The sequence below is a fragment of the Ascidiella aspersa genome, chromosome 6, assembly GCF_963924565.1.
Source record: "Ascidiella aspersa chromosome 6, kaAscAspe10.2, whole genome shotgun sequence".
Classification (NCBI taxonomy): Eukaryota; Metazoa; Chordata; class Ascidiacea; order Phlebobranchia; family Ascidiidae; genus Ascidiella; species Ascidiella aspersa.
In genome coordinates, this window is record NC_139452.1 from 2,422,459 (window position 1) to 2,483,406 (window position 60,948).

The 60,948-nt window shown below is 34.2% G+C and overlaps 1 protein-coding gene across 1 annotated transcript; it reads left to right on the plus strand.

Annotated features, from left to right (window-relative positions):
- The first annotated feature begins 25,831 nt into the window (after positions 1 to 25,831).
- Positions 25,832 to 59,479, plus strand: LOC146139129 (MAP kinase-activating death domain protein-like). Its single transcript, XM_083392987.1, has 33 exons — positions 25,832 to 25,997; positions 26,683 to 26,772; positions 27,573 to 27,743; positions 28,792 to 28,928; positions 30,117 to 30,225; positions 30,937 to 31,023; positions 31,550 to 31,712; positions 32,507 to 32,638; positions 35,393 to 35,638; positions 36,633 to 36,713; positions 38,000 to 38,163; positions 38,530 to 38,655; positions 39,290 to 39,399; positions 39,828 to 39,995; positions 40,288 to 40,424; positions 40,719 to 40,776; positions 41,224 to 41,424; positions 42,877 to 43,019; positions 43,444 to 43,602; positions 43,996 to 44,149; positions 45,115 to 45,195; positions 47,816 to 47,895; positions 48,260 to 48,410; positions 48,842 to 48,907; positions 51,076 to 51,196; positions 51,581 to 51,713; positions 52,202 to 52,393; positions 53,125 to 53,289; positions 53,603 to 53,663; positions 54,227 to 54,333; positions 56,164 to 56,175; positions 56,540 to 56,609; positions 57,797 to 59,479. Exons 1-33 carry the CDS (start codon positions 25,888 to 25,890, stop codon positions 57,913 to 57,915), a joined length of 4,104 nt encoding a protein of 1,367 aa, XP_083249113.1. The 5' UTR covers positions 25,832 to 25,887; the 3' UTR covers positions 57,916 to 59,479.
- The last annotated feature ends 1,469 nt before the right edge of the window (positions 59,480 to 60,948 follow it).

Genomic DNA, 60,948 nt, shown 5'->3' on the forward strand with positions numbered 1-60,948 from the left:
TAATTGTAGATAAATGTATCGCCAAAGCTCCGTTGTTAGATTTACGCGTAGTATTTGCAATAAAGGCGGAGAAAAATTCAGGATTTTGAGTAAAGTTTCTATTTATAAGTCCTTAATATTTAAATATCACTTCAAATTATTACACCAAAGCATAGAAGACATCACATGTTGTTCCAAAAATATACATCACATGTTTTCCAAAAAAGTGCATCTCATGTCGTTCCAAAAAATACATCACATGTCGTTCCAAAAAAGTGCATCTCATGTCGTTCCAAAAAAATACATCTCATGTCGTTCCAAAAAAATACATCTCATGTCGCTCCAAAAAAGTGCAACTCATGTTGTTCCAAAAAAATACATCACATGTCGCTCCAAAAAAGTGCATCTCATGTCGCTCCAAAAAAGTGCATCTCATGTCGTTCCAAAAAAATACATCACATGTCGCTCCAAAAAAGTGCATCTCATGTCGCTCCAAAAAAGTGCATCTCCTGTCGCTCCAAAAAATACATCACATGTTGCTCCAAAAAAGTGCGTCTCATGTCGCTCCAAAAAAGTGCATCTCATGTCGTTCCAAAAAATACATCACATGTCGTTCCAAAAAAGTACATCACATATTGTTCCAAAATAGTTTTTAACATTGAAGCTTCCGTACCCGGCCACAATAAACCCATTTGCCTAAAGTACACGGTGTGACGTAACAGTTGTACCTATAGTTGACTGAGAGCGTATTTGGCCGAGAGCGTTCATAACGCATGTATTTCACCTTTAGAAAAGGGTAAAAAAACTGGGCATAAAAGGCTTGGTTGGCAAATACAACCACCAGTGAGAATTATTTTCTTCTACAAAAAAGCAAGTTTATAATAAAGTGGATTTGCTGGTTCAATATAATTACTATTGTTCCCAAGTTAGTTTTGGCATCATCGTTGTTTTGTATTTATTATTTTTGAATTATTTCTGCGTTGATAGATTGCGTTTTTCATTTCACTGTCAAATATCATGGCTGTAAAACTACTTTTAACACGATCGACTAAAGATTTAATTTATTATTAATATGGATAATAATCAAGGAAGCTTGATTTTGAAATTTCAAAAAATGTTTTCATGTATAGTTGTTGCGTTCCAACAACAAAGTTAGGAAAAAACAATAACCTCTTTAGGCAAGTTGTAAATGAGTAAACTTTCCAATGGTATTACAAATAATATAAAATCAAATTCAGAAAAAAAATAGTGCTTTTGTCATTACCATTACATTTAACTAAAAAAAAACTAAAAGATAATAAAAATAAAATCGTTATACGTGTAAATATTTAGTTAAAAAAAACAATTTGATAAAAAATGTTACAGAAAGCACCCAACACAAAATGACACAAGTCCAATTCAAATAACTTTCCCTCAAAGACCTGAGTCAAGCCATAAAAAAGTGACTTATACAGATTAAGATTAAATATACAACATTTTACGTAAAACCAAAGCCCACTCATAAGTTTATAACTACCGTAACTCCCCTAATAGTTTCGACCTCCATTTCTTAACACCACCCATTACCCACCAAAACCCCGAAACGGTGACAATAAATCAGGTGCCAAAACAACGGCGACCTAACGGCACCGGTCAAACTAGGTCGCCCAAGCGTCTACAACAGCAGTTCTCAACCAGTGGGCCATAAGAACATTTTAGGTGGACCACAGACCAATTTAAAAAAGCTCGAATCAGTTTCATTTGTGCCATTATATTTAATTTTACAGGAAAAGTGGCTTGAAGAGGAATTAAAAAGGAATGTAGATTTATTGTTTAGCCGCAAGTATCTCACTAATCCACGGTTAAAAAATAATCTGTTTTGAAATATGTTCTGCTGTGTTTTGTTCTAAACCTATTTTATAGTTTTTTCTTTCTTAAAAATGTATTGGGCAACAAAAATGTTTTGCAACGTAAATGGGCCACGAACGAAAAAGGTTGAGAACCGCTGGTCTACAACAAAACGGCCGATGCCAGACTTATAATTTCTTATTCTGTCGTGCATATTAGTGCGTATTTGGCATTAAGTTTCGTTCGTTCAAATACTATATTGTTATTATTGTTATAGATTTTGCTTTGTTGCTTTTAAGGTCTTATTGTGTGTTTCAAGGTTAACGTTTAAAAACATTGCTACAATGCAATGCTCTTTTAAAAAGTTAAGCGAAGAGACTTGTAAATAAATGTATCGCCAAAGCTCCGTTGTTAAATCTACGCTTGGTATTTGCAAAAAGGCTGAGAAACATTAGGTTAAACAAAGACAATTTAGGAAGATTTTGAGTGAAATTGCTATTTATAAATCTTAATGTTTAAATATCATTTAAAATTGTTACACCAAAGCGTCAAAGTAGACATCACATGTTGTTCCAAAAAAACACATCACATGTTGTTCCCAAAAAAGTGCATCACATTTTGTTCCAAAAAAATACATCACATATTGTTCCAAAAAATACATCACATGTCGTTCCGAAAAAATACATCACATATTGTTCTGAAATGGTTTTTAACATTGAAGCTTCCGTACCCGGCCACAATAAACCCATTTGCCCAAAGTACACGGTGTGACGTAACACGTTGTACCTAGTTGACTGTGAGCGTATTTGGTCGAGAGCGTTCATAACGCATGTATTTTACCTTTAGAAAAGGGTAAAAAGACTGAGCATAAAAGGCTTGGTTGGCAAATACAATCACCAGTGAGAATTATTTTCTTCTGCAAAAAAGCAAGTTTATAATAAAGTGGATTTGCTGGTTCAATATAGTTACTATTGTTCCAAACTTAGTTTTGGCATCATCGTTGTTTTGTATTAAGTGTTTTTGAATTATCTCTGCGTTGACAGATTTCGTTTTTCATTTTACTGTCAAATATCATGGCTGTAAAACTTTTGCAACAAAATCGACTAAAGATTTAATTCTTTTTAATGTGGATACCAATCAACGAAAATTGATGAAGAAATTTCCAAAAATGTATTTATTTATAACTAAGTTGAACTTGAAGGGTGTTCCTTTTTAAAAACAAAATTAGGAAAAAACAAATATTTATTTTAGTTAGCCGTTAGGAAAGTTTTAAATGAGTAAAATCTTAAATGGTATTCAAAATAATATAAAAAATCAAGTCAGAAAAAAATTATTGCTTTTATCATCACCTGAATATTACTAATATTGTTTAGTTTTTTAATATTATATAGAATGCCAATAAACAACAAAATATAGGGTAAAATTGTTTGAAACTTTACGAAACATAAAAGTCGACCAAGTCAATGGGCCCCAATCTCCATCGGTGTTGTTAAAAATTACTTTTGAAAAAACTCAAATCCCAATCAAACCATTCGTAAAATACCTTGTCCAAGTTGTATTTTTAAGAAATAGCATTTTAACCCAAGTCGTTTGTCCGACAAGAATATATTATTACGTCATAAACGAGAAATATAAGAATTTTTTCGTAAACAACGAAAGCAAGAAGTAAGATTTACGACACTGGATGGCAAAAGCTTTCGAAATCATTATGTTGTGTAGTTTATCTTTGAAAGGGTACGTACTGCACAACGTATATGTGTGGATATTTCTTCATATAACCGCGGACCACAGTTTGGGAAAACCTGATTTAGGTCACTTCCTTTTAGTTATTCATGTTTGAGCTAATTTACAGACAGTGACTTGCGTGCACTAAAATCAAATCATTAACTGTATATTCATGCACAAAGATAGTCATGTAGTGCAGTGGTTATCCACCGGGGTACCATTTTTAAGGTTCAAGGGTGCAGAGAGAATATTGAGGATGCTCAACTATTACAAACAACTTTTTGTGTAACATTAGAGTGGAATAAATACAATTATAACTTCCTACGTTGTATAGAGTTGATGTGTGTTGTTCCAGTTCCGTTTATGTTGTGTTATTTTAGTGAATTACCTTCGGTAAAATCTTGTAGGGCTAGCCATAAAAGGCTGAGAAACACCGATGTAGTGTATTGCTCAGAGTAATGTTGTCAGTAAATACCCAACTTAACCTGAGCAACGCCGGGTATTTTGTTGTAACCCTAACGCTAATAATAAGTAAAAATTCCTCTAAAAACGACTTAACAGACATTTATTGAAAACAAACAATATGCAACTTTTGTAATTTCTCATAATTTGATCTTGAAATGTCTGCTTTTACCGAATTATCTAATGGGAGCACCGTATTGACCTAAACCTCTTTTGCAACCCCAAAGCTATTTTAATTTGTTATTTTGGCAGTTATTTTTTGCTTTGTTAAAAGTAGCCTACTTTTGTGTGGTATATCATTCATTGTACAATATATCTATTTTATTATTTTTAACGAATTATTTTTACTTTTTCGTACAGATATAAAAACCTGAGGGAAATTAGTAAAAGAGTAAAATTTTCGAAAATGAGGTTGGCATTTTTAGCTTTACTCATTTTTGTGAAACTATCAATCGGTTCCTCAGGGTGCCAAGATTATCAGTTTCAATGTAAAAATGGAGAAGCCTGCATCGACCAATGCGATGTTTGCAATGGGTTTGGAAACTGTGACGACTTTACCGACGAATTGGAATGCAAAACTTGCGAGCAAGGCACGTTCAGGTGCGAATTGGAAGGACGTTGTATTCTGCCAAGTCGGGTTTGCGACGGTTCAATGCTCTGTATGACAGGTGATGATGAGTCGAACTGTACAACTTGCCCCAAAGATCGGCCTTGGAAATGTAAAACAGGCACCAAATGCATTACTAAAAGGTCGGTGTGTGATGGGCTGAAGGACTGCGACGACAATAGTGACGAATTGAACTGCACGATATCGTGCGATGACTTTCAGTGGAGATGCAAAGACGGGAGCGAATGTATCGATTACCAGTCGATTTGCAACGAAAAGAAGGACTGCAAAGATGGAAGCGACGAGTTGAACTGTTATGGAAATTGCTCTAACGAAGACTGGTTTTGCCAAGATAGGAGCAGATGTATTTCTAAGGGCTGGCTTTGCGACGGAATTGCAAATTGTGACGAAAACAGCGACGAGATGAACTGTACAACTTGTAAAAACAACGCTTGGCTGTGTGAAGATAAAAGCAAGTGTATCGAGCAAAGTTTTGTTTGTGATGGATTTAAGAATTGTGAAGACAACAGTGACGAGTCGAACTGCACAACTTGCCCCGACGATCGATGGAAATGCGGAAATGGAAGCGTTTGTGTTGATCAATGCTATGTTTGTAATGGAGTGAAGGATTGTAGCGACAATAGCGACGAGTCAAACTGCGGAACTTGTCAGGTTGGCAAACATCTAATGTGCGGTTGTTTGTCCCACCTAAGTCCATGCAAACCAAACGGGAAGTGCATAAAGGAACATCAACTCGCAGATGGAGTTAAGGATTGTGAAAATGGAGACGACGAACCTTGTATTTGGTCTGAAGCAGGTTACTTTCAGAATGCTTGGCGCTGTTCGGATGAGTTCAACATGGACATTCTGCTTTCTTTTCGGTCTTACAATCAACAATTCAACTGCAGCAAAATACTTGGTCCTTGTGAAGATGGAAAAGACAAACGTTGCTACACTGGAGAGTGGCTTTGCTCGAACTTGCGTATTACAAATTTGTACGAGCGTATTAACGGATTGTTTGGCAATAAACACGACCGCTGCGTCAATCCTAAGCTTAGCTTCGGGTTCAAATGTTTAGAAGTAACACTTACATCGCACAAGCCAAATAGATGTCACTTACCACAAGCGAATCTTTACGACGATTTAGCTCAATGTGGAGACGAGTCGGATTTGTGCTTCGTTGAAGGTGAATTTAAGTGCTTTTTGTGCTTGGATGAAAGACTGGTGATATCTCAACAACAAGTCTGCGACGGAATTGTGGACTGCTACGATCTTTCCGATGAATGTTTATGTGGAAACCAGACTGTTTGTGATGCAATATTGGGCGACGCTAGAGACACTTGCCCTCCCAATCAAATACATTGCCACAATGAAACTGACTGCTTGAATATTGAAGATGCTTTATGCAATGAAGAAGTCAGTTGCGCGAAACAGTCCAACATTAGGTGCAGCAGTTCACAGAATCAAAGCTTAGAAACAGTTACATGCAATGTTTTTGACATAAGTTATTACACTTATAAGTTGGCCAAAGCGACGAAATGCGACGGAAGACCCGAGTGTCAATATTTATCTGATGAATGTGATGATTGTGCAACTCGACCCCCCTTCTGTGATGACTTGTGTGCATCAAGTAGTATATTTGAGATATTTGTCTGCCGGGGTTTATTGATGGTAGAGCAAAACGAATCAGTTTGCAACGAAATCGAAAAAAACCTTTGCCCGAAACGCTACAATTGTCGGCACGGCTCAAGGTTTGCCAGCATTGACGTCACTTTGCTTTGTGACGGAATAATCCAGTGTAATGACGAATCAGATGAAATGGAGTCTCGGTGCAAGGACACAAGGTTTTATTGCGTCAACAAAGAACCATTGTCGGTCGACATCGACTTGGTTGAAGATGGACTACAACAGTGTTCGGACGGAAGTGACGAATGCCCGGATGTTAGCAAGTATGACACCGTGTTTTCAAATGTGAAAGAAATGATTGCAAACCTTTTTTTTAGAGTAATGTTCTGGGTCATGGGATTTCTAGCTGTGGGTGGAAATTTTACTGTTTTTGTTACCACCTTTAAGGAAATGGCTACTTATAAAAAATCAAGTGAAGTAAAAAAAATGAATCATTTTTTTATTTTAAATTTGTCTTTTGCCGATTTTTTGATGGGTGTTTATTTGCTTGGTATAGCTGCTAAAGGCGCCCAACTTTCAGGTGATTATTGTTTGAATGATGCCGCATGGCGAACAAGTATTCCTTGCAGTTTGTTCGGTTTTCTGGTAATCCTAGCTTCTGATGCAAGTGCTTTAATTATGGCAACAATGACAGCTTATCGACTTTATACTGTTTGTAATCCATTTGAAACTAGGGATATAAAACTCTATAAGGTTTACTTGTCTTGTATTTCTGCATGGCTTGTAAGTATCTTGCTTGCAACCGCACCCTTAATTCCTTACCCATCTGGTTACTTTATTTCTCATGTTTGGTTTCCAAATCTGTTTTATAAAACATCCAGAGTTCCCCGAAACGAAACACTGCTTCTTGCAAAACGAATTTTAAAGGATAATTTTACTGATCAACCTTGGTATGACATAAAACAACTAATAAGCTCAACATTTCCACGATTTCCAATTAAAGGTGAATTTGGTTACTATGGTGAAACTAGCGTTTGCATGCCTAGGTTGTTTGCTTCAGTAAATGAGTCTTCTTGGCAATATTCAACCTTTCTGATAACCCTTAACTGTACATTGTTCATTTTTATGTTGGTGTCTTATATTGTCATTTACATTAAAAGTAACAACATGTCGAAAGCTAAAAAGAAACAAGCCAACACTAAATTGCAAAGGCGTATTTCTCGCTTGCTTTTTACTGACTTTTGTTGCTGGATTCCTTTATGCATTTGTGGTTTCTTGGCTGTATCTGGTTTTCCACTTTCCAAAGATGTTTACATTGTCAGTGCTGGCATTTTGCTCCCCATTAATAGTGCAGTGAACCCACTACTTTACTCAAACTGGCTTGATGCTTTTTATATTCGCTGCAAAAATCTTGTTATGACCAGGATTCAAAACCTTGGCAGCGAAACTGAACCGAGCGAGAATGTGCCTGGCTAATCTCAGCTCATCTAAAAGTTTTGCTTTAAAATAGTAAAACTTTAAGGTTGTTTTTTGCATTTGCTATTTCTATACCCATGCTGCTTTTCTGAAACTTAAAAGTGAAACTGAACCATAATAGGCCACATAATTAATCAGTAATTTTGTTTCACTGTTATATTTGAACTGTATTTATTGCTTACATTTTTTTCAGTGTTGATATTTTTTATTGTTATTAAACAATGTACCACTAATAAACCATAACCTTAGTAAATGACTATGACTATATTTTCTATTATTGCCTACGCTAAACCTTTTTTATAGCGTTTTCACAAATTCTTGTTTTTAATTGTGTGAATGAATTATAATCAAATATATATAACAGAAATACAGTTTTGCTTGTTTCTTTGTGCAAAAGGTTAAACGAGTAGTACTTTAACCTTTAGCGAGAATGCGAGCTTATTGAAACTTAAAGCTTTAAAACCATAGCCTTGTTAAAATATTATTGGTACGTTAGCAAAAAGCAATTTCAGCAGAAAAAAGTTATCCATTTTCAAATTTGTGATAAGATTTATTTATTTTAGAAAAGTATTTTTACAGGTTAACGTTCATTGATTGTTATCACCTTCCATGAATAAAGCTTTTCACAATTTTTAAACAAGCCAGTTTGAAACTATTTAAGTCGAAGTCAAGTATTTTGCAAAAAATAACAATTCAGCTCCAGTCCAAGTCATTATTTTCACTAGGGTTGTACTCCACTAATGTATGCACAAGCAAGCAAAGCTATTGGTAAAAGCGGAATTATTACAACAAAACACTCTGTATACTGAACAAACATTAGGTAAAAATGTAATTATACAATCATCTAAAACAGTGGTTCTCAACCGGGGTCCGCAAAACGTTTTCAGTGAGTCTGCAAAAACTCCTAAATATACCTTCATTAAATAAATTAACGCTTGGAAGTTATAAACACGCTTAATCACAACTTTACTAAGTGACAAATCACATTGTAACATTTTGAAAATCGCATTGAGTGTGACGTAACACTTTCATTATGATGTAACACACATATATTGTAAAATGGAAGTCAGCATTACAACAGTTCACATGTAGCCTACTGGATTTTTAGCTTAGTTAGCCTATCGTTCGTAAAGATGACATCCGTCTATCATTGTTGAAATACAACCACGCATTTCAAAACTTGCTTCGTGAGATGCAGCAGCAGAAATCGCATTATAATAAACGAGTCATAATAAAGGAATTTGGTGTTTTCTGTTACTTTACTCAACATACGGTTCACTGGGCAGATATACTGAATTATGATTTATTAAAACGAACTAAACCCAGTTATTACACCAGAAAAATGTAAGGTGTCCGCGACTATTTGGAAGCATCAAAGAGGGGGTACAGGTACAAAAAGGCTAAGAACCACTGATCTAAAAAGATTAATTCTAGTAATAATTCTCCCTAACACATATAACGAGCAACCTACAGCCGCCCGTATAATTGACATCGGGACCAACCCCGGTGAATAACACCTCGGGAAGGCTTTGCACAATTTTCTAAATTCAGGGTAATATGCATTTTAAACTTGGGATAAAAAAAAAAAAAAAAATGAAAAACCCAGTTGCCTGTCAAAATATACATCGACGATTTTCAAAAATCTATTGTGTTTAATATTCAAAAATGAGATTTATATAATGTGGGAAACAAAATTTAGTAACAATGACATCATTAAAAGTTTAGATTACGTAAATTCGAAAAACAATGATAGTTGTGCCGACATGACCAGTTTAGTTACATGAGCACCGAATTTACAGTTGTACCTAGTTAACTGTAAGCGTATTAGGGCGAGAGAGTTCATACCGCATTTTGTAACATGTTAAAAAACTAAACGCCAATAAATACACGCAGTTCACCTTATTAAAGAGTAAAACGTCTGACCCTAAATTGCTGCATTGTCGCATGTAATTTTACTTCTGATAAAATTAGTCTCGTTAACAAAAAGCAAATAACATAAAAATAATTTCCAGGGTTACTCTCATTGGCGTTTCGAATATTCGTTAGATTGTTTAAACTATGCATCGGCTCCCAACAAGCAGAAAGCAGCCGGGAAGGACAACTCTGCTCCAGAACACAGCAACCCTGATGGGAAGTATTGTAAAAAAACAAAAATACTCTTTAAATTGATTTGCATATTGAAAAGTCTTTGTAAAACCTATTTTCAAATATTCTTTAAATTTTTTTATGTCCAACTTAAATTACTGTTTAAATATGTAAACTATTTGTTATTAAGTTGGTCTTTTTGTTTTCTATTTTTTTGGTTGATGAAAAGTTCGCTCAATTATTTATGCCTAGTCAGACTTTGTCACGTATAAATATTGATCAAAAAAAAAGGATTGGCAGTTAATCTTGTTATGTGTTGTTGATTAGTGATATTCTCCTGTTAATCTTGTTATGTGTTGTTGATTAGTGAGATTCTCCTGTTAATCTTGTTATGTGTTGTTGATTAGTGAGATTCTCCTGTTTAGCTTTTCTGTCAATCGTTCAAAATACACTTCAAGAATTTGTGCTTTGTCGGAATCAACGATTCATGTATCGAAGTTTGAACTGTAGACATATTGGTGGAATTTATAATTACTACAATTGTTTCAAAGTTAATTTTGGTGGTTTCACTGCAATAATTAGGCCTTATTTATTGTTTACAATTGTTTTTAGAATTGGTATTTTTGTTGTTATTAAACAATGGACCACGAATCTTAGTAAAATAAGTAGGCTATGACTATTTGTTTCTTAGATTGCTGTACAAAACCCATTTTTCCTGCTTTTCCACAAGAAATAAATTCCTGTTTTCACTTGTGTTTAAGAATTTATTGAAATGTAATCAAATATATTCACAAATAGATTTTTGCATGTTTCTTTATTGAAATATAATTTTGTAAGCTTATTGTAGTTTAAAGCAATGAAACCAAAACCTTAGCATTGTTGAAACTTGAAATATGTCTGACAATTTATTGGTACGTTATCGACAAGCAATTTCAGCATAAAATATGTAGCCATTTTTATGTTCACTTTAATGCAGTGGTGGGATTCAGCCGGTTCGCGTCGGTTCTATAGAAGCGTCTTTCACAATGTTATGAGATCAACGAACCGGTTTAGCATTTGCTGGTTACTGTCTATAAATTTTATTATCTGATACACCGAATTTTTAAATCCAAGTAGCTCACCTGTTTTTTTATAATAATTAAGTTCGCACGTAACAGTCATACATTGTGTTGATTGTGATAACTGTACTTTTCCTTTTGTGTTTGTCGGTCTGATAATTTAATTGTTGCGTCACAAGAACAATAGTCATGAGACGACTGCTGCTTTTTACTGTGGCTCTGTTGCAGTTAGCAGTGATGGGATTCAGCCGGTTTGAAGTTCGCAACATTCGCTGGAACCAGGGACGCCGGCGAGGGGGGGAGCGGGGGGCAAGCACCCCTCCTGCCCTTTGCTAAGGGGGGCTGTAGAGCGGCAAGGGGGGGGAAGTGCCCTATTCATGCAAAATGATATATTGCGTTCACAACGTTAAATATTATGCGACGGAAATCATGAAGCAGTGTTGTACACGCAAATTAGAAAATTCAAGTAACTTTTACTAGTCCACAGGACCGAATGGAGTAGGGCTTGAGCTACGGAAAAATGCCAAAAAAATCGTGACATGCTTGACATTTGTTAAAACATTTTTGGTACCATTTTAAGCCAATCTAGAGGGCGTGGCCGCAAAAATTTTTCCGGCGGAGTAGCCCCGGACCCCCCAATATTTTGGATCGCTACGCTCGCCTGCGGTCTATGTTGCCCTTACCAAAAAAGTCGCCCCCCCTTGCCCTGAAATCGCTCCGGCGTCCCTGGCTGGAACCTGGGGTTGCATCCTGTTTTTGCAACTACTTTAGTTATTTGCTGATTAAATATGACAGTTTGTAACAGAACCTGCTGACAAACAAATTGAATCCCACCACTGCTTTTATGTGATCGTCATTGTTCTTCTACCTGCAATTTTTTGGGTATTACTTTTATGTTATCCTAAGTTGAAAAGGAAAGCAATATACAGATTTACCTACAAGTTACCCCGAATGAAGTATTCCATGACAAAAGCAATGAACAAATTTACATTTAACACACGTCCAAAATCAACACCAAAGTAAAACGGTTTTTGTTTTGAAATTATAGAATAAAATTACTTTGCATGGCATTTTGTGTTGTATGTTTTTTCGAGCAGCGTACGTGACTATAGGAAATAGTTATATTTTCCCGATTTAATAGGTTTACAGTCAACTAAGTGCATTTTATATTACATAACATTTGTTTTACAACTGTGTATTACATAACATTGTGTTACATAACTGTGTTTTACAACTGTGTACTACATACCAGTTTGTTACACAATTGCTTTTCACAACTGTTTACTACATAATGTGCTTTGAAAAACATTTCAAAGGCTGTTAACATTTTGCTAGTTAGCCTATCCGGTCACTTATAGAAATATTATATTGATCGTAGAATATTATTGAGACCCCTGTAATTTGCCAAAATATCCTTTTAGGGTAATTACTCACAAGTTTGTGAGGGAATACCTCACAAGTTAGGAAAAACATTACCATTATGCCGAGTTGTTAACTTACTGGTGTTAAAGGGAAACTAACATTAATACCAATTTGGATAATTGTGTTTAAAACCACCATCTGCGTTTCTTTAAATTGTAGAGTCTCACTGTATAATTGATCACAAGAATTTGGGTTTATTAACAAAAAGAAACGAAAATTCGCGTTAAAATGTAGTTGATGTTATAAATGTTTTTATATATTCAATATGAGCTTAAAAACATTCTTAAGCATTTAAATTTGGCAGTTTGGTTTTATTACTTGCAATCATTATTATGCAAAATTGAACGGTGTCATGCAACATTGGTTTGTCATCTTTGAAGTCTAATGATAAGATAATAGGAAATTAATTTGTCTAGGGATTAAATATTATTTGAACAATATGACTTTTGTCTTCTTTGTTGGATGGTGAATCTGTAAAATATAAATAAATTTTATGTTTTAATTACACGTTATATACTAAACACATTGCCAGTCTACATAAAACCAACGACAACGCATATCTATAGTGACTGTGCGCTCAAAATCAATCGACAAAAACTAAACACTTGTGAAGGGAACAGACAAAATTAATTATCAACAAATTGTGTTAACCTTACGATTAGTCGTCATGTGGAGATGCTTTTTCTTCCTTAAATCCCTTCCTTTCATTTCCTTTCGTTCCCCCCTGAAAAAATACAGTTGAAACTTGAAACTTAGTAAAAAATGTTCCACAGATAAAATTGTTGTAAAATTATTTCACACCAAGTAAATATATAGCCATACGAAGTGGCTAAATCTCTAATATTTTGTTAATTAAGAAGTATTGTAAGTGAAGCTCAAAAGTCAATAACTTGTAAATGTATTCAGACGTAAAAGAAAACATTCTATACCGGATGCCTTCAGAAATTACCAAATTCAGTTAGTCAGAATTCATGCAAGGCAATTAATTAGAGAAATAACTAGCTTGAAGTAATGTGGCGACCTTGGCATCGCTCTACCGACTGAGCTACGCACAAATTTAAGTCATGTCGCCCATCAACGACGTAGCCAGGATATTAAGCACCCGGGGGCAAACTAGGAAATAGGCGCACCCTCCTCCATGTTTAATCATATTTTCTATTGCATTAACATAATATACCTTAGTTTATAGGAAAAACAATTTAAATTTTAATATAGGCAATCTCATTTTGACGCCCGGGACATATGTATCCCACCGCCCCCCCGTAACTGTTGTCGCCTAACAAAGGTTTGTGGCAATAAGAAATACAAACAAATTTGCAGTTTACCGAAACAGTATAAACAAAACAAATAAAAATAAATTATTGAATAAAACTCGACAAAACTTTTGTTTAAATAGTTTTAATGTAACTGACCTTAATACGTGCGAGAATTAATCTTTCAGGTTTTTGTGTAAAATCTACAGCTTTATACAGGTGCCACTTCCACCGCTCGATGTCGCCCTTAAGCTCCATTAGTTTCCCGCAAATAAATCTCAAACTGGGCAAGCTTTAACGCCCAACTTCTGTGAGTAAACAACTAATTAGTCCATTACTTTTAAAGCATCAATCAGCTTGGACATCTGGTTTGCTGATTGGTCAATATAAGTCACGTGGTGGCAATCTACCTTGCTTTTCAGAGATGAATTTTGTGTTTGTCCTTTTAAATGAATCAAACAAATGGCCGTGGTTGCCACAGAAATTTATGAAAAAATATAAGACAAGCTTATTGCTTAGACACGACGTAAAATCGTATGGGAATCAACTTGAATTTTTATGATTTTAGTTCAAATATAAGAAAGCTATATATAAAAAACAAAGGTATTGGAAAGCCCATTAAATCGCATTTTGATATTGTTCACATTGGCTGTTAAGATCAAAGAAACGCGAAAACGTGACGTCAATGCGTTTTTTGGCGAAAACCATTCAATCAAAGTAAGTCGAGACATACTAAAAACATAATTAAGATTCGTGCCGAGCGCGAAACATTTGCCATTTACACGGTAATTGACGGCAACATCCTGTCCTAGCAGTATGGTACGTTATATTGCAATTTTAATTATCAGGTAATATATTGCTAAATTATTTTCATCCTGTTGTTTATTGATAACTTTTTGGTTATTTAATTATGTTCTATAATGTAATAAGTTGAGCAGTGTCTTGCTGTTTTTAGGCATCCGACAGTGAGGGTGTTGAATTGATACCAATTCAAACTCAGGAACATCAATTCTCATCTCAAGCTGTTGACAACTGATGAACCAGCACACCACAGCAGTCGCTGAGTCAGTTGGGCTAACAGGTAAAATTTGAGTTTTATTTTGTTTATTTAGTAAAACTCTTAGTTTTGTCCGAAACGACAAATTTACTTACTATTGAACTTCAAATAATTGTTTTTATATTATATAGAAAATGAATCAGAAAAGTCTTTTTTGACAATAAATCCAAATACATAGTAATATCCGCGACGGAAAATGCCTATACTTATCGTATTACAACCGAAGCATGTCGTTTAAAAAATATATTTTGTATACGACCCGATTTTAAACCAGTATGGGCAAGTTTGCTACAAAGGGCCGCATCAGATATAATGTTGAATTTTGTCAATCCTATAGAATTGCGCAACGATTCCCGTAAAACGAGCTAAATCATACTCAGGCTAGAAGGTTATACACGTATCATAGATGAGTCGTCGTCATCACGCTCCGAACTCGAAGCGTCGTTGTATAGGTAAAACTATATTATGTATTAGTCTTGTTTGGTCATGTTTTAAATGTTTTATTCCAACGTGCACAAGGCGTGCACAAGGCGTGCATGCTGTATGGAGTGCGACAACTTACTAAAATGATACGATTGAAGAACTCCATGACATTACGGTTTTCGAATTCGTCCTGGCTTCGCAGCATCAGACATCATCAACAATGCAGCAAAAACCACAACAACAAATACCAGTTTGTTCATTTTTAACTTATCGCTAACTTTTACAACAAAACTGTAAGCAACCAAAGAATAAAATCAGTTGCTTCAGTTTAACATTTCGACCGGCCAAACAATTTGCAGTTACAATTATCTTAATACATTATCGAAACTATAATTAAAATGTTTGTATACTCAGCTCTTGTGTTGAAAACAACTGTTTAGTTACTTGCAATAGAAAATGTTTAAATGCGATACTTGATATTTTATTCCGATGCCGGATCTTTTTCAAAAAGCGTACCATAGTGATGACGTCACGTTGTAACAATCCTATCCAATACCAAATGACGTCATTGCTATGCCCAAACAAGCAAAAAAAAGTTAAACGTCTGTAGCGTCATGTCAAGAAAACTCCAGTTGTTAGCTTACTATTTTGTTTGTTTTTATTAAATTTAGTTTAAGAGTTAAATCGCTGGATCAAAACCATGGCTGATATTGCGATATTCCTTTGGTATCGGACCGTCACTGATAAAATCACATATTTATTAACAGAATGTTTCGGTATGGAATCCAGAAGGTAGGCAAGAATGACGATTATAAATAATGTTAAAAGTGACCACCATTGGCATCAATACAGGCTAAGGCCCTTCATATTTTGTTTCTAAACACCTACGTAAATAACCAGCTACCCCAATAATTACAACCCTAGCCCATTTTTAACACCAAAACGGCCGACGTCAGATGGTTAATTCTTATTCATCTGGTTTCATTATGTCGTTGATCGTAATACTATGGTTCAATAGATTTTTCTGCTTCAGGTATTGTTGCTTTTTAAGTTATTGGATGTTCCCGAGTTAACGCTTAGAAACATTGCTTTAATAATTTGACAAAAAGTTAAGCGAAGAGAATTGTAGATAAATGTATCGCCAAGGCTCCATTGTCAAATTTACGTTTGATAATTGCAAAAAAAGGCTGAGAAACATTAGGTTAAACAAAGACAATTTAGGAAGATTTTAAATATCATTTCAAATTGTTACACCAAAGCGTCATAGCAGACATCACATGTTGTTCCAAAATAAACATCACATGTCGTTCCAAAATAGTTTTTAACATTGAAGCTTCCGTACCCGGCCACAATAAACCCATTTGCCTAAAGTACACGGTGTGACGTAGCAGTTGTACCTAGTTGACTGTGAGCGTATTTGAACGAGAGAGTTCATAGCGCATGTATTTCACCTTTAGAAAAGGGTAAAAATGGGCATAAAAGGCTTGGTTGGCAAATACAACCACCAGTGAGAATTATTTTCTTCTACAAAAAAGCAAGTTTATAATAAAGTGAATTTGCTGGTTCAATATAATTACTATTGTTCCAAAGTTAGTTTTGGCATCATCGTTGTTTTGTATTAATTATTTTTGCATTATTTCTGCGTTGATAGATTGCGTTTTTCATTTTACTGTAAAATATCATGGCTGTAAAACTATTGTTAACAAAATCGACTAAAGATTTAATTCTTTAAATGTGGATAACGAAGCTTGATTTTGAAATTTCAATTTTTTTTTTCATTTATAGGTGTTGCGTTCCAACAACAAAGTTAGGAAAAAACAATAACCTCTTTAGGAAAGTTGTAAATGAGTAAACTTTTCAATGGTATTACAAATAATATAAAATCAAATTCAGAAAAAAAATAGTGCTTTTGTCATTACCATTACATTTTAATCACTGAATATTGCTAACTTTAATGGATTTATATAGAATGAAAATAAACAACAAAATAAAGGGTAAAATTGTTTGAAACTACGAAACGTAAAAGATCAGTGTCGCATTTCGAAAAGTAATTTCTGGAAATTTCTGATTTTACCAAAAGTATCTCTTAGAACAGACCTGGGCAACATACGGCCCGCCAGGCAATTTAATCCGGCCCGCGGCTTAGTTTTCTTAAAATACATAAGCCGAGCGGTGCGCCCTAAGTAAAAAAGGTTAAGAAACACTGAAATAGTCTATAGTCACATTTTTTCCTTTGTGTAAAATTCCACGTAAATTGCACATTTGCGCACAACTCCTAACGTAATAACAAGTTCGTTAGCTTATTTATTTTTTTAGCGTCGTAGTATGACGTCATATTACGTGCATTTGAGATCCTCTTTTTTGACCCGGCCCGCGACAACATTTTAAGTTTCTCATGTGGCCTGCGGTTAAAAATAATTGCCCACCCCTATCTTAGAACCACCTTAACCCCTTAATGCAACCCCAAAGCAAAAACCCCTTAATGCAACCCCAAAGCTATTTTCATTTGTTATTTTGGCAATGATTTTTTAATTTTGAGTTAAAAGTACTTTTCACATATTGCTCAATATATCTATTTTATTATTTTTTAAAAGTTGACGAATTCCATGTTTTTTCGTACAGCTTTAAAAACCTGTAGGAAATTAGTAAAAGAGTAACGAAAATGAGGTTGCTATTTTTAGCTTTACTCATTTTTGTGAAACTGTCAGTCAGCTCCTCAGGGTGCCACGATTATCAGTTTCAATGTAAACATGAAGAAGCCTGCATCGACCAATGCGATGCTTGTAATGGGTTTACAAACTGTGACGACTTTACCGACGAATTGGAATGCAAAACTTGCAAGCAAGGCGCGTTTTTATGCCAATTGGAAGGACGTTGTATAGTGCCAAGTCGGGTTTGTGACGGATCAAGGCTCTGTGTTACAGGCGATGATGAGTCGAACTGTACACCTTGCCCCAAAGATCGGCCTTGGAAATGTAAAACAGGCACCAAATGCATTATTAGAAGGTCGGTGTGTGATGGGCTGAAGGACTGCGACGACAATAGTGACGAACTGAACTGCACGATATCGTGCGATGACTTTCAGTGGAGATGCAAAGACGGGAGTGAATGTATCGATTACCAGACGATTTGTAACGGAAACAAGGACTGCAAAGATGGAAGCGACGAGTTGAACTGTAATGGAAACTGCTCTAACGATGACTGGTTATGCCAACACCAGAGTGAATGTATTCCTAAACGCTGGCTTTGCGACGGAATTGCAAATTGTGAAGACTACAGTGACGAGATGAACTGTACAACTTGCAAAAATAACGCTTGGCTGTGTGAAGAGGAAAGCAAGTGTATCGAGCAAAGTTTTGCTTGTGATGGATTTAAGAATTGTAAAGACAACAGTGACGAGTCGAACTGCACAACTTGCCCCGACGATCGATGGAAATGTGGAAATGAAAGCGTTTGTGTTGATCAATGCTATGTTTGTAATGGAGTGAAGGATTGTAGCGACAATAGCGACGAGTCAAACTGCGGAACTTGTCAGGTTGGTAGACATCTAATGTGCGGTTGTTTGTCCCACCTAAGTCCATGCAAACCAAACGGGAAGTGCATAAAGGAACATCAACTTGCAGATGGAGTTAAGGATTGTGAAAATGGAGACGACGAACCTTGTATTTGGTCTGAAGCAAGTTACTTTCACGATTCTTGGCGGTGTTCAGATGAGTTCAACATGGACATTCTGCTTTCGTTTCGGTCTTACAATGAACAATTCAACTGCAGCAAAATACTTGGTCCTTGTGAAGATGGAAAAGACAAACGTTGCAACACTGGAGAGTGGCTTTGCTCGAACGTGGTTATTACAAATTTTTACGAGCGAATTGACGGATTGTTTGACAATAAACACCACCGCTGCATCAATCCTAAACCTGGCTTCGGATTCAAATGTTTAGAATTAACGCTTACATCGCACAAGCCAAAAACATGTCACTTACCACAAGCGAATCTTTACGACGATGTTGCTCAATGTGGAGATGAGTCGGATTTGTGCTTCGTTGAAGGTGAATTTAAGTGCTTTTTGTGCTTGGATGAAAGACTGGTGATATCTCAACAACAAGTCTGCGACGGCATTGTGGACTGCTACGATCTTTCCGATGAATGCCTATGTGGAAACCAGACTGTTTGTGAGGCAATATTGGGCGACGCTAGAGACACTTGCCCTCCCAATCAAATACATTGCCACAATGAAACTGACTGCTTGAATATTGAAGATGCTTTATGTAGTGAAGAAGTCAGTTGTGCGAGACAGTCCAACATTTTGTGTAGCCGTTCGCAGAATCAAAGTTTTGAAACAGTTACATGCAATGTTTTTGACATGAGTTATTACAGATATAAGTTGGCTGAGGCGACGAAATGCGACGGAAGACCTGAATGTCAATCTTTTTCTGATGAATGTGATGATTGTGCAACCCGACCCCCTTTCTGTGATGACTTTTGTTTATCAAGTAGTATATTTGAGGTACTCGCCTGTAAGGGTTTATTGATGGTAGGACAAAACGAATCAATTTGCAACGAAACCGGAAAAAACCTTTGCCCAAAACGCTACAATTGTCGTCGCTCAAGGTTTGCCAGCATTGACGTCACCCTTCTTTGTGACGGAATAATCCACTGTGATGACGAAACAGATGAAATGGAGTCTCGATGCAAGGACACAAGGTTTTATTGCGTCAACAAAGAACCATTGTCGGTCGACATCGACTTGGTTGAAGATGGACTACAACAGTGTTCGGACGGAAGTGACGAATGCCCGGATGTTAGCAAGTATGACACCGTGTTTTCAAATGTGAAAGAAATGATTGCAAACCTTTTTTTTAGAGTAATGTTCTGGGTCATGGGATTTCTAGCTGTGGGTGGAAACTTTACAGTTTTTGTTACCACCTTTAAGGAAATGGCTACTTATAAGCAATCCAGTGAAGTAAAAAAAATGAATCATTTTTTTATTTTAAATTTGTCCTTTGCCGATTTTTTGATGGGTGTTTATTTGCTTGGTATAGCCGGTAAAGGCGCCCAACTTTCAGGTGATTATTGTTTGAATGATGCCGCATGGCGAACAAGTATTCCTTGCAGTTTGTTCGGTTTTCTGGTAATCCTAGCTTCTGATGCAAGTGCTTTAATTATGGCAACAATGACAGCTTATCGACTTTATACTGTGTGTAATCCATTTGAAACTAGGGATATACAACTCTATAAAGTTTACTTGTCTTGTATTTCTGCATGGCTTGTAAGTATCTTGCTTGCAGCCGCACCCTTAATTCCTTACCCATCTGGTTACTTTATTTCTCATGTTTGGTTTCCAAATCTGTTTTATAAAACGTCCAGAGTTCCCCGAAACGAAACAGTGCTTCTTGCAAAACGAATTTTAAAGGATAATTTTACTGATCAACCTTGGAATGACATAAAACAACTAATAAGCTCAACATTTCCAAGATTTCCTATCAAAGGTGAATTTGGTTACTATGGTGAAACTAGCGTTTGCATGCCTAGGTTATTTGCTTCAGTAAATGAGTCTTCTTGGCAATATTCAACCTTTCTGATAACCCTTAACTGTACATTGTTTATTTTCATGTTTGGGTCTTATATTGTCATTTACATTAAAAGTAACAACATGTCGAAAGCTAAAAAGAAACAAGCCAACACTAAATTGCAAAGGCGTATTTCTCGCTTGCTTTTTACTGACTTTTGTTGCTGGATTCCTTTATGCATTTGTGGCTTCTTGGCTGTATCTGGTTTTCCACTTTCCAAAGATGTTTACATTATTAGTGCTGGCATTTTACTTCCCATTAATAGTGCAGTGAACCCATTACTCTACTCAAACTGGTTTGATGCTTTTTATATCCGCTGCAAAAATCTTATTATGACCAGGATTCAAAACCTTGGCAGCGAAACTGAACCAAGCGAGAATGTGCCTGGCTAATCTCAGCTCATCTAAAAGTTTTGTTTCAAAACAGTAAAACTTTAAAGTTGTTTTTTTGCAATTGCTATTTCTCTGCCCATGCTGCTTTTTAAAAACTTGAAAGTGAAACTGAATTGAACTAGAATGGGCCGCCTTAATTAATTAACAATTTTGTTTTACTGCAATAATTGAACCATATTTATTGATTTTCAGTGTTAGTAATTTTAAAGCCATAACCTTGGCAAATAACTATGACTATTTGTTTCGAATATTGCGTGCACAACACCTATTTTTATAGCTTTTCCACAGAAAATAAAATCTTGTTTTTAATTTTGTATAAATTTTTGAAATTATAATCAAATATATTCCAAAAGAAATACATTTGTGCTTGTTTCTTTATTTCAGTAAAATGTTTTAAAGGTAAATGTTTATTGATTGCACTTTTCATGAATTTAGCTTTTGACAATGTTTAAGCAAGTCGTTTGAAATGACTCGAGTCCCAGTAAAATCTTCTAAAAAATTAACATTTAAAAAATCACTTTATTCTACCCACAACTTTTAGGGAATCTTTTTATGTGATCCTAAGTTTGATAAGAAAAACAAGGTATAGATTTACATAAAAGTTACACCTATAAAAAGTTTTCTCTCAAAAAATCGACAAACAAATTTACGTGAAAAAATATACCAGAAGAAGAAGACACATAACAAAAATAAGCATCAAAAGATAAAAAAAAGTCTTTGTTGTAAAATTAGAGAAAAATTAACTTGCTTGGCATTTTGCATGTTTTAGTTTATTTCGAGCAGCGTACGCGACCCGGCTATACCGGTAGTTATTCTTTTGAATAATCTAATAGGTTCATAGTCAATTTGGTGCATTTTATCTCGCATAACAGTGTATTACACAAATGCTTTTATAACAGTGTAGCCTACTACAAAACAAATGTATCAGACAATTTCTTTTTTTTTATAACTGTGTACTACATAACAGTTTTTGCACAATTGCTTTTCATAACTGTGTAGTCTACTATACATAACCACGTGTTGCATAAATTTGTGTTATGTAGCAGGCGAGTGCAAAATGATCAGACCAGTTTATTACAAGGGTGTTAAACTCAATTTCTCTGCTGACCAAATGAGTACAGATTAACCCGCGAACGCAATGCATTAAAGCAGGGATCGGCAAACTTCTTGTAGTCGCAGGCCAAAGCCGAACTCAAACAAGCTTTGGCGGGCGTAATGAATTCCCAATAACAGTTTTGTTATACATAATACCACCTGGCTGTCAAACACTTTAAAATCGCAACATAAAATAATAATACTTACATCTAAAGCAGAATAATCTATAGTACAATATTATTAAGACCAAATAAATTAAAGCCAAATAAAGTACACAGTTATGTGTACGCCAGAATAATATCTTAAACTGTCAAAATAAGTCCTAAATTCATCGGAATAATGTCCAAAAGAACAAAATAACGCCAGAAACTGTAGGAAGCGGGTATTGGGCGATCGCGGGCCATCGGTCTGCCATCGGCCGTTAGGTGTAAGAGTTTTCATGCATCAACGACGCCTTTAAGCTGAAGAATTCATTCAACACACAAACATACTGCGAAGGCGGAACCAAAATGGGCCAAGAATTATGCTAACGATCTCGTGACCATTTAATAACAGAGGGGCGGGGCAGATTACTCAAATTGGCCGATCCAGCCAGCTATAGCTGCAGGCAACACTAGTTTAAACAAAACAAGCCTAAACAAACTAAAAAATCGCGCAATGTGCGAGAAATATTTGCTTTTACGCAACTAAAATAGGCAAAAAATAGAATTTTTTAGTGGATTGTAGATATTATCACACATGTGCTGTGTCATTTTCATTATCTTGAACAGGACTCTTATATTTGGTTGGTTCTAAAAAATACAGACAGCTAAAATCTATGCACCGGATTCTAATATTTGTTCGGTAGCCACTCATCGTTAGGGGTTAGTTTAAGTAGGTCGTTTAAGATAATAAGGCAACGGGAGACTTAGAGTCAGAACTAATTCTAAAGAGCCAAATCAAGCAAAATTGCTTTTTATCTGTTTATTCGACTTAGAAATAAACTAGAAGTTGTTGCCAATTCCTTTATGGAGTTGATGTAATTAAAGTGATTATTTGTTTTTCAGGCAACCCTGGAAATTTTGTTTTTTTAATTATTAACAGACGATATTTAGGCTGAATGAGATAGTGGGGGTTAGCAAACAGGCACGCCAAAAATACGTCGTTTTGATTGAAGTTGTGTTTCTTCTGTAACCTTAGCTAAAGTGTAGATCTTGGCTAGATGGTAGAATTATAGTTAGTTTCCGCTAGGTGGTGATGGCGAACAAGTCCAATGTTTATAAACTAGTGTTTTAAACACTAGTTACGTAGTTTCAAGTCACTGTTTTCAAATTACTTGACTTGACTTCAAGTCGTTTGGACGTATGACTTGATCTGACTTAAGTCTTTTGGCCAAATGACTCTGTTTGAAGTAATTTTATTAAGAATTATTACCAAGCAACTATCACGGCAACGCAGCACTTTCATGTGACAGGATAAGTCGAAGTACGGTTTCTAAACAAGAAGGTTAACTGCTTAACAACAAACATAAACGTATTCACAGAGTAAATTAAACTTACCAATTATTTTTGCGACGCAGGTCTATCAATTGCATTCAGTTTTTCACATATATGCTTATTTCTAAATTTCGCTAAACACAATTTCCGACGATTAGTACTTAGCAAGGTACAGCACAGTTTACTTCTCAAACTTTTTAGCAAATGAACGGCAAACATAGCAAAAGAGAAAACAAAGCCAATTCCAAAACCATTGTTACGTCAGATTACTGTCACGTAGCCTAGTAAACAACGAGATTGCTATAACGTGAACCTGAAGTGAAGATGGAACAGTACTACTAAGCTACATTGCATTCCGCTGCGTTAAACATTCTTGGAAACTTCGAATTGAAATCAAACATCAGAGCAGTCAATTAAAATAAATCGATAGGTTGTGTTTATTTCCCATTAGTTTCAAATATAAATTTCGTTATGGAAGAAAACAAATTTATGTCCAAATAACAAGCTCAACTCTATAAATATTAAATGATATTTTAAAGCCGAAAAACACTAGAATCAGTTTATTTTTTCAACAACTTAGGATGACACCATAAACAATTTTTTTTATCTCGTTAACCGTTCTACATAAGCGCTGGTTATTTTAGAAAAATAAACAAATCTATAAACTACTCAACTGGAACGCTCTTATTTGTTACAATGTCTTAACTCTTGTCGTACTATCGCACTTAAAATCAATAACTTTTTGTAGAAATTGCTCCGTAAATATTAGCTCTTAAACATTGATGCGAAATTAAAGTTTGTTAAGTAAATCTGGATATTTTTTAAACGCTATTTCGCACCCTAACCTGAATAATGTTAGCAATATAAACCTCTGGAAGAAAATGTGTTAGGATTCTTGGCAAGGCGCTGGTCTAGAATCCAACCACATTTTCCGCTTGGGATTTTATATTGCTAATAATATTCGGGTTAAGGTGAGAATTAGCGCTTGGGTTTGGGTGAATCAAGTGTTATTATTATATTTACATGGCAAATGCCTTTCTTGCAATTTTAAGTTTGACAACTCGTTTCGTTAGTGTTAAAATAAATGTGTTCTACACCAGCGCCAAGGATTTTTGCATTTTCTTATGTCTTCATTTTTTTTTTGAATGAACAATAGGTTAAAAAGCAAATACAAATTATATTTTATGATAGGAATGTAGATAACTTTTTAGATGGTTGTTCTGTTAGCTTGAACATGCCCTGTTAAATATTTTATTATGCAAGCCTGTCTGGAAAGTATGACATATCTAAACGAGATTTCTCGCGTTCAAGGACGAAAAACTGGGGTGACGGTGTGTTCCCAGCTCAAAAGTGCACCCGCCATTATAGCATATTCAAAAAGCTGGTTCATATTCATCTTCTAGGGATGCAGGTCTAGTCTGAAACTTTTACAGCCTAATAGTGTGAAAATAAGGTTTTAAAATGTGAAATGGTTGGCTCAGTGATAACTTTTAACTAAAAGCTCACATTTTTTTTTCTAAATAATAAGCAATTTTGCATTGTCTAGAAATTATCGCCCTGGAATTTTGAAAGTTGCACCAGAATGGAAAACTTGGATATTGCTCGGAGGGAAAATGTTCATGCAGCTTAAAATTGCCTGACTTATAATAGCATTTTTACTAAAATTCATGCTGCTGTTGTACTGTTTTTTAAAAATTTGCACGACTGAAGATTAATATTATACCGCAAACATTAGCATGTCGTAAGTTTTGCATATTTTCTAACTTTTTGTGTCTAAACGCATTATCGACAAATTCTCCATGAAATGTGTGGCCGGGTCTAAGAATGCAACTGAACTTTCCAACCTGACAGTTTAAAACTCGGTCCAGTCTGCATTTTATGGCACTTCACATCAAGATTTCTGGTGTGCAGAAGCAAATGTTAAGGTGTGCAGGTGTGCAATTATGTTTTTTTGCACACCTTAGGTTGAAAATCCCACCACAATTCAGAGGTTTTACGAATTTTATGTGCACAATATACCAATTCAGGTGTGCACACAAATTTTGCCGTAAAAATATCAACTGTGTACCTACTACAGAAAGCAGACTGGCAATCTGCCACAACCCCCAACATGCATTTTGTTTAAAAGCACCCCAAAATGTATTCAACTGCACAAATTTCAGTTAGTAAATTAGAAAAACTCGCTTACAGTTTAGTAATGCTAAACCATTTAACATGCATTTTGTGGAAAATCAAGTTCAATCAGTCGTTTTTACATGTTTTAAGTGCATAATGTAAGTGATTTTTTTCAGGCAGCAATTAGTATACAATGTTAGTAATTTAAATTTTGATTTTGTGTAATTTGGAAATATTGAAATGGAGCATAGTGGAAAAGGTGGAACTATGAGATTGATTGATTATCTCGCAATTGTCGGTGTAAAGAAACCAAACGGAAGTTCCAGACAAAAACCTGCATTATTGCACAGGTCAGATTGTATGTATTAATTGCAATTCAAAAAAATATTAATATGTAAGAATATGTTTTCCAAATCAATATTTTTGTAGCTTGATAATAACTCGCAAAGCCAAAAGGTTTGAGTAAATCGATAGCATCTTGATTAAGAAGTTTGAATACAAACTTGTATCATCTCCATTAATCCTCGTTACAGATCTGTGCACAGTGTACCTAAATATTTTTGTAAATTCTTTATGGCAAGTGTACATAACTTCAAAGATTGTATATACTATAGTGATATTGAGGAAGCACTTAAACCAAGTTATGTTTCTATGAGTGTTGAAAATCACTAAACAATTAGAACTAAGGAGCATTTGAACGTTATGACTATTACATGGACAATGGTCGTTAAGTTTTATTGCCTCGTAAATTTAATCCGCCCCATTGTTGGTTTTCAAGACAGTTGTCGTTCATGTAAAAAATTTGGTAAATGTTATTTGTAGAAAGAATAAGCTTTGCAAATAATTTTCTGTCGATATTCATCTTATCATCTTAACCTGAATGTCTGTCTAAGAATTAGCAATTTCACTTATTTCCTTTTTATATTTCACTATTTTTATTACTTTCATTTCAAGTCACATAATTATTATAAAAAGCCAATTCTTTGTGTAGAATGAGTTGCTTGTTTTTTAAATGTACAACACACTTCTTTACAGATATCCAGAAAAAGATTACCCAGACTTTCCTTTTTCAAATGATGTCAGTTATTTCTGCCAGCCAGAAGGATGCATTAATGTCTGCCGAAGGTAAAACAAAATTAAACATTTGTAAAATGTAACTAAATTGAAAACTTTATTAGTTGACTGATTTAGTGATATGTGATATAGTCAACCATATAAGTCTAAATAATTTTATTTGATTTAGGTTTTTGATGTCGTTCCGTTTAACCCTTTTTTTAATAAAGCTTATTTTACTTTGCATTGATATAATTGATTTATTATTGTGGTTAAGTGCTTTCCATTTGCGGTTAATTGGCCTCCATTAGAAAATATAATGTCTGAATTATGTGTCTATCGGTGCATCCTGTTTTGTATGAACCCTTATTCTGTTGAGTCTATGCTTTAGTGAAGCTTAATTAATTAATTCTTTATTATATTTTACTTTCCACCTTGGTGGTCTAATTTATGTATTTATTTTCCTTTAAAAACCTTTTTATTATTTTAAACGTCAAAACTTTAAAACACTGGCACAAGCTTTTGTGTAATTTGTTACTTCTCTGAATTTATTTCTGAAATGCTTGCATCAAAATCTAATTTTTCAAACTAATATATCTGGTTGCATTAAGTTTATGAAATGCTGTCCCAAGTATGTAAAATTATTTAATAACTCTTTTTAATATCAGATAAAAAGGACAATTATTTTTGAAAAATAGTAAAAATATGCATAAAACCCTTAAAATTACAGACACCAACAGAATTGCCAACAAAAATTGTTCTCAACTATTGCCAACAGAAAAATATTGCCAACAGAAAAATATGCTCCCTGAAAAAAACAAATTTCAGAAAGCTACATCAGCTAAACAGCACAATTTTTTTTAATTTTTTAGACCCAACAAAATTCTCCACGAAGACACTTCTTCGTTTGTTTTCACGCTGACTGAGAAGGACAGTGGCCACGTGAGATACGGAGTCTGCGTCAATTTCTATCGACCTTTCGAGAAAAGAGACCTGGAAAAACTAAGAAGTAAAGCAAGAAAAAAAAGAAGTGAAAGTCAAAAGTGAGTGCTTTAAGACGTAAAAACAATAACAAAGCCCGAAACTAATTTTTCGCCATCAATCAAAGATGGCATCTCATATTATTGCCTTTATAAAAAAGAAAACTTCAAGCACTCAGGAGCATTATGGCTTGAGGTTTTAGTAAGATGTAATAAAAATATCAAAGCCTATACAGAAGTAGGAAGCATTTTGAACGTTTCAAATAGCTCTTAAGATAATGGCTGGAGGTTGTAGTAAGGCATAAAATGAATAACAAAGCCCATTCAGAAGTAGGTTGCATTGTGAACGTTTCCAACATCAGATGTTGAAAATAAATAAAGGTATTCGAACGTTTAAAATGCTGCCCACTTGTGTATGGGCTTTGATATTATTACATCTTAACTAAAACCTCCAGTCATTATGCTCATGAAGTTTCCTTTTTCAAACAAAGATGGGATTTAATTATGGCAATCGTATGAGATGCTATCTTTGAATGCTGAATTGAAAAATTAGTTTCGACTAATAGGTTGTTTAAATTTCTACTGTTTATTAAAATACAAGCCATTAGGCTTTTTTTCATTTATTAAAAGTCATAATTTTGTAATTTTTTCAAAAGAGACTTATTAATTTATCATATGAAATCCAAATGATTTCAAAAAGTTTAAGAACCACTGCCCAAAATGGTAAACATCCGTTTAAAACATCATAAGGATTTCTTAAAAAATTGTTTTTTTAAAGGTTTGTGCATTAGATTGTAAAGTGTTAATACAGGTTTATAAGTAAATATTTTTGACTACAATTGCACACATGTACAAATATAGTAATGGGTAAATTAATGTGTCACCACCAGAAATAATCAAAGTACTAAAAAATAATCGTCAAATAAATACTTTAAATTGTTAATGAATAAAAGCACTTATTTTTAATAAAATTTCTATGTGTATGACTTAATACGTAATGGTGGCAGTTCCAGAAGGTGCCACTTACAAATTTCAAGGTAAACCCAGGGCATTGGTTTGGTTCTACCTCATGAGACCGTCTCTGCTAAATCGTTATAAATAATTGATGCAGGGCAAGCAAGCAAGAAGAAAGTGTGGCCACGGCTGACAATTCTCCCACTGAAGGCACCGAAAAGCAAAACGATGATAGATTAAATGCTGAAGCTAACCATTCAAATAAAGAAGATAAGAATGCAAATCACAAAACAAGTAAAATACCTAGTTTTTTATCAAAAAAGCTTTTTATTGAAGATTTTATACAATTTGATGTTTATACAATTTGTTTTCACATATGTTTTAATATGCATTAGGATTTTAGCTAAAGGTAACCTTTCAAATAGAAAGGATGGGACTGCTCATCATAATACAATATTTAATGTTAAAAATTTACTAAATTAAAGATATAATCTTAAAAAAACGAATTATGATAATTATTGTTAACTGTTAAAAAACAAGGGCATTTAACACATTCATGCTCTGAAGTTATTCAGTGGTACAATTAAAATAAATGCCACACAATCATTGTTGTTAAATCTTAGGTTACTTGTCTATTTTTAATGGTTTCTTGCAATATACTTTTAAAACATTAGCACCTTGTTGTGTAGTAAGTACATTTACCTGAATTAATGGTTCATAGTTCCACAAATTGTGTATATTCTGAATAATCTCTTCATATTGAATTACAAGGACTAAAAAGTTGAGTAGATTAACATCATCTTGATTAAGATGTTTCGATACTAACTTGTATCATGATCAGTAAAGTCAAATGAGCATGAAACTTCGTTGATTTACTTGAACTTTGGCCTTGCAATTCAATACCAAGCTACATTACAGTGCATAGTGTACCTAAATAACATTTTTTTTATTTACATGCAGGTATACTAGGCACAGTTCTGTAATGTAGCTTGATAATAAATCTTTAAGCCAAAAAGGTTGAGTAGATCGACATCATCTTGATAAAGACGTTATAATACGTACTTGTATCAACATCGGTTGTCAACATTAACTGATAATAATACGAGTAGGCCTTTTTTAAAACATGTTGTTTTACTAGGCGTTGCCATTCATTATTAAGCAAGTTTATTGTGATGTAATAATTACAATCAAGCAGTAATTAGTTTGCCATACCCATAAACATTATATGTAAACTTACTTTAAAATAAACAAACAAATAAATAATTTGGCTTGCTCTTTAAAGAAAGTACTTATTTTTTGATGTAACCTGTATTGAATGACTTAATATGCATTTGTGATAATTCCAGAAGGCACCACTTACAAATTTTAAGGTAAATCCAGACTGTAATTATAGTTGTACCTTATAAGACCGTCTCTGCTAAATAGTTTTAAATAGTTAGTTTTCTGTGAAGTAATGTTGTTTCGCTGCCTTCTGTGATGCAGGTTCAACGGTGTCCAGTCCACAACGACGCAAGCATAGAGCTTTCCGAACGCACAGTTTAACATCTCTATGTATAATAAGCCGAAACCCTTTCATATCAACTTTTCGGAGGTAATTGATGAAAATTTTTTGTTAGTTTGCCTTATAACAAATGCATGCTAAAGAAATTAGTAATTTGCTTATTACAAATACATCTTAAAAATATTTAGTTTTTTCGGTAAATTGAAGCATATTGGTTAATAAAAAATTGATTAGTATGACTATATCAAAAAAGTGACCATTTTAGTTTTGTCAAAGAGTCGTTTCTAATTTGACATGTCGGTTGCACTTGCCATTACACGTGTTATAGAGAAATGAATGGCATTACTGTGGCTGGAGAATTTATGTCACTTTCTATGCCTTATGAATGTACAACAAAGTTATTAAAGTTGTGCGATTATTTAATATCACAGATTCAGAATTACCCATAATAATCTGAGCTATGCTTCAGACTAGCATTAGTATTATTATTAATAATCTTGTTATAATTGCAAGATAGCACAAGCTAAGATAACTGCTTCACAAATTTTCTTACTATTTCCTTTTAGGTATCTCAAATTTATTTTGTTGCAAAGATAAACTGTTACGATTAGTAATTTACATGAAAGATATGCTGTTATGTGTAGCAAAGTTTAATTAATTTTTTCTAATGATTTTTTTTCTAAATTTCTGTATGAGTTTGCGTTTTGATTATAAAATTGCAAGTTTTAAGTGTCACTTAAAAAATGTTTCATCACATCATTTTAGCTATTGGTGTTGATTTTGTCTTTTTGGTGTTTACAGATGCCTACTGACACTCAAGCGTATCATAGAAGCGTGTTATCAGCGAACGAATGCTAAGAATGGAAAGGGCTGCAAGTACAGCGATAGGTAAATTTTATTATATAAGCACAACTGCAATTGATTTTAATGCCACAATTATTCTAATTACACATAACATTATGCAATTTAAAAAAAAACTTTTATACTGACAAGAGGCAATCTGCTTAAATTTTTATTTAGCCAGTATTACCAATTGCTAATTGTGACTGATATGTTACCAACTATTTTAAAATTTGTTTTATTTTTTAATACTTTTGATTTAACGAAATTATATTTGGACTCCGATACTCCACATGTTGTATTTTTGATATCCCGATACATTTTTTAAGCACATGTGCAACCTACTGCGTGTGTGGCTCACGAAAATTTCAACAATATTATTGTAACTAAGGCACTGATAATCTTGGTTAAAGAAAAAGTTACAAAAAGCACCGGATAAAACAATTTACTGGAACGAATCACATTTTGCGCTTTTGGTCGGCAAAGAGTTAAAGTTTAGTATGCCCGCTTCCATCATGGAATCTACAACCAGCCTTTGTTGATATTTTGCCCTCATTACCTTTTATTTCCGCAGTGTGTGGTCGGTGTTGAGCGACAGTGTTGCCGGTAACATCTCTGGGGTAGTTCTGCACGATGTTCGTGAGATAGAGGATTGGATAACTCGGCTCATCGCTTGCCCAGTTCCAACTCCTGGCAAGAATAAAGTTATCATCGAACTTCTGCCCAAAGATATGCAGGTGGGGATTATTTGTCTTCAACACTTAACTTTATACTCTAAAGCAGGGGTGGGCAACCTTTTTTTAAAACCAAACTCAGAAACGTCTCTGCTGGCCGCTAAATTTAACTCATCTTATTATAACAACTGCAACAGCGGTTTATCAGGAAAAAAATTGGGGTATTTTGCAATTAAAAAGGGGTCTTACTACATGTTAAACTCGATGCAGGAAAAATATTTGCTTTCCCAGAGTTAAAATAGCTCAAAAAGTATGAGGAAAAATAAGTCGTGGTCCGTGAGTTGAACACCCCTGCTCTATCAAATTTGACTTTAAAGTGTGTCTATTCGAAGCACCTGTTTTTTGGTGATTCTCTTGTCCAGTTCCAACCTTTGGCAAGAATAAAGTTATCATCGAACTTCTTCCCAAAGATATGCGGGTGAAGATTTATTTAGCCTCACACTAACCTTCAAACCGTGCCCTGTCATAGACCCAGCTGTTTTCAAAGAGTGCTCTATTCTAAGCACCTGTTTTTTGTCATTCTTTAGGAAAAATAAATGTAGTTCTTGTATGTCGGCCTTGGTTGCTTACCGGATTATTACATCCGCAAAAGCTTTAGCCATGTACACTTGTTTAATTCGATGTTGTAGTTTAACAGCCGAGTACAACATTAACTGATGGTGAAAGTAAATATTGCAATGTCTTTATAAAGATGATGTCGATTTACTTGACCGTTTTGGCTTTGACATTTTTTTGTAGCATTTAGTGAACAACTAATTTTATGACATTTAATCTCAAAAATACCTATTTACGGACAGCTTCCATCTACGATCGCACTCCCCGATCCTACACGACTCTGTCTCCTTGACTTTCCTCTTCATCTTCCGCTCGAACTTCTCGGAATCGATCTTTGCCTCCAAGTTCTTACGGCTGTCATCCTCGAACATAAGGTGAACACAATTTTTGTGTTGGCTAAAAGTCAAATTTTTCAAATGACTTTATAATATCAAGGCCCAAACAGAAGTAGGTTGTATTTTGTTTTTATTTTAATGTCTTTGGGGCATAATGGTTGGAGGTTGTAGTACTAAGACGTAATACTAATATCAAAGCCCATACAGAAGTAGGTAGTATTTTGGCTTTGATATTCTTATTACGTATTTTAATGTCAATAATGCAATTTGACATTGAATTCTTATTTTAAGAATAACTTAACTGGAACTTTTTTTTTAAATGACTTGTTAACAACACTGGTTTGCGGTAATATATTTTCGCAGTGCTTTCTGTTTAAGACAGTTTCTGTTATTCGTGTTGTTGTGACAAGAACATGTGCCTTCCAAATCTTGAAGGTTATTACTGGCTCAGTATTGATTTTCTTCCCTGGTAAGAAGGCACTAGGGTATTAAAGCAAATCAATATCACATTGCCCCTCTTAACCCAGCGCTTTATATTACAAATTTGCAAAGCCTTTGGCATACTACAATTTTTGTTGTAATTATTTTGCTTTTGTTTGTAATCTGTTTTGTTGTAATTAAAATGCTAAAGTTGTCCTTAAACGTAATGTTAACTTAAAGCTTTATTATTTCTGTTACTAAAATTCTCAATAAAGTTTGATAAATGTTGCTTTTCAACAAAATATAAAAAAACATTTTGTAGTGTTGTTTTAAATATATATCTGTCATACTTACCTATGGAAAATTTTATACTTAATAAAAAAAATTTAAATACAAAAATACATTTTTATGTACACACAGTGTAATGCACTTTTTATGGCACATAATAGCAAAAGCAAATGAGATAAAAATTCAGATTTAATCTTTTAGTATTTGTTAACACAAAAGACAAGCTACAGTGTTCCACATTTAAATCTTATCTTAATTCAAGCAATAGTTTGATTTTTTATTTATATATACCAACATGGTTATTGGTTTAATATTTCTGGTAACAAGCCATTTGTCGTGCCTTTCTATTTAGCAAATAAATGTCATATTTTCCTAAATGCTTTTCATTGGGATAGGTTAAAGGTCACCAGTTACAATCTATTTCATAAGTTTTTTTCAAACATTTGAAAATCTGTATCAGTGAATTACAATTGATTATATTGCTTGACAGAAACGTACAAAATATACATTTTTTGTTTATTTTATAACTGTAGAACCAAAACTAAAAAAGGTGGCCTTACAAAGCTGCCTAATCCAATTTTTTTACCTTTTTATTGTGAAATAATTTACATATCAAATGGGGGGATTGCCTAAATTAAGTTGCATCACTGCAATGACTTTTGATTTTAAAAAATGCTGTTCTCAAAAGAAATTTTTAACGATATTATTAACTGGTATGGTATAAGTTACAAGTAACAATCTATTTAATTAATAATATTTTTCAAGACATTTGGAAATTTGTATCAGTAATCATGCTGCTGGAAAGTCACAAAACAAACATATTTTTTTATTTGGAAGCTATAGAGCAAAGACTGAAAAATTAGTTGATCATACAAATTGCCTAGGGGCACACATTGTTTAGAATACTTGTAGTTGAAGAACTTGCCAACCAAATGTAGAAACCTCCCTCAATTGTTTTTAATAACTGCCACACCTTTTTATTTAAAAATATACTATTTTCAAAAAGTTCAAATTGTTTTTATTTTTTTATATTCTGTTTGTGCAAGAATTGTCACTAAATCTGGTTTGACTTTTATTTAATAATGACACTTTTAGGCATAATTTAGGCAACAAAATGATGCTGCATTTTGTCATTGTATTTTCTTATTTACATTGTCTGGCCACTGTACACACATTAGTCATTAAAAAAGCTCTACCTTTCTGATAAAAACTTTTAATATTTTTTTGGCCGACCATTTAAAGCACGTCCCAATCACAAAGTTTGTGACAAATTCACACTAAATTATTTATTTTATGGTTAATGTGTTTGCAACAAATAAAAGATGCAGTAGAATACTTAACTTTTTGTACATCCTTTTCTGTTTGAGGTTGCTTTAATATCCATAATCTTTTAAAAAGGTTTGGTTTAAAGCATTATCCCGGGGGGTAAAGAAGTGGTGTATATTCCATTGACCTTAAAAAACTGTTTCATGGCAAGACTTGGACAACTAAATTTATTAAAGTCTTATTTCAACTAGCATTTGAGGTAGAATTCCATTTACATATTCACAATCAATTTCATTTAAAACGTTAAATAATCTAATAAGAATGTGAATGGCAAATATTTGTGAGCTAATGTTTATGCCTTTTAGCAAAGCCTATGCATTTCAGACTGTTAAAATTAGGTACAAGTCGTTCCAACCAAAGAGTTTTAATTCAAATTCTTTGTTTTGACTAAAAGAATAAAATGTTGTTGGACAAAGTAGAATTTTTGGTAAAATCTGAATTAGATTAGAACTAGAATTGTCACATTTTGCTCTATTTCATGGAATTAGAAAACTAGAATTATCTAATTGTCCTTTTTTAAAACATTGTTATTACAGCTTATTTTGGGGTCTATACCTGTTCCATCACTGTCAATGGTTGATTGTTTTATAAATATCATCTAAGTTCTGCAATAAACTATTTTTGTACACTTCTACAAAAACAGCGATGTCATAATTATATTCTTTGTACATCTGCCAAAAAACAAACATTTCATTACAAAAACAGCAATTTCATAGTAATTCTTAGTACAATATTCTGAATTTTTTTGTCGTTATTCAGGTTGTTTTGGTTTCTCGCGACTACAACGCCCTTTCAATGTCAATCATGGCGCTCATCAGCATGGTTTACCCACTTCAGTACATGTTCCCGGTGATTCCCCTTTTACCCCAATGTATGCCGGGGTCCGAACAGCTTCTGCTAGCCCCGACCCCCTACCTAATCGGACTACCGAGCTCTTTCTTCGATATCAAGCGCAACTTCCATTTTCCGTCAGATGTTTGGAAGGTGGACCTCGATTCAAATAAGGTGAAAATTAGTTGGTCTCTATCAAAGCTTGTTTTTTTTTTGTTTTTTTTATCTTATTTATTAGTTTATGTTTTGGACCTTGATTCAAATAAGGTGAATTTTGTTTATAACACAGTTTGGTTTTAAAAGGTTGAGTTTTTTATGTTTTCAAAATTACCTTTTTTCTTATTTAATCTTTTAACCAGGTAAACAATGACCTTATATTTCTTAGGTTAGATTTAATCATGGCTAAAAAAATCAATTCTAATTAGTGATAACTGTAAAATTTTTTTTATTTTAATTTTATTGGTGTTACAACAATTTATTTATTTTGAAAACTGAAGTGTTACCATGTACTATAAAATGTAAGTTTAAGTGTCTTGTAGTATTTTACTACTTAATAATGTAATTGCTGGTTTTTGTAACAGTTACTTTGAATGTCATAATTGAGTAGTACATTCTCGTTTTAAACTGTAAATTAGGTTACTGTGCTAAGTAAAAGTTAGCTTAAATTTTACGAAATGTTCTGCTTTAAATTTTAATTTAACGAGATGATAGCACAAGTTATATATTACAATTTAGAGGTGGACCGATATATCGCTTTACCGGGAATATCGGCCGATATTTGGCTTCTAACGATATATCAGTTAATGTAGGCCGATACTTTTTGCTGATATTTTAGTACAAAAACATGATACAATTTTTCCTGTACAACAAACAACTTCCCATTTTTCAATGAAAAAAATTTGTGTTTTAGCATCACACCAAGTTAATATGCAAAATAATAGTTTATTAATTAATATAGGTATGTAAACTAAATCATTATTTAGATTTTATTTTCAATTAATTCAAGTTTAAAACATTTCCCAGTTATAAAAAAAAATCGGTATCGGTATCGGTCCAAAAAAGTGATATTGGTTGATCTCTATTAAAATTCCTCGTTATGGGAAAATGACAGATAATTCACAACCATTTAATCTATTGATCTAATTTTAATCACGATTTTTTTTTGCAGATGGTGAAGCCCACAAACGGTGGAAGTTTACCCCCTCTCCCACAACCAGAGGGAAATACCCTAAAAACCCATCTCAAACAGGTTTGAATACAACCTAGTTAAGCCAATTTAACGCGGTGTTACTAGTAGTTTGGTTTGGAGTCGTTTATTACATGATTTAGGTTTTACACTGCCCTAAAAATACGCTAAAAAATAAAATACAGTTGTTTGGTACAAATTTAGATTTAACAGGCCCCAGTTTTACCTATATTTTATTTTTTAGAAACCAAACCGTTGTCTTATAACATTGCCTGTTTGTGTGGCTACAATAGGTAATTCTCAGTTAGTCTGTTAAGCGGTTCATTGAATTTGCTTAAAATATCCTAACTTTAAAAAATACCCTGCCTATGTTCATAAATATTTCAGTCTTGTAAGCAAGGTTATTTAAAAAGCGAATCCAATAAATCCTGGCTTTTCATTACACTCCGCTGCTTCTAACTACAATCCGACTATTGTGACGTCAGTAATTTTTATTGTTCTAATAGAACGCCTACACAATGGCACCGTTATGAAGTACAGAAAGTACAAGGTTACATAGAAGTACGAATTGGTTTTAGCATTGTGTTTGGATGTAAAAGAACCACAACGGTTAAAAAAGATCTAAAACAACTTTATTAAAACACAGAATACAGTAGTTACGCCAAAAACAGCATCATTATATCTGCTGAAAACTGCAAACTCGAAGAAAAATACGAAAAACTTTAAATAATAAATATACTTCGGAGCATAATGGTTGGAGGTTGTAGTAAGACGTAATAAGAATATCAAAGCCCATACAGAAGTAGGTATCATTAAATATACAATTATTAAAAACTCGATGTTTTGGTAAATTTGATAAAATTTGGCTCTTTATTAAACTATTTAATTAAGTGCGGCTCGCCTGCTGAAAAGTTTGCCCATCCCAGAATTATCCCAACCTAATTTTTGGTTTTCGTGTCAAAACTTTGAAAGGTGACAATGATTAATATAAACACGTTTCTGATAAAGATGAAATTCTATTTTCTTTATGAAAATATAATATGTTAAATTTAGATAATTACCTCTTCTACTATACTCCTTTAAAATTAAGTTAGATCGCAATATTTCGTTTATTCAAACCTCGAATAAAACGTATTGTTCCATTTTAACTTAGCCAATCAGTTTCATCAGTATTGTGACAAGTTTGTCGCCATGTTTTTTAACACTCTTTATGACAAGGCCCCCGTAACATTTAAGTTTAAATCTCAATATTTCGGTGTTTCTAACCTCGAATTAAACGTTCGGTTTTACTTTTAACTTGATATTTAAATTTAATCAGTATTCCGTCAACTTTATTTTTATCTTGCCAGGCATTGGCCAGCATGAGTTTGAATCCACCAATCCAGGACCTGCGCAACTTGCAGACAGCCAATGGCAGCACTCCGTCATGGATGAAGACACAAGACAACAAGGAGAAGTCATTCAACCCACTCATTTACGGAAATGACGTTGATTCAGTCGATGTCGCCACTAGGTGGGGCTATAATTGTTTATAAATTACTAAAGGATAATATAAATTAGGTGTGTCCGTAACATGACCTTTTATTATCAATGTAACTTAGAACCAGCTTGATCAGCTTGAAAATCTGATCCACACAACTTAAAAAAAATCGAGTTGATCATAGGCTCAAATTTCAGCCTAGCCATTTCGTTTTGTTATTTTTTTCGTACAGTTTACAAAACTACAATATTTCCAAATTTAACATTTTGTTGAATTAGTTTTTGATATATGACTACCCAATAGAACAACCATGTTTTTTTTTGTGTGTGTAGAAGGGGGTGTAATAGCAAGCCCTTGTTTGTTTTTTGCAAAATAATTATTGTAAACTTTTTTTTACAGGGTTGCGATGGTTAGGTTTCTATGTTCGCCGAACACGCTCCAATATTACACCGACCACACCAGGACGTTACGACTCTACCCAAGACCTGTGGTGGCATTTCAACACCAGAGCTTCATGCAGTCCAGGTTAGAACAAAAAGTTCTGTAAATATTTGTAATTAATGGTTTGTTGGATTACCAGAACAAGAGCTTTATGCACGTATGGTGCGAAAAAAAGGCAAAGACGTCATATTTGTTTTAATTTGGTGCCCTCGGAACCACCAGTGTTTCCCCACCTATTTTTGTGGCGACCCTTATACTAAAAGTTTCAACCTATAGGTCAGGGGTTTTTACGGTTTTTAACCGCGTACTCCTAATTTATTTTTCTGTTTCGCGTGGACCACGGTAAGCAATAAATAAGTTTTCAGAATTGACGTCATAAATTTTCACGATACAAATTAACTTCAGAAATCAAGTGAAATGGAGTCGAAATACAATCTGTGATTTTAACGTTTTATTTTTAATTAGTTTTTTTAAATGCTGACCTCTTAAATATACACTTACATTTTAATTAGGCGTGAGTGGACCCCCATGAAACTATTTCACGTACCCCAGTTTAAGAACCCCTGCTATATATTGAGAAACACTGCACTCAGCTAGACACATATATAATTCCAAAATCATGTGTCGTTTTATAAACATATCAGGCACGTTTTAAGCGTTTTGCATTTATTTGTTTTACTCCGCCACAATGAAATGTTGATTGATGTCATTATTCCAGGTCGAAGCCTTGTGACTTCACAATGCAACTTGCCCAGACACAAGCTGTAGAATACCTCGGAGAATGGTCATTGTCACCAGACAATGTCGCTTTCTTACGCATCAATAACAGTTGAGTGTTGTATTTTCTTGTATTAACGTCCCTCTATTTTTGTTGAAATGTAAATATAAACTTAAAATAAAAGTCCAGCCCACTATGAACCTATACTTTCATTTGATTTATTTATAAGTTTTTTGAACTAGTATCATAATTATGTTAAATTGTACGCTAAATATCAATGTCACAACAATAGTTATATTATATTCAGAGCTTAAGTATTTTATGTTTTTTTTAAGTTTTTACCTGGTCTAAAATATGTTGGATGGTAATTTTCGAAATTTTTCCAGCTGTGGTTTTGTTTAATCTACTCCAACCGAATGTTTAATTTATTCCAACCAATTATTTCATTCCTTTAACTAAATGTTAAATCATTTTACCAGTTATTCAACTATTTAAACCAAATTATTCAACTATTCGAATCGATTGTTGTGTCGTTCAGACATCTTCGACCCGCTGCAGATCGGCGACAAGGCGAAGTGGTTCGCTCATCCGCTCGAAACCATTCACCACTCGACACTAGGGAGCGGTAGCACGCTCGTTGCCGCGGTAACCATGACCGATGAGATCACCAGTCGACATAATTCGGACGCCCCTACAGATGAAAGTGGTATGTGTATGTGCGTGTGTGTTTAAATGTCTAATCAAATGTGTTATTTTTCTGGACGCTATATACATAGATATATAAATAAAACTGACCTCTACCAACTGAGCTACACACTACACACGATCAGAGAGAAGCAAATCGAGAAACAACCATTTTGCTCGTAAAAGTGGTCTGTGGTGAGGTTCGAACTCACCACCTCGGTCATACCGGTTAACGTCGCTCTACCATCTGAGCTACGCTGGCTCAGTCGATATCTGTTGTATTGTAACTTCTAACGCTCTTTGTTGCTCCTCAGGGAGCGAGAGTGAGAGCAGAGCGAGCTCCTCCTCCCACTCCTCCGATGACGTAGAATCAACCAAGGGTGACGAAGAGGAAGCAGTCAAGCTTGACGAGGATGAAGACGAAACGCCAGAAGAATCAACCACGAGTCAGGTTGGACTACGTTTAAACTAAAACTATAGTTTTCTTTGTTTTTTGTGGGTTTTAAGACAGGATTGTAAACTAAGGATGCCGTTTAATCCGATGCCAAAATTATGAATGTCAAATGGAGATTTAAACAAGCAACATTTCGAGCTAAAATCCGCGATCTGTCAATTGTGACCTACTTAAATACTAGTTTAAATGATACACATTACGTGAAAATAAGCTTTTTAAAAAAAACAGTATAGCTTTGGTTAAAAATATATTAGCCCTAAAAATTGGCGTCAGTTTTATGTTTTATTTCAGGAGAGTGAAGCAATTGATGGAAATACAGAATCAGTCCATGCGATCGGTAACGGGCAAGGTAAGAAACTTTGATTAAAAACGTTTTACATTCGAATTTGCAAGTTTTAAAAGTTTTTATATAAATGTTGATTTTTTTTATTAGGTTATGTTACATAACCCCAAGCTTTTAACTTTAAATTATTTGTCGGTGCTTAAAAAACTATGCTTCTTTTTTACTGTACAAACTAATAACCCTTTTTCTAAATAATTAAACGTTTTACCCTTTCTCTCAAAAACGTTTTACCCTTTTCTCTCAACAAAAGTTTTTTGTAATATCTCAACCTTAAAACGAAAGTTGTAAATCTCTAAAAAATAATTTGAACCACTTTGATAACGTTCTTTGTTGTATAGTCACCTTTAAACTATTAACAAAGAACTAAATATATTTTTTTCAACCTTTCAAAACTATAAACATTCAACTTTCATGTTTCACGGCAAAACCAACTTAATATTCACAACATTCCAGTTCCGCAACACAATGACCTTGAAGCTGACCTTGCTGGCGGCCCTCCACCCCCCAAACAAGACCCGCTCAGTTCATCAAGCACGTCTACATCATCAGCCGGTAGCGATAGTGACGTAACCAACGAAGTCTTGAACAAAATCAAGTCCTCTCTCAGCCAGCGATCGCTCAACGAAAGAAGGACTCACTTTCCAAGCGTAAAAGGTGAATTAAAGTAAAAAGGACAAAGGTTATCTGGGGTCAAGTGGCCACGAGGTTAAAGGTTATCTGGGGTCAAGTGGCCACGAGGTTAGAGGTTATCTGGGGTCAAGTGGCCACGAGGTTAAAGGTTATCTGGGGTCAAGTGGCCACGAGGTTAAAGGTTATCTGGGGAAAAGTGGCCACGAGGTTAAAGGTCCGGAATTTCGAGGTCAACTAAGGCCGATATTTCAATGTTTTTAGGTCACATGGGTATAAAAGGTCGAATAGTTAAAGGCCATTTTGAACCAAAAAGTCGAAGTCAAAGGTTGAAGTTCATCAGGCTGAAATAGTTTCAGATTATATTGGGTCTAAAAGTCAAACGTTCCCTGGATATAAATGGTTGTAGCGGGACCAAAAGTTTAAAGGTTAATTCAGAGTGTTTTGGGCCAGATGTAGTTGGTGAATACAATAGGGTCAATATCTCGGAATAAAAAGGGTAAATCTGAAAAAACACGGGTGTTTTTTGACCAAAAAAAGTTTTAAAACCTTTTAAGTGATCTTTAGCCAAAAAGTCACAGCTTACGGTTTTAAAAGTCATGAAGGTTATTGAAAAATCAACATCAAATATTTGAACATGAAGGGTTGGCAAAAATTTAATTTCGATTTTCGATAACATTTCAACTGACTTCATCTTTAGTATTGAAATATACCGCAGACCGGATTAATGAACCCGGATCTGGCCTCGGGCCGTTGTTTTGTGATTCCTTGTTTAGACGTTGCTTTAATTGTTTTACAACCAGATTATTTCCCGTCAGGTTAATTTTCACTGCGATTTCTTTCCTTGATTTTTCCTGATTTTTATTCATCCCACTCGTTTGCTCGTAGCCTTGTGTCGTCACAATTGGGTTGCGGAAACGCTAATGCACTTTGTGACGTGATAACCTTTAAAGCGCGCTAACCGCTTTTTTAAGAGTTTTTTTTTTTCGATCGTTTACAAACGTCAATAAGCTGTTTTCCTTTGAAAGGCGTCAAATTTTAAAAGTATTTTTCTGATTCAGGAAGGGTGTCATTAATGTCTTTAAGACTGTTACATAAAAAGACAAAATCTAACAGTAGTAACGAGTAAAGAGTACACGGGACACGGGTGCACCTATTGTTTCAATTTTTTTTCCTGTATTATACTTTAACAATTTAAGTTTGATTTATACTCTTAAATTCTATGTAATTGCTTTTAACCCACCAGTTGACAACTGTTACCATTTTTCCCGTTTCACTGGATTACCTTAATACTTTACACCAATTTTACATGAAATTAGTTTATTCAATTATTAGGTGATCATTTTAACGTGTTCGTTCGAAAAGACTCAACAAAATCTTGATATAACAACTGTTTCAACCAACGATTTTATCCAACTTTAGTTCCCATCAAAAAATTAATATACCAATTATTTCAACCAACAATTTATTTAACTTTAGTTCCCAACAAAACCTTGATTGATCACCGCTCAGTTGTCCGTCACGGTTCACCGCTCCAGGCAGCGCCATCAGCCAATCAGATGTCTCCAGCCACAAACACGGCCACCCACCTCAATAATAAGGACAACCAACATTTTCTAAAGGTAAGCGACATTAAAGTGTTTGTCCGTAGTAATGAGTTGACCTTATCAACGGTATTAGGGTCATACACTTCTGAAATTTTCCCAATTTTTTTTGGAAATTTGTTTTATTGTGCAGCTTCCTTTATGTATTTTAAAAGTACCATACTAAAAAACAATGGGCTGTTTTTGTTGCGTTGACCATGGTATTTATACTGTTAGGAGTTATTTTAAAGTTTTATATTATGTATTAAACGAACGTCTAGTGACCTCAGGACTTTGCAAATCATGATTTTTTTTGAAAGCGTTTAAATGTCACTTATTATAATTTCGAGGGTAACAATCACAAAGTTATGCTGATTATAATTTCAAATTTATAGCCGAAGAATGACCCTCTAAACCCAGCCCCCCTGTTGTAGCCCTCTAAAAACTTGTCGCTTTTCCCCAGGACGTGAGTCAGAACGTTCTAGAAGGCCACGGAGTCGGTTGGTTAAACGTGAAGAAGGTAAGGAGGTTAATGGAGTGCGAGTCGCTCCGTCTCCTCTTGCTCCAACGTCTCAACCAATCAACGCAAGAGGAGGGAAACAACGAATACGTCGAGGACATAGTGAGCATTGTGACGTAACAATCTGTTTGTTTACACTTGTTATCGTTTGAAGAGCCTGGTTAGACCTGTGCTTAAAAAAAGTAACTCGTTACCAAAATAGCTGTGTTTAACCTACTGTATTTTTCTTTTTCGGGTTGCTTGTTGTCTTGCGGTGAGTGGAATTTTTCTCAAAATATATTTTTCTTTTACAAAGTTCTATTATAAAATTAAAAAGTTAACCATGTGGGGGTCTCGAAAGTTTTCGAAAACTGAAAAAGATGGTCGCGATATCAAAAAAGGTCGAAAACCACTTGTTTAGAGTTTTACTGTTTTTTCACTCATCACAGGAAACCTGCTGTTGGCATGTTTATGAAAATAACGCTTTAAATCACCTTATAACGTCCACATTCGCAGGAGGTTAGCATCCGGGTTTACCGAGGCATGCTCGAGCTGCTAAAGTGCGTGCTCAATGGACTGGAACAGACCTACAACGACCGTCACGGTCTAGGGGGCATGGCTTCGACACTCAATTTGTTGGAAATTTGCCACACGCACTATTACGCTAAAGGTAAGGTTGTGAAATGTTTATTTTTTTTATTCCTAGAAGATTAGTTTCGTAATACGTATATAAAAAAATCTACAAATAATGCTCAAATTTGTTGATATTGCTTTTTAGTTTTGTAAATCTGAACCCAAATTTTTTTTTATGTGTTTTTAGGTAAAGTTTAAAATATCACAATCTTTTTCAATGGTGGTTTTAGGACGTTTCTGTCGTAGTTTGTTTGTAGAAACTTATTCCTATATTGATTAACCTCTCGATTGACAAAACTAAAAGACAAACACTGGACTTATATTAATAATCAAATCCTTTTTTTTTACTTTTGTGTTTATATTAATGCGCACAATAATTTAATCTTATTCGAAAGAAACAAACTCTTGAATTAACTTATCCAATATTTATTTGACAATGCTTCTCAAACCATAAACCGTGACTGAAAAGTTTGATTTTGTTTTTTTCGCCGACTGCAGTAGTTTTCACATTCTTGTATTTATGACGGTTTTATTTATTGGCCATTGTTTAATGTTACTTGGCTGCAATTTCTTCCAGGAATGAACAAAAATAGAAGACCATGAAGGACAACATACGCTCTTAAAAGTCTAAATTGCAAATAAACGAAAAAAATTGCCCAAAATTGCAAAAATACAGCTGTTAAAACTAATAAATTGACTATAAATTTCCACAGGGCAAGTTTGAGAAGCATTGTAATTGTATAAAACTAACTTTTTTTCGAAGCTTTTAAACGAAATAATTCACTTTGTGAATTACAGATGTTTAATTTATAAGTTTAATTTTTTAAGAAGAATCCACAAATTTTCCTCACACGAATGCCGAGTTTATTTTGCCGCATGCCTCGCACAAACTAATTTAACTATTCTACGACTTCTTTCCTTACCGCCTTGCAACGGTGACGTTTTCCTTTTTTGGCATGACCTAATTCCGCTTCTATTGTTGCCCACTGTTACGTCACACAGAGTTGAAAGGTCACGGCAGTTTACGCGGGAGCCTCGACAACTTACAAGCGCCCCCTAGCGACGAGGATGCAAAGAGTATCGGTACTTTGTGACGTCACGTGGCATGCGCATGCGCACTAGAAGCCCGCCCGACCGCAGCGCGTAGTTGCTATAGCGACCGCTTCATGTAGAAAATCATAAAAAGTGTTTTTGGTTGTTCTCAATCTTCATATTATGCAAAAGTCGATATCTTAATACCATATGAACGTAGAGTATATTATATAAACTGTTGCTGCCAGGCATGGTAATATAAATCAAAAACAGCTCCTGTGGTAATTGTAATTGTTAACCAACGTTTCGGCAACCTATACAAGCCGCCTTCGTCAGGGTGAATGACACTGAACGCTCGTACAATAGCGTATATTACTTGTAAGTGTAGCACCTTTACAGAAAATTATTATTCTAAAGCAGTATTTCTCAACCTGTGGGTGGCCGACTGCAGTAGTTCACATTGTTAAATTTATTGAGATTCAGTTCTAAGCAAGATTCTTTCAAAAATTTGGGGAAGTGCAGAAGTAACACCGTAACATGGCTTATATTATCTCAATAAATATAACCTTGTGAACTACTGCAGTCGGCCACTCAATTTTAGGTCGACGACTGCTTCTGGTTAAATTTGTTAAAATTGGTTTTGAGCAAAGGTTCATGAAAATTTGATAAAATTGCGGAAGCAACATGAAGACATTGCTCAAATTAATTAATTTATAATCTTTTCATTCATATTTGTCTTATTTTTAGTCCACTTGCAAAAAGTTCAGTGAAAACTATTGGGTCGCCAAACTTCGTTGTCACACTTACGCCAAGTAATTGGGCGAAAAAGGGTTAAATATTGCAGTAGCAATACGAAGGCATTACCACATCCATTAATTCACGCTCATTTTGGCTAGTTTCTTATGGTTTGTTCGCTCACGAGAAGTTTCTTGAAGATAATTGGGCCACTAAAGCGTTCGCTATTATACTTTAGGTTTTGGGTATTCGCTTAAAGAGTTTTTTTTGGCTTTTCAAGGGCTGTAAGACAGTTAATTTTATATTAATAGAAAGTCTGTCACAGAAGTTTGTTGCTCTAAATTACTTCCTAATTAACTTTTTTAACTTGCTTTTGAGTTTGGATTAAATCATTCACGGCTGCCCTTGATCCAGTGTACTTTAAATAAATTCCGTATTTTTTTCTCCGGGCGTTTAGCTTAAGTTAGTTTATAACTGAAAATTGGTCTTTTTCAGTAGAAATGTCTGACACTCGCCATTTTAATCTGATACCGATATATTTTGCCAACCCGATCCGACTCCCAAATGATGTCATTACTTTGTCTTTGATATTTTAATTTTTAAGGTAGAATCGCTGTTTTTGATCGAAATCTTAGCTGAAATTCGTACATTGAGTTGGTATTAATATCGGACAAGCACCGATACTACCACTTAGTATTGCGTATTGGCTCCGATCCGATATTATTAGACATCACTAGTTTCAGTTAAATTGCTTCAACCTATCACTTTTCCTTACCTATCGATACCGGTACGATATTATCGGGCGCTTTTTAGCTTGCTCGTCATGCGTCATGTATAGCGTCTTAGCCTCACACGTAGCGGTGCGCTTGCTGTAGAATTTCCCACCGACCGTGGTGAAGATAGTGGTGTGGACGTTGATGATTTACTGATCGCCATATTTTGTTTTTTGCTTCTGGCAGTGGCCCAGACAGCCCATGGTAGGTTGTGGCTGTGCTTTCATGGCTGTCACATGTGTCAGTGTGTGGGATGCCCGGTATTTTAGATGAGATTTTATATTTTAGGTGAGCTATTTAATTTTTGATTTTTTTTGCTAGAAATTGCGTTAAAACTTTGACGACTCGTACAACTGCTTACGTCATTTTTGTTATGGCGAAATATATATTTTTGTTTTTATAAACGATATTTTAATCAAAATAACCGCGATTTAAAATCGATTCCGCTCTTTAAAGAGACCAAATTAATAAGTTGGCCAAAATATTTACAAAAAATAACTTTGAACTATTTGTTTGGCTTAAACAGAATTTTTGACCAAGATAACCTTGCATAATAAAAACTTTACGTTGGTCACCGACCTATGTATCGTGGCCGATACCATTGAACAAGGTATCGGCTGTGACCCGATAATATCGGACATCCCGTGATGTAGAGCGGCACTTGCATGTAAATGTTGACTCGCACTTGCTCTTGTTTTGGCATTTATAGCAAAGCAAGATAGTATCGCTAAGTAAATACGTTATTTAAAGATGAATCCGTATGTTGGTTCATTACAATAAAACACCAAAACCAGATTTTTATCCAATAAAAAAAATAATTTAAAACCTTAAAATATGGACAGCGCTGTCTTTGTTGACCTTTTGTGGAACGAAAATATGTTTAGTTGTAATGAAGTTATTTTTTTATGTTGAATTTAACTCGCGTTTTGTTTTGTTGTTCTAAATCATTTTTAAATTCTTTGCAAAAAAATCCAACGGAATGAGTTTTGCTCGGTTTCTGGACAGTTTTTGTTGGCTGATAATTCTATTTATTATACTTTTCGATGAATAAGTTTGCAAGTAACAATTACGCATGAGACAGAAAAGAGCATGACGTCATTATTGCATGAACAATGTGTTATTTTATATCGACTTGGTTTCACTAAGGTCAATGTTTGTTTCAGTTTCTTCTCACAAAAGCGACTCTTCGAGTTCCGCCAAAGATAATGTCAGTTTGCACAGTGTTCCTGCTCATATCAGTGAGGTAACTTGACTTTTCTTTATTTGTTAACCTAATTTGTTGTGCGTTAATGCTAAATTTGTTAATTATATTAAATTTATATATATTCGATAATGCAGGCTACAATTTCATGTCCCCCCCAAAAGAGGCATTTAGACAGATTGTTTTAGTTAAAAATCATTTAGACAGATTGTTATAGTTTTGAATAAAAAATTACGAAAACTACTTTTAAACCGTCGCGTCGGTGGTGTAACGGATTTCAGGTTTTCAGCTCTATAAATACGGTATCTGATAAACTCCGTAATTAACGTGTTAAAAATATGTGAATAAAGTGAACGAAATACTTTCTTTTCCAAACCATTAATTTTCTGTCGTTATTTTCACACAGGATCAAGCTAGCATCGCATCGGAAGCCACGTCGGGCTACGTGAACCAGTGTGAGGGTAGCTACTCTAGGTACCGGAACGGGAAGTTGGTTCAAATCGACTCAGACATGAGCCCGGATGAAGAAAAAGTGTTTCTATATGAGGGATTGCTAGGTGCGTGAAGCGCTGTGAATATAAGGCTTTAATTTTTTATTTTAACGATGTTGCTAATTTAAATCACTTAACATTCCATATTTAATAAAAACACCACTAAAAAGTATTCAGGTAATATTTTTTTTATTTAATTTTATATATTTAAGCATTTTTACTTTCTTTATTTATTTATTCAGAGTGTTTTTTTGTTTTATGAAAGTTGATCACCTAATTTAAAACATCATCCATTTTTAAAGACAAAAAGTGAAATAATAAAATATAATGCTAACACCTGAAATTGCAATTACTTTCGTTATTAATAAAAATCTAATAAATTTTAATTTTTCTGAATTCAAAATAATATCAATCTTACACTACTTTTATTCACTACTAAATGCTTATTTTGTAATTTAAACCTGTATTAATTTGCATTGATCTTTGGCGCCCACTAGGGACCGACAAGCACTCGATCTTGATGCAGCTAGAGGGCGCTGCTCTCGAAACCACCTTTAACCTGAGTAAATTCACATGCGTTGGTGTTGCACCTGCATGGCATGCCGCATACCTGAACGCCTATCGGTGTGAATATAGCTGGACACTGAAATAAAATGAGCCCGGATATTTTTCCAGTCAAATAATCCAAAGGCGTTTTTTTTGGTATAACGAATATGGTGAAAATAACCATGGATAACGTTGAGGGTTTAGAATTTGAAACGCGAAAATGAGATTGTTTATATGGTAAAATATATTGTTTGATTTAATTTTCTATACTTAGACAAGTGTTTAACCGTCCAAACCAATGTGACACTGAAGCTTATTCTCGCCAGTATTTTATACTTGGTTTCATTTATTCTTATTGCTTTCAAAATTTGCTAAAATCGATTTTTGGTACGTTTTTTTTTTTCAACAAGCGCTTTAGAATGTTATAATTAAAGAAGAATCTTTGTCATTTTTATGGACTATTACAAAGGTTGAAGTTTATAAAGGAAGCTTATTTCCTAAATAATTGTTCAATTTAAATTAAACTAAATACTACGTTGCCAAATGTATGTAATACGTTTGCCTTTTAAACAAATTCTTAACACCATAAATGCTTCCACATAAGAAGTTTATCAGACGCAAGTCTGCAATCCCGCAAACATAATCTGGGTGAACCAGTGCCCACTGTCACTTGTTTACGTTTGAAAAAATCTAACAATAACTGCCGTTCTTCATGTGATTGTTGGCCGACAATATGCATTGTGTCGTCATCATACGTATTGTCGTTTTGATTGTTGAATGTTTAGACAAGTGTTTGTACAAAGCCTGTGATAACGGCTTGTCACCTGAATGCTTAACCAACCTTTACAATGCTGTTATATGGCTACTTTAAACAGCCGGGTTTATTTTTGAAGAGGGCTAAAACCTTTTGGTAAATGTGTCGCGCGATATGCCACTCTTTAGTTTACTTATCAATTAAAAATGAATAATTTCTCTCTTGTTGGTCTGACCAATTGGTAAAAAAATGACGTCATTTTCGGCCTTGTTATACCTTTAACTTTTTCTACCTGGAAGTAGCAATCCTCTAAACTAGAAGCCTGTAAATAACGCTTTATGAATAAACTAAATGAAACATCATACGAAGGGTAGCGGTATTTATCTGGATTTATTGGCAACCTTTCTCTAATCGCGGGCCCGGCGCAAACTCAGAAAGCTCTTGCCAAGTTTAAAAAAGAGCCGCTTCTCAAGTTGTAATGTAGTATAAACGTTCAGCTAAAAAATATGACAGTCAATATTCGGGAAATGGTTTCTATGCCTTATAGTTTCACTTAAGGTTTAGTTCCAACCCGTACCGTCAACTGTAAGTGTTTTGCACAAAAGCTGTTATGTTGCATGGAAACTAACAATATTTAAGCTTATTCTGTAAAACGACCAAGGTTGTTGGAAATAAAAACATGAAATAGATTGTGATACCCAACTTGGTCATTTCTGTGATACATTATACGCCTTTCCTTTAAAAGGTGAAAAAAATTGAAGTCGATATGGCAAATATATGTGTTTCTAATTACTAACAGGTGTGCTTATTTGTTTAAACATTAAACTATGATGTGTCAAGTCTGTTTGAATCAATAATCTGTTCATCGTGGAGTGTATTTGTGTGAATCAAACTATATGCTTACTACAGCGTTTTTAACCTATGAGGATGATCTAGTTCGAAAAAATGTTTTTTAACAACCTTTTTAATGCCAATCATAATCCAATTACAAGGTTATAAGAGGATTAACATGTCTTACTTTAACTTAGAATAAACTAAATTGTTTCAAATCTGAAAGTTGAAGTTTTGCAAAATATCGGGTGTTGGAATGAAGTACAAACATCGCACATCGCCAAACCCCCCATACACAAGTAGGTAACATTTTGACCGCTTCGATTAACTCTTTATTCATTTTTAACAGTGAGAAGGCACTGATTCTAAGTGTAAAAAATTAATAAAGAGATATTCGAAACGTTCACAAAAAATGCTACCTACTTTCTAACTACAACCTCCAGACATTATCTTAAGATTTATTCGAAAGATTTACAAAATGCTACCTACTTCTGTATGGGCTTTAAGAATCTACTTCTGTATGGGCATTAAAAATCTTACTCCAACCTCCAGCCATTATGCCCCTAAACGTTACTTGATTTAAACGCTTGGTTCCTCCAGGCAAGGAGCGATCCAAGTTGTGGGATCGGATGCAGTTTTGGGAAGATGTCTTCCTCGATGCGGTTGCTATGGAGAGGGATGCTGTTGGCATGGACCAGGGACCTACCGACATGATTGAGAGGTGCTTAGTAACATCTGTTTGATCACTAGAATTATTGCCTTTTGCAGTAAATTCTAATTTCACCCCAAGGTTTTTATTTTAGCAGGGTTGTCACAAAGTCTTTCATCTTTTTTGTGTTTTTATTTCATTGTTTTTTTTTATACAACCTCTTGTCTTTAGTTATGTGTTTTAAGTGCCTTAAAATTTTAAATTATTGCTTACTAAGTTGGCTTTTTGTAGTGATCTCGGTAATTTGATTTTTTATGAACCACACATTTCTAGCCATTGAATATGACTCCACGATTGTGGTTCGTTTGAATACAGTCGCACCACGGTTAAGGTTGTGAATTTAACGTCACAAAGGTTTGGTCGTGCTTTTATGACGTCACACCAATGTTTATCCAGGTATCGCGCGCTCGGATCTAGCGAGAGGAAGCGATTGGAGGACGATGAAGATCGACTTCTTTCAACGATGCTCTACAACCTGATCGCCTTCATGCTAATGATGGAACTTCCTATGAACGAGATTAAACGAAAGGTTTGTAAATTATGCGTTGCTTACTGCCATTGTTGTGAACAAATCATTTTAAAATGACTTTTAAGTCTAAGCCAAGTCATTTGTGAAATATTTAAATCCAAGTTAAACCACTGCAGTCGCCGAACCAACCAAACCAAACAGACACCCAATTTTGGGTCGCGACTAGCAATTTATAAGCTTCAAAGTCATTTAAATCTGTTGTAAATAAGGTGTTTTAATTAACAAAACAAGCTTTTTCTAGAATAGACTTATTCATGTAACAAAAATTCTTTTTAGCGACCATGTAAAAAAAAGTAAATACTAAAAAAGTTGATAAGTTTTCTAATAAACATGTAAAAAAGTTCTTCGTGGTACAATTTTCTTTATTAGCGACGACATAAAAGTAATGCATTTCAAAACAATACAAAACAAGTTTTCTAGATAAAAAAATGTTTCTAGTTAAAAATGGAGCTAATAAGCATTCCTTACAAAAAGTGTCATTTTTCCAGGTTCGTCGTTTACTTGGCAAATCTCACGTCGGTTTAGCTCACAGCGCCGAGGTCAACCTTCTACTGGACAACCTGGTTGGTTTAAAGGGAAACTCGATCGACCTTAAGCCTTGTGGAAGTCGTCACATTAGGAAACAGTCGTTTGTCGTCCACGCTGGAACTGATACTACTGGAGACGTGCTATTCATGGAGGTTTGTGACGTCACTGTAGGCCATTGTTGTAAGTGGAATTTAGGAACAAACGGGTTTAAGTTTAAATCTAATTTATCTAAACAAGTTATGTTTACGATTGAAAACCTATATTTTGACGTGCTATTCATGGAGGTTTGTGACGTCACTGTAGGCCATTGTTGTGTGTGGAATTGAGGAACAAGCGGGTTTAAGTTTAAATCTAATTTATCTAAACAAGTTATGTTTCAGCTTGACTGAGCTTGTAGAATGTTGACTAACCAATGGTTTTCGACTGACGATTGAAAACCTATATTTTGACGTGCTATTCATGGAGGTTTGTGACGTCACTGTAGGTCTTTGTCGTTGGTGGAATTTAGGAACAAATAAGTTTAGAAAAGGGTTTTAAGTTGAATATATTTTTCTGTACAGAAGTTATGTTTTACTTTGACTGAAGTTGTAGAAATTTTTGTAAACTAACGTTTTTCGCTGGCGGTTAAAAACTATACTTTGCTCCTCATGAAGGTTTGCTCTGTCGTTCTTTTCTACTGTTTAACGTTTGATTATATTATATTTTAAATTTTAATGTTTGTTATCTGGTGTTAAACGTTTTGGTTTTTTAATCTTTGTTGGTCTGGTGTTTACCATTTGTTTATTTTAATCTTTGTTATCTGGTGTTAAACGTTTGTTTATTTTAATCTTTGTTGTTCTGGTGTTTAAAATTTGGTTTTTAACCTTGTTCTGGTGTTTTTCAGGTTTGTGATGACGCAATAATCCTTCGGTCTGGTTTCGGCACCATTTGTGAGCGCTGGTGGTATGAGAAGCTCATAAACATGACTTTCTGCCCCAAGACCAAGGTGCTCTGCTTGTGGCAACGTAAAGGTCACGAGACACAACTCAACAAGTTCTACACCAAGAAGGTTGGTTTACACACCTTGAACAAATTATGCGCTGAAATTTATGTGGTTGTTTCAAGGTTGCTACAAAGTATTTGAATCTTAAAAAGTATTTGAAGTGATTTGCAAACTGAAAAGTCTTTTCCAATGTTTTTCCAAAAGTCTTTAATTAGTCCATAAAGTTATTTTATGTTCAACTTAAGTTTATAGGTTTGAGTGCCATCCAAAATTCGATGTAGTATCTAATTCTGCTGTTTATATGGGTCTTTGGCACCTTTTAACTATATCTTTTATTTTGATCATCATACTGTTTCTATAATGTTTTTTTGTGTTCCAGTGTCGTGAGTTGTATCACTGCGTCAAAGAAGCAATGGAGAAGGCTGCAGCTCGTCACAACGGTTCGTGCATCATAGAATACTTACTCTACAAATTTCATTTATTTGTCAGATACTGTAAGACTGGTTTGTTTCCATAAACGTTTAATAATAAATATTTTGTTTTTGAATTGTTAAAGTTATTCTTTTTCCGGCTAAAACAAAAAAATATTATCTAGTTATTATTTAACTTACCGACGTTTCAAAAACCTATAATTAGTAAATCTTCATTGGGGCAATTAAATTGCCAAATATAATATAATTTGCCCTGATAAAGATTTCCTCTATGGGTTATCAAACGTCGGTAAATTTATTAAATAAATTAAATATATATATATATATATATATATATTTTGAGCCGAAAAAAAAAACAATTTTACAATTGATACAATGCCTGGCAGCAACAGTATATTCGTTTAATTTACAAAGTTATCTTATATTAAGCACCGACTTAACCCTTTAAGTTTTTGATCAAATAAACTTTATGAAGGTTATGCATCTTAATTTTTTCAACGAAACTTTTCTTCTAAATTAGACAACTTTGCCTTGACCAAGGGATTTTTTATTTTGTTGATTTATTTCGTTAGAACCCGAACTCGGCGGGGAATTCCCCATTCAAGACATGAAGACTGGCGAATGCGGGTTACTCCAGGTCACTTTGGACGGGGTCAACCTAAAGTTCGTCAACAGCCAGGTTACTAAAGTTTAAACTTTTAATCAAAGTTCAAATTTTGTTATCTAAGTTCAACTAGCCTCTAGTTAAAGAGTGTAAAAGTTTGGCGCAAATTGTTTGTTATCTTAAGTTCAAAAATCTATCTATGAATAAATAAAAATACATTAGGAGACGAATATAAAAGCAATCTTTGTTGGTCGCCGTATTTGTCTAATTCTGGAAATCAGGTGGCATTCTTTAACGACAATTACATTACTTTGACAAGCTTTCGCACAACCTTGCTTAATCAGGTCAAAGTACAATTCTATTTGTCATTAAACAGTGCCACCTGAAGTCCAAAATATTTAGAGGTTGCTTAAATCACTTCGGTCCACAATAGCTGTGATTTTTGGCTTTGTTGTGCAAATCGTAAACCGGCTGTTGCAACACTTATCACTGCTTCCAGCGCTTACAGTAGTTCATGATTCGCCAGGTTTTCCTGGCAATTTGCACTAATAGTAAAATGTAGCAATGTCCGATACTGCGATACTGAGATACCGATACCCGATAATTTAGACAAAAGTATCGCGATCCTACTCCGATACCAATGACGTCATTACCATGCACAAACTAACAACTTTTTTTAATGAATTTCCATTTACGGTAAAAAGCTGTATTGTATACCAAGTCATGACTTATATACCTTTATATATATATTTTACGGGTACCGACATCACCCTAGTTTTGCGGTCTTGCAACATCTTTAGCCGTTAGTAATTACTTAAGGAATACTAAATTAACACACTCAGTACCCCAATGGGTTTTAAACATTCGTGCATTTCATAGGCGCCGGTTACCACGCTATTTACCTCGCCACTCTGTGTATGACTATAGCATGTGATATCACTTTTTATTGTGTAGATAATGTTGGATCAATTAGGATAGTAATCAGATATAGGAATTGGTATAGTGTATTTGTCGCTATGTATTGCTGCCGTTTTGAAGATATATTCTATGATAAGGGAAAATGTTATGTAAAAGTCTTTGATTATAGTTGTTGATTGTTAGTCCATAATGTATGTAATTTACTGTAATGCTTAAGCTCGTTTTTGTTGTCAATAATTAATAATGGTATTTACGTTTCTTGGTATTTTTGAGAATCAGGCAGATAGTCTTACTGCGGCAGAACATTAGCGCTAAGATATAAATAATCAGAACTCACGCTAAATTTTTATTTACGATATATGAGATCGTAAAATTGGTCCCCGAATATCGTAAAACCTAGTATCGGACGAGTACCGATATCACCCTAGTATCGGACGAGTACCGATATCACCCTAGTATCGGACGAGTACCGATATCACCCTAGTATCGGACGAGTACAGATTCTACCACTTGGTATCGTGTATCGGCTCCGATCCGGCATTATCGGACATCCCTAGTAATATGTATTAAAAATAGTGTGGCACTGTTGACGAATTGTATTATATTGTTAACAAAAGTTCACAGTTGAATTATTTCTTTAAACTGATTTATAAAAATCCATACAGAACTAGGTTGCTTTTGTGAACTTTTAAGCTTTATTCTTTAAGTGAAATAAAATTAAGATTTACTTGAAACGTTTAAAATGCCACCTACTTCTGTATAGTCTTTGATATTCATTCTACGTCTAACTACAACCTTAAGCCATTAAGCTACAAAAATAAAAATACAATTTGTCAACAGTATCATCTTATTTTAACTTCTGAATTAGACTAAAATCAATTAAGATTAATATATGTTGAATAATGTTGTGCGACAGACAGTTTAATGTTATGATCTACTAACTGTAATAGTGCAACTAAATGTCAATGTTTTATGTCTTTACCTCAGGGAGTAAACAAGGTATTTTTGCATGTTTTCTAAATGTTGTTTGTTTTTTCACAATCACCAGCTGTTTTGCTTTTTCACATTTTCACATGTTTTGATTTTTTATTCGTTTTATTAACCAAAGTTTTGTGTTAAAATTTGAACCCATTTTTCTTTTTTCAGCACACAGAATCTTTGTTTTTTGCATCTCAGTGGAATTGTAGTTATTAAATTGAAAATGTTGTGTAAATGTTAAATACTGAATAAACTCTAATCTAAAAACGAAAAAACGAAGCTCTAAATAACTATTAAAAACGAAGCTCTAAATAACTAGCTCTAAATAACTATATCCAAGATTTTATTGGCCTGTTTACCAATTACTTAATATTTTATTTTTTAGGTGTTTCTTGGTCTTAAAACGATTCGTAAATGCAATACAGTGAAGGGGATTTTCATCTTGGAAGAATACAGTGAGTATACGCGTCCAACCCGAGTACTCAGGCTCGGAACGTCTATTGACATTTTACTATTTGTCTTAGTCAAGTATCCGTGCAAATTTCCCACGATTATAATATGTGTTAAATACTGTTGAAGTTCGATTAGTAGTTTTGCTAATTATCAGTCCATAACATATATTTAGATATGTTATCAGACCCCACATTGCTATATCCTTGCTCTTCCGATGCAATATGTGGTAAAAAAATTCGTGATGATATGTCATGACTAGGGCCATTTTTATTTTAACCTAAAAAAAAATGTTTTATCTTTATTTTTATCAAATTTTAACTTTATTTTAACCTAACAAAATTGCTTGTTTGTAGAGGCTACAGTTCTTTCTTAAATTGATGCCAGTTACCCAAACATAATATTTTGTCGATTTCAGACCCAAACGTAATGTTTTGTCGAAAAGTCAATAGATTATAAAAAAGTGCGTCGGTTTTTTTTAGCGGTAGATTTAGCTTGCTTTTTGTATTACAGAATGTCAGTAGGCTATTCCTAAAATCCTAACTGTTGATCTTCGAAAAAAACACATTTATCATGATGAAGTGTTTTATAAGAATTATTTAAATACGTATGATAAAAAAACAATAAATAAAAAATGGACAATTTGCGATAAAAGTTACTGCTGATCCAAGTGGGCATTGTGATATTTTGCCTGCTTTTATAGGTTAATGTGGTTTAATTGAGTCGCAGTTCCTGATTTACAATGCTTCCACGACGATTTTTACAAAAATTACTCTCAAGAAACACAACAAACTTTGTCAAAAGCCACAATTTGACAAATTTTGACTTTATTAAAAAATTTTAACTTTATTGTAAATTTTAACTTTATTTTGACCTATCAACTTCTTAGAAACGGTCCCCTGGGTGCTGAAAACACCTTTATTCTTTGATTTGTGGACAGACGAGGTCCTTAATAAATTTTAACTTTATTGACTTTTGCGGGCCCCAGCCATGACGAAGTACTTTTCCTTGTAGGTTTAACGTTTTGTAAATAAAACATGCAGCAAAAGTTATAAATGGTGGCTAGAAGAAAATGCTGAAACAAATATTTAAAAGACTTTTTAAAAAAAAACGCTAACATTGTAAAACTTTGTGGTTTTGCTATGACGTCATTGTGCATACAATATCACGTCACACTGGCTATTGTTCGCAGATCGCGACACCGACGAAGTTACGATCCACAAGTTCAAGTCGAGCCTGGCGAACGAGATTTGTTACGCCGTGCTTTGTCTCTTCTCTTATGTTGCCGCAGCTAGGAGGGCTGACCGGTAGGGCGCCACCGTGCGGGCTGCGATAGCTGATGCGTTTGCCGCTAGAGGTCCGACATGAGCAAATGTTGAATTTTGAAACTGTTCGATAATACACAACTTTTAACGTTGTTTTTATTGGTATTGTCACTTGTGTTCTGACCTTAGCAAAATGCAACTTAATATAGTGATTCTTTTTAGTTTATTTAAATGAATAATAGTTTATTTTAGTTTTTTTTTCATTGTTAAGTTCCGCGTGTGAAGTGAATAAAATAGCTATTCTGGGTGTCGAATTTAATGTTATGAATTATTGTTTAAAGATTTTACTTATTAGCTTGCGTAAATATTCTATAACCTTGTTCGGTTAATAAGCAATAGCGTTTTGTAATTTTACTTTTTAACTTATACATTAAAGGTTTAAAATAAATCTATGTTTTAAGACGAAAGTTACTTATGTCGCATAAAAAATGCACTGTGTTCATAAAAATATAATATTATGCTTTTATGTTTGTGAATATAAAATTTGTACAAAACTAAATATTTAACGTTTTTGTTCTCTTCATCTTGTGATTTTATCGACTATTTTACGATTCTTCGTCCATTTTTATCAACATTTCCAGCAAAAAAACTTTTAAACCGGCCAATCTTGTTGCTGCAATTTAATCGCAATTACTGCATTTATTAATTCGTGCAATTTCTAATGAGTCAGTGCAATTCTATTCAATCTCGGTCGAAGCAGAATATTTTATTTGCACATAAAATAGCTTATTTACCATGACGTTTAGCAAAAACTGCTCGAACCATAACTTTATTACTTTTCTAACGTTTTAAAACTGCTTTGTCGCCGTGGCATTATAACGCTATTATGACGTAACAGACCCCACGCCGCGCGTTTCAAAACAATGGACGCTCCAGCGACCTTCTATAAACTTGAGCTTCCTCGCCAAAACAAATTACTTTCAAATTGAACAAATTGAGATTCCTCTTTGGAAACGAAACCTTTATTATGGATTCGTTTTTTTGTCGTTGAATTAAAACCATTTTGTCGATTTGTTACGTTGTGACGTCATTGTCGTGACGTCATTTTTAGTGTCGGTGGTGCACATTTAGTGATGACGCCATTACTTATTGTCGTCGTTCTATTTATTTGTGCGTAGTGTATATTTGACGGCACACACTGTTTAGAACAGTGTTCTTTTTTTAGTTTTGTAAGCGAAAAAATACTTCAATTACAAATTTTTTGGCAAATCATGATCAATTAATGAAAAAACACCAAAATAGAAAAAAAGTAATTCGCATTAAAAAATTTGTTATAATAACAGCAACATTTTATAAATGTACACCCCGTAAAGGCGTTAAATTAACCCCTTTCTAACAACCACTGTTAAGAATGTAGACAACATTAATATATAAATATTCTTGTTACCGCTCTTTTTGTAAAACAGCCCAGGTTTTAGGGTAACCCCCTATTTTTCCAGCAGTTATTTAGGGTAAAACACGTGCGATGTTTGTAGTTGTTGTGTCTGTTTTGTTTTGTACAACCTGAAAATACATTTGCACATCGTAACACTGCGTCCAACCGTTGTGAAATATACCTTTGTCACGAAAAATCACTGGTTATTTTGTTCTTCAATTCGAAGGTTAGAAAGCTGAAGCGTATACAGTGTTAGGTAGCATTTTGTTACCGTTTTAATACATCTTAAGATAATGGCTGCAGGTTGTAGTAAGACATAGAATGAATATCAAAGCTCATACAGAAGTAGCTAGCGTTTTGTGATCGTTTTCAAATAAACGTTTCTTATAATTTAGCTTTTAAAGTACATTTAACTTACCACCATCTACAAAATAACCAGGCTAGCCTAATAGCACCCATTCGTGTATAAATTGGTTAAATATGAAGTCTCCCATCTTAACACATATCATTGTAACTGTGCCTTCTACTTATTTCAGCGTAACTTTCCGGTCTTCAAATTTAGTAAATGTCCGCCCACTAACAAACAAAAGCACCTTGCTGACAAATATGACCTTAACTGGGGTTTTGTTTATTTATTTAGAAGTAGGGGTGAAGGTGGGATAATTACATTTAAGGAGATGTTGGGGTGGACTGGTGCACAAATGACGTTACCTGGGGAAAAACGAACTTTTTTACCGATTTGATTTGCCTAAAAGACTTCTTAAAACAAAACGTTGTCACGCTTATTTTCACCACTGGGTATAAAGATGGTAAACACTCCCAAGACAAAGCCTAACTGTTTTGTCAATTGTTCAAACCTTTGTACAATGATTGTTGAACATAGCCTTATTGTTCTGAACAATCGACATGTTCGATAAGTTACTTAGATTACTTCGGGCGGAATATCAAGTTTTTTTTAATTATTCTATATTCTTTCCCGGAAAGTATATTTTTGCCTTTTAATTAAAACAATTTTAAGCTAAAAAATTAGACATTAAAACTTAAAATTTTACTGAATTACCTAGATACTTGGTAATGCACCGTGTTTCTGATTCATTTTTTTCAACTTTTGTTAGATTTATTTTCAGCAAAAAAAATAGACATCAACCCTAAAATTCAGTAATTAACTTTAGATTTGGTAAACCACTTTTTTTTACTTATTATTTTAAAACCTGTTTGCAGTCGTTAGCATTGCAAGCAATCACACCGGGTTTTTGTATTACGTCACAAAACACTTTGTGTTGGATCGCGCGACTGTGATTTGGCACAAGGGGGTGCTGCCGATGTAACATTTAACCCCCTGAGCATTTATGACGTAACAGTGTCAACGCGTTGCATAGGTTAGGGGCAAATATTGTTGCCGGCAATTTGGTAATTTCCATGCCATTCAGAAAAACAAAAAGTTTTTTGGAAAAACATATTCTCACTCATTAGAATTGAGCCAATCGCCTTTTTTTATTTTTGAAACTGATGTTTTTGATTTGGACAATTGTTTTATTAAACAAAATAAAGAAAAAAAAATTGCGGATTTTTATTTCTTAAATTATTCAACTGATTGTTTTTTGGTAGATTTTCAATCTATTTACCACAAAGGAAACCGTTGTT

Excerpts from the sequence above, each read along its gene's own strand:
- LOC146139129 (XM_083392987.1), top strand. The coding sequence starts at position 25,888 with ATGGAGCATAGTGGAAAAGGTGGAACTATGAGATTGATTGATTATCTC. Across the intron at positions 25,998-26,682 it reads AAACCTGCATTATTGCACAG|ATATCCAGAAAAAGATTACC; the intron begins GTCAGATTGTAT and ends ACTTCTTTACAG. Across the intron at positions 39,996-40,287 it reads CGCCCCTACAGATGAAAGTG|GGAGCGAGAGTGAGAGCAGA; the intron begins GTATGTGTATGT and ends GTTGCTCCTCAG.